The following is a 71,761-nucleotide window of genomic DNA, read 5'->3' as shown; positions in this document are numbered from 1 at the left end:
GCTGGTAGTGTTCCAACACCACATGGAGACCAGCTTGCAAGGACTTTCTGGGGTTCAGGTCTACTTAGACGACGTCATCATCGCAAAGAAACAATGACTGCACCACACTGCACGAAGTGTTGCAGCAGTTTCGGGAAAATGGCGTGCACTTGAATGCGGACAAATGCAAGTTCTGCCGAGCACAGGTGGATTTCCTGGGACATCGAATTAGTGCTCAGGGACGGCAACCAATGTCGGAAAACGTGGAGGCCATTCTTCGGATGCAGGTGCCGCGGAACCTCGCCGAATTAAGGTCGTATCTGGGCATGGTAACATTCTACCACAAGTTTCTTCTCAAAGCATCTACAGCCAAGGCCTCCCTGTATCAACTGCTCCGTGAGGAAGCTAAGTGGGAGTGGGGTCCCAGTCAACAACAGGCGTTCAGCAAGGTGAAGGACCTCCTCAAGTCCGCTGATTTCCTGGTACATTTTTACCCACTCATGCCTCTTGTCCTGGATTGCGATGCCTCCCCGGAAGGGATTGGTGCAGTGCTTTCTCACGATGTCGGGGATGGGGTGTGTCGGCCCGTAGGCTTTTGTTCTCGGGTACGGACGGAAGCCGAGCGAAATTATTCACAGCAGGAGCGCGAAGCTCTGGCTCTAGTGTTTGGGGTCTCAAAATTCCGACAGTACCTACTCGGTAACCATTCACGCTGTTGATGACTGACCATAAGCCGCTTGTGGGACTTTTTCATCCAGATCGGGCTGTACCAGTAATGGCCGCCGCCCGAATACAGCAATGGGCCCTACTGCTGAGTGCATACGACTATGTTATCAAACAGCAGCTGGGAAAGCACAATGTTCCAGCAGATGCTCTCAGCCGACTCCCGATGTCCGCAACTTCTCAGCCAGAGACCATGGAAGAAACCGGGGCGGCGAGCATGTCTTGCTCACGGAAAACCTCAAAGACGGCATTATGTCCGCGAAGCGACTGGCCGCTCTCACCTCGCACGATGATGACTTGGCAAAGGTACAAAAATTGGTGTGGGAAAGAATAGCCAAGTAACTCAGGGCCCAAAGACCTGCATTTGCGACCGTACTTCAACCGGAATGCTGAGATAACGTGGAGTCATGTCGCATGGGCTTCTATATTGGGGCCATCGCGTAATCGTGTCTAACAGCACAAGGGTGGGAATGTTGCACCTGCTGCATGATTCCCATCAAGGTATTTGCTCAATGAAGCTGCTAGGCCGCTCCCTACTCTGGTATCCCGGGATTGAAAACGAGATTGAGAAGATGGTGTGGGGTCCCAGTTGCGTACAGGCAGCGCTTGTGCCCCCAAGAAATCCCCGGTCGCATGGCCAGAAATGGGCGAGCGTTGGTCCAGGCTGCATATTGACTTTTCGGGGCCGATCGATGGACACATGCTACTGATCGTTGTTGATTCACATATTAAATGGATCGAAGCAGTACCCCTGAAAGGCACCACAACCCACGTCACTATAGAAGCTGCGCACACCTTGTTTGGCACGTTCGGATTGCCCCGGACGCCGGTTTCTTATTATGGCCCTCAATTTACAAGTGCTGAATTTCAGGAGTTTATGAAGCTGAATAAAATAACACATCTCCAAACAGCACCGTGTCATCCGCAGTCCAACGGGCTCGTGGAACGTGCCATGCAAACTTAGTTTTTGAAGAATGTCCATGGGTCTTTGAAAACACGCTTGGCAAGGATTCTGCACCGGTACCGAAGGACACCGCAGGCGGGGGGCAGTACGCCAGCGAAACTCCTGATGGGCTACGAGCTCCGTTCCAGACTGGACAATGCAGTGGCTCCACCGGGGCCTCTCGCTCAGCAGTCTCCAGTTGACCGCCCCGTTCCTGGTGAGTTGCGGCCAGGGCAACTTGTCTGGGTAAAGAACTTCAGGAGAGGCGAGCCATGGATCCCAGCCCAAATCACGTCATTGGACGGTACTCGCATGGTGAATGCCGATGGTCCAGAGGGGGAGAACATTCGTCGACACTCCGACCAGATCAAGCCACGTGTGGGGGAGCATGACCTGGACGACGGAGCCTGTCACCTTGAGCGCCAAGATGGAGCCGCCAGCCCCCAAGTAGTTGGGACACCAGGGCAGGGGCCAGGAATATGCAAGGCTGCCCCGAGCACCCCAATGCCAGCACTGTGCTGGTTGGGCCAGACACGAAAACCCTAAGACCGCTATGTACCGTAGGGTGAACGACACTACATCGGAATGACATCATGCCAGCTTACAGCAACAGTTATCGCCGCTATCCTCCTCCTCACACTTACAACAGTTACCGCCGCTGTTATCGCCTCATACTACTTCTCTAACCGTTTCGCACAACGTCTATATTAACACGCATCAAAGCAATAAACGTCTTTGCCCTGCCAGTGCTGTGCATGGTGTGGATTCTTAACTATGGTACCGCTCGACAAAGTGATGGAGTTCTTTAATAGTTTTCTTCATATCGCATCATCTAAAGGGTACCCTGTCACAGACAAGGAGGCGCCGTAGCCACGCACGGTGGGAAGCAACTCCTCGCCCTCTTGCTCTTGGCAGTGCCCTACATTCAGCCTCCATTACATTCTATTTTTACCGCCATGATTTTAACACTTTTTAAGTAATGATATTTAGATCTTGAGATTCTGTTCCAGCCATTTACACCAGATTTTTAGTCAATTTTATTTCTTTATTGCACGCAGCATTTCATAACTACATCATTTTTACTAGTAAACTAGATTTAAATAAACATTGCTTTGGCGCTCCTTGGCCTTAGTCGCCGTTGCTCCAATAAACTCTCAACTAAACACTAAGGCGTGTACTCTTGTTCAACAGATTTTTTTAGGTTCACAACCAGTTCTTTCCTCTTATTCGTTGATTAACAGGCAGAATTTCTAAACTGGAGCAAGAATGATTAAAAGTGGCTTCTGGGTAGGGAAGCAGTTTTGCTTCTGTACAAGCCGTACCAGATTCAGTGTGGCACGAATCTATATTATCCGCACTGCGCAAATCCGTCTTCCTCACACATTGGCACCAAGCAGTCTTTTTGGGATCGACGCAAGTCTATTGCATATCCTGGTCGTTGAAGACTCCTGCGGCCAAGCCCTAATTTGGAGCAGTTGGCCTCCCCCTCGCACGGGCAAATAATGCAACTCGCCCTTGGAGTTCCTTTGAAAGAGTAGACATATATATTCTCTGCTTTTAAAGACTGCAAAAAAAAATTTGACTGAGACATGTACTCTTGTTTAACTGATTTTTTAAGCTCACAAACAGTTCATTTCTCTTATTCCTCGAATAACTGCAGAGTTCACTATCAGTGGCACTTGGGTGACGACAGACTGCATGCATTGTTCACGGTGCGCACGTTTGTTTCTGTATGCTGGACTTTCCAAAAGAATATGAATTATTCTTGGTTGAGCCAGAGTTGAGCCTCAGTTGAGCCACAGATCGGGTCTAGACATTAGTATTGGTGGGCCTGACTTAGCGATGTTAAAAAGAGCCGGTGATATGACAGCGGCTTGGGGACACCGATTTGGTTACACCGCCATTCACCGTGTTTATGCCCAACATTACCCACAAGAAAGGCTTTCACAAAGGGGTAGAAGTTCCCACCTATCGCCACTTCCTGCAGCCGGTGAAGTATCGTCGAGTGTTGCAAGGAATCAGTGGTCTACCCCAACAACCACTTGGAGCTGTGTGCTGCTAGGGTAAGCAAGAATGTCGTTATGCTGCCTAGCCACACCTCTGACCGGGTTTGAGAAGCTGCCATAATCGTTAAACTTTTTACCGTCACTGTTGTTTTCAAGTTGTCTTGGAAAGCCTGTTGTGAGGGCCGTACCTTGGGTCGAACAGCGTCGAACAGCAGGGTAAGCTCCTGCAAGGTCGATTTCGCTAAAAGTGCTGCGAAGGGAGTCCTTTCGGCAGTGTGGCAGTTTATGTGACAAGCGGATGTATTCAGAGTAGTTGTGTTCGTGCGGAGAAGTCTGCTCACTGCTGTGAGTAGTTCTGCTTGGCAGGATTTATTGGAGCTGCATTTCAGATCTTCCAAATGTGTCATTGAGGGGACGGCCATTGCCTATGCTAGCGAGGTTTTTTTCTTTTGTTCTTGGTGGGGGGGTGGTAGTAGTGCCTCGCCTCATTGCACTGGGGTTCTGCAGAGAAGCTATCAAGACAGGTCACTCCCGAAAAAAACGTAGCGTGCCTCCTCGTTCGGCCCACTTGTATGTTTGCACATGTGTGGTTGACAAACAAATGTATTATACGACCACAATTTGGCACAATTTCTAACGAAGTAGCCAGGAAATCATTTTTTCCGGGAGCGTATTAACCTGGAAAAATATTGTGCAATTCTATGGGACATTTTTAATGTCTGCGATTTTGAGCATACGATACTATGCAGATCCATCTTCCTCACAAATGGCACCAAGCAGCTATTTTTGGATCGACGCAAGCCTATTGCATATCCTGGTCATTGAAGACTCCTCTCTCGAGCCCTAATTTGGGTGGCCAAAAGTATTCTGACTCACTAAGATGTGTAGTCTTGTTTGACTGATCTTTAGGCTCACAGGGCAATCCTTATTCCTCGAATAGCAGGCCAGTGTTCCAAATCGGAGGAATCATGAATAAAAGTAGGTGAACATGACGGCAACCAGCCCAGCGCCACAAAAAGCGAGGCTTAACTCGACGTCTCTCTTCATTCTTATGCTTCGACCTCCTGGTGGAGGACGATCTCTCATGCTTCGGCCTCTTAGCTTGAATTCGTTCCCACCCCAGGTCCTGCCGCCGTTGTCCATTATCTCGTCTGCAAACTGGGAAAAATTGCAGGTTGCTTAAGCTTCGCCTTTAAGAGTGGAACGCGATAGCGTGTTGCAGCACTGCCAGGGGGTCCACAGAACGCCATCAACTTTTCGGCGCGACGCCTTGCCCATTTCGCTGTACATAGCATGTCCTGGTCCTTGAAGACTCTTCCTCTTGAGCCCTAATTTGGACGGCCAAAAGTATATTGACTTGCTACAAGGTGTAGTCTTGCTCGGCTTATTTTTTAAGCTCACAAACCAATTATTATTCCTCGAATAGCAGGCAGATGTTCTAAACCGGAAGAATGAATCATGAATAAAAGTGCCTTGCAGGTAGGGAAGCGAGTTTTGTTTCCGTTCCAGCCATACCAGAGTCAGTATGGCAGAAATCTATTATCCGCACTCCACAAAACCATCTTCCTCACAAATGGCTCCAAGCAGTCATTTTGGGATCGGCACAAGTCCATCGCATATCCTGGTCATTGACTCCTCTTGCGTAGCCCCAATTTGATTCTGTCGACCTCCGTCCCGCTCACGTGCGCGAATAACACAACTCTCCTTCGGATTTCCTTTGAAAGAGTGCAGATGTAGGGGCTGTTTTGAAGACTGCCAAAAGTATTTTGACTCACGTCTTGTCCTCCTGAACTTTTTAAGCTCACAGACAATTCGGTCCTCTTGTTAGCAGGCAGATGTTGCAAACCAGAGGAAGCATGAATGAAATTGCCTCCTAGGTAGGAAATTATTTTGCTTCTGTGCGCGCGATGCCAAATTCAGTGTGGCAGAAATCTGTATTAGCTGCACTACGCAGATCCATCTTCTTCACAAATAGCACCAAGCAATTATTTTGGGATTGACGCCAGTCCGTAGCATAGCCTTGTCATTGAAGACTGCTCCTGCTGAGCCCTAATTTGGAGCTGTTGGCCTACCTCTTGTGCGGGCAAATAACTCGCCTTTGGAGTTCTTTCGAAAGAGTGGAAATATAGTGCCTGTAGTATCATGACTCACACTACATGTATACATGTCCGACTGGGTTTTTAAGCTCACAAACAGTTCGGTCCTCGTATTTCACGAATAGCAGGCATATGTTACAAACTGGAAGAATCGTGATTAAATGTGCCTTGCAGGTAGGGAAGCGAGTTTTGTTTCCGTACGAGCCATACCAGTGTCAATATGGTAGAAATTTATTACCCGCACTGTGGAAAACCATCTTCCTCACAAATGGCTCCAAGCAGTCATTTTTCGATCGATGCAAGTCCATCGCATATCCTAGCCATTGACTCCTCTTGCCGAACCCCCATTTTAGCGCTGTCGACCTCCGTCCCGCTCACGTGCGTGAATAACACAACTCTCCTTCGGATTTCCTTTGAAAGAGTGCAGATGTAGTGGCTGCTTTGAAGACTGCCAAAGGTATTTTGACTCACATCTTGTCCTACTGGGTTTTTTAAGCTCACGGACAGTTCGGTCCTCTTGTTAGCAGGCAGATGTTGCAAACCAGAGGAAGCATGAATGAAAGTGCCTTCCAGGTAGGAAATTTTCTTCTTTGCGAGCGATGCCGAATTCAGTGTGGCAGAAATCTATATTAGCCGCACTACGCAGCTCCATCTTCCTCACAAATGGCACCAAGCAGTTATTTTGGGATCGACGCAAGTCTGTTGCATATCCTGGTCATTGAAGACTCCTCCTCTCGAGCTCTAATTTGGGCTGCCAAAAGTATTCTGACTCACTAAGACGTCTAGTCTTGTTCGACTGATTTTTAAGCTGAGCAATCCTTATTCCTTGAAAACCAGGCAAGTGATCCAAACCGGAGGAACCATGAATAAATGTAGGTGAACATGACGGCAACTCGCCCGGCGCCACTTACCATGAGGCTTAGTTCGACGTCTCTATCCATTCTTAGGCTTCGACCTCCCGGTGGAGGATGATCTCTCATGCTTTGGCCTCTTAGTCGGCTTGAATTTGTCCCCACCACAGGCCCTGCCGCAGTTGCCTATTATCTCATCTGCAAACGACTGGTAAAAATTGGAGGATGCTTAAGCTTCGCTTTTAAGAGTGGAACGCGACAGCGTGTTGCAGCACTGCCAGGGAGTCCATGGAACGCCATCCCCTGTTCGGCGTGATGCCTTGCCCATTTCGCTGTACATAGCATGTCCTGGTCGTTCAAGACTCCTTCTCTCGAGCGCTAATTTGGACTGCCAAAAGTATTTTGACTTGCTACGAGGTGTAGTCTTGATCGACTGATTTTTTAAGGTCACAAACCAATCCTTATTCCTCGAATAGCAGGCGGATGTTCTAAAGCGGAGGAATCGTAAATAAAAGTGCCTTCCAGGTAGGGAAGCGAGCTTTGCTTCCGTACCAGCCATACCAGAGTCAATATGGTGGAAATATATATGACCCGCACTGCACAGAACCATCTTGATCACAAATGGCTCCAAGCAGTCATTTTGGGATCGATGCAAGTCCATCGCACATCCTGGTCATTGAGTCTCCTTGCCGAGCCGCAATTTCGTGCTGTCGACCTCCCTCCCCCTCACGTCCGCAAACAAGACAACCCGTTTTTGGATTTCCTTTGAAAGAGTGCAGATCTAGTGTCTCTTTTGAGGACTGCCAAAAGTATTTTGACTCACGTCTTCTTGTCCGACTGGGTTTTTAAGCTCAAGAACAGTTTGGTCCTCTTATTCCTGAAATAGCAGGCAGATGTTGCAAACCAGAGGAAGCATGAATGAAAGTGCTTCCTAGGTAGGGAATTACTTTTGCTTCTGTGCGAGCGATACCAGATTCAGTGTGGCAGAAATCTATATAGGGCGCACTGTGCAGATCCATCTTCCTCACAAACGGTGCCAAGCAATCATTTTGGGATTGACGCAAGTCCATAGCATATACTGGTCATTGAAGACTCCTGTTGCTGAGTCCTGATTTGAAGCTGTTGGCCTACCTCTTGTGCGGGCAAGTAACTCGCCTTTGGAGTTCTTTCGACAGAGTGCAGATATGGTGCCTGTAGTATCATAGTATACATGTCCGACTGGGTTTTTTAAGCTCACAAAGTTTGGTCCTCGTATTCCTCGAATAGCAGGCAGATGTTACAAACCGGAGGAATCGTGAATAAAAGTGCCTTCCAGGTAGGGAAGTGAGTTTTGCTTCCGTATCAGCCATACCAGAGTCAATAGGATAGAAATCTATTACACGCACAGCACAAAACCATTTTCCTCACAAATGGCTCCAAGCAGTCATTTTGGGATCGACGCAAGTCCATCGCACATCCTGGTCACAGACTCCCCTTGCCGATCCCCAGTTGCTGTCGACCTCCGTCCCGCTCACGTGCGCGAATAACACAACTCTCCTTCAGATTTTCTTTTAATGATGGCAGATGTAGTGTCTGTTTTGAGGGCTGCCAAAAGCATTTTGACTCACGTCTTCTTGTCCGACTTGGTTTTTAAGCTCAAGAACAGTTTGGTCCTCTTATTCTTCGAAGAGCAGGCAGACGTTGCAAACCAGAGAAAGCATGAATAAAGGTGCCTTCCAGGTAGGGCATTACATTTGCTTCTTTGCGAGCAATGCCAAATTCAGTGTGGCAGAAATCTATATTAGCCGCACTGCACAGATTCATCTTCCTTACAAATGGTACCAAGCAATCATTTTTGAATTGATGGAAATCTATTGCATATCCTGGTCATTGAAGACTCCTCCTCTTGAGCCCTAATTTTGGCTGCCAAAAGTATTTTGACTCGCTAAGACGTGTAATCTTGTTCGACTGATTTTCAAGCTCACAGAGCAATCCTTATTCCTCGAATAGCAGGCAAGTGTTCCAAACCGAAGGAATCATGAATAAATGTAGGTGAACATGACGGCAACCCGCCCGGCGCCACTTATCACGAGGTTTAGCTCGACGTCTCTCCATTCTTACACTTCGATCTCCTGGTGAAGGACGATCTCTCACGCTTTGGCCTCTTAGTTGGCTTGAATTCGACCCAACCCCAGGTCCTGCCGCCATTGTCCATTATCTCATCTGCAAACGTCTGGGAAAAATAGAATGCTTAAGCGTTGCCTTTAAGAGTGGAATGCGACAGCGTGTTGCAGCACTGGCAGGGAGTCCACGGAACGCCATCCCCTATAGCATGTCCTGGTGGTTCAAGACTCCTTTTCTCGAGCCCTAATTTGGACTGCCAAAAGTAATTTTACTTGTTAGGAGGTGTAGTCTTGCTCGACTGATTTTTTAAGTTCACAAACCAATCCTTGTTCCTCGAATAGCAGGTAGATGTTCTAAACCGGAGGAATCGTGAATAAGTGCCTTCCAGGTAGAGAAGCGAGTTTTGCTTCCTTACGAGCCATACCAGAGACAATATGCTAGAAATCTTTTACCCGAACTGTGCAAAACCATCTTCCTCACAAATGGCTCCAAGAAGTCATTTTGGGATCGACGCAAGTCCGTCGCATATCCTAGTCATTGACAAGTCCTCTTGCCGACCCCCAATTTGGTGCTGTTGGCCTCCTTCCCACTCACGTGTGCAATTAACACAACTCGCCTTCGGATTGCCTTTGAAAGAGTGCAGATGTAATGTCTGTTTTGGAGACTGCCAAATGTATTTTGACTTGCATCTTCTTGTACTACTGCGTTTTTTAAGCTCGCAGACAGTTCGGTCCTCTTGTTAGCACGCAGATGTTGCAAACCAGAGGAAGCATGAATGAAAGTGCTTCCTAGGTAGGGAATTACTTTTGCTTCTGTGCGAGTGATACCTTATTCAGTGTGGCAGAAATCTTAATAGTCGCACTGTGCAGATCCGTCTTCCTCACAAATGACACCAAGCAATCATTTTGGGATTGACGCAAGTCCATAGCATATACTGGTCATTGAAGACTCCTCTTGCTGAGCCCTGATTTGGAGCTGTTTGCCTCCACTTTGTGCGGTCAAATAACTCGCCTTTATCTTTCAAAAGAGTGCAGATATAGTGCCTGTATTATCATGACTCACTGGGTCCGACTGGGTATTTTAAGCTCAAAAACAGTTTGGTCTTCGTATTCCTCGAATAGCAAGCAGATGTTCCAAACAGGATGAAGCTTGAATAAATGTGCCTTGCAATTTATTTCACTTTATAAAAAAGTCGACTGACATTCCTTGGCACAAGAGCTGAACAGATCCTAATATAGTGGTTGCTGAATTCAGTCCGCGTTTGCGCTCTCTTTAGCGTGGAAGAAAATTCGACGCAGGTGACGAAAGAAAAAATGTGTTCCTTACCATTTTCGGGATCTTACCCCTTTGCACCCAAATACTGTGGGAAACCCACCGCAGCGGCTGATTGTCGCAGTGTTTCTGCTTTTTAAGCTCTGTTTCCAAGATCCGGCCCATGGGTACGTAAGCGCATTGCTGTAGTTCGTAGAAGTTTCGCCTCCTTTTCCTTTTGCACCTCGAAGAAACCTCGGAGCTTTCTCTATTCATATCGCGTCCCCGCAGGCAGAAACGGTCGTCGCGGATATGCTAGCACAGTTATCTTTTTTTGTGGTGGTGGTGGTAGTGCTTCGCCTCGTCGCACAGTGGGACTGATATGAAGCCACCACGGCGGGTTATATCCGCAAAAAACATCTCGCGTGCCCTCTCGTTCGGCCCACATGTATGTTTGCACATGTGCTGTTTTGTGAATAAACGTATTATACGATCACAATTTCTCAGAATTTTTAACGTAGTAGCCGGGAAGTTGTGTTTTCTGGGAACGTATTAACCGGGAAAAATGTTGTGTAACTCCATGGGACATTTTTGATTTCCACGATTTTGAACGTACGAGCCGGGAAACGTATCAACCGGGAACGTATCGACCAGGTTTTACTGTATTAGCCACACTGCGCTGGTCCATCTTCCTCACTAATTGGCACCAAGCAGGCATTTTGGGATCGACGCAAGTCCATCGCATATCCTGGTTGTTGAAGACTCTTGCTGCGAAGCACTGATTTGGAGCAGTTGGCCGCCCTTTGCGCAGGCAAAATGATGCAACTTGTCTTGGCAGTTCCTTTGAAAGAGTGCATATATATTGTCTGCATTTGAAGACTGCTGAAAGAATTTTGACTCAATAGCACGTGTACTGTTGTTCAACTGATTTTTTAAGCTCACAAACAGTTCGTTCCTCTTATTCCTTGATTAACAGGTAGATGTTCCTAACTGGAGGAAGCATAATTAAAAGTGGCTTCTGGGTAGGGAAGCAGCTCTGCTTCCGTACAAGCCATACCAGATTCAGTGTGGGAGGAATCTATTATCCGCACGATGCAAATCCATCTGCCTCACAAATGCCAAGAAGCTGTCATTTTAGGATCGACGTGTCTATCGCATATCCTGGTCGTTGAAGACTCCAGCTTCCAAACAAAATTTCGAACAGTTGGCCTCTCTCTGACACGGGTGAATAATACAACACGCTTTTGGAGTTGCTGTGAAATAGTGCAGATATATTGTCTGCTTTTGAAGACTGAAAAAAGTATTTTGACTAATACGTGTATATTTGTTTAACTGGTTTTTTAGTCTCACAAATAGTTCGTTCCTCTTATTCCTTGTATATCGGGCAGAGTCCACTATCAGTGGCACTTGGGTGACGGATTGCATGCATTGTTCATGGTGCACACTTTCGTTTCCATATGCTGGACATTTGAAAAGAATATGAATTAATCTTAATTGAACCACAGTTGGGCCTTAGCGGAGCCGCCACAGACCGAGTGTTGACGTTAGTATTGGTGGGACCTGAGTTAGCAATGTTAAAAAGAGCCGGCGATATGAAAGCGTCTTCGGGACACTGATTTGGTTATGCCGCCATTCACCGTTGGTATCCCCAACCATCACTGCCAAAGTTCTGCCTTCATGAAAGGTTTCTACAAAGGGGTAGAGGGCCACCTATCCCCACTTCCTGTAGCCGGTGATGTATCGTTGAGTGGGGCACGGAATCAAATGGTCTACCCCAACAACCACCTGGAGCTGTGCGCTGCTAGTGTAAGCGAGGATGTTGTTGTGCTGCCTAGCCACACCTCTGACCGGGTTTGGGAGGCTGCCATCATATTTAGACTTTTTACCGTTGGTGTCGTTTTCAAGTAGTCTTGGAAAGCCTGTTGTAGGGGCCGCACCTTGCATCGAACAGAAGCTCCTGCAAGGTTGATTCCACGTAAAGTGCTGCGAAAAGAAGTCCTTTCGGCAATGTGGCTGTCTGTGACGAGCGGATGTATTCAGAGTAGTTGGTGAAATGGTCGTGCGGAGAAGTCTGCTCACCGCTGTGAGTAGTCTTGCTGGGCAGGATTTATTGGAGCTGCGTTTCAGCTCTACCAGATGCGTCATTAAGGGGACGGCCATGCTAAATCTTTCAAGGGAACCTGGTGCGCAGTATGTGCAGCTTCTATACCTTCAGTGTTGTATTTAAGTGGACGATTTTGGAGAAGATATAGGGATACATCCGAAGGATGTCGGGATATGCGTGGAATGATACAACGCAGCGATGATTGCACACAGGCCAAAAACAGTGATGCTTTGGTGCATTTGAGTTGGGTTTAACTCTTTCAAATTGTGGCCGACGGCTTCAATGCGGAACAAACTGAGAAGCCTAGATACTCCCTGCGCAAGCTGCAATTCAAGATGCACTTATTCGAGAAATTCTTCCCAGAGAGAAAGTTATCGGGCTACATGGCACGTACGGACTTTGGAACTCGTGCAAGGGGCTAGATAGTTGATTTTCTTCCCCGAGAGGCATCCCCTTGCTCCCTCCAGGTTGGCCAATTCGATGCCAGCCGGTCGCATGAGGAATGGCTCATGATGAGGGATTCTTTTGGCATTTTGGCACAGGTCGTATGTGCACCCTGCGTTGGAGTTGGCAGACAAAAAACATACTTTAGGAAATACCCTTTCGACGAACAGCTTGCTTCAGCGCCTTTATTAGCTTTGCTGAATTCAAGCCTTCTGAGGATATCTTGCAGGCAGACAGACCCCTTGAGGAAACTTGAATATATGTTGTACACTAAGTACCATTCAAGTCTTCTGAGAGCCATTTGTTCCATGAGCTTAGCTTGGATGTTAGCGATATCAGCCTGAGGTCTTGTAATGTGTGACTTAGCTTGCCAAGTTTAGGTATTGGTATCACCACTGATTCCTTCCAGGAAGGTGGAAGATCGCCATTGGTCCAGTGTTCATTGCTCTCCTTTAACAGGGTACGAGAAAATATTCCCATCATCTATGAAGCCAATTACAATATCTTGTGACTGATCATTAGTCAGTTTTTTTTTCAAGGTATTTCATTGAATAAAAGGCAACATGCTTTGTCTTGCAGTGACCAATCTTTTGTTACGTACTCTATTGCATTCATAGTACCTGGAATGACACCAAGTGTCATTTGGATGTCTTCCAGTCAATGCCCTGAGCGTCCTCACATGCGGAAAATGAAGCATTTCTCTGAAGAAGCAATAAGATTTTGCGGCGCGAAAAAACAAATTGGGAGCAAATTTTTCGTTCGCTCACCAGTGCTTTTTGAATATTGAAAATAGCAGAGCCTTATTTGAAAAAATTCTAGTGAATAAAATTTCATGCTTGTTTAGAGCCACTGCTACTTGCCTTGTCTCATGCCTTTTTTTAAACCAATCCAGTGCTGTTTTCAATCCACTTTAGGAATTGAGGCATACGCAGATGTGCGTTTCCTCTGTCTTCTTTCTGGCATTTCTGGTGCAGGTGTCACTATTGCCTGTACAACGCTGACCTGTGTGGCACCACTGAAGCCACTGGGCCAGTTTCAGCTAAAAAAATGGAAGTACACAATTGCACTCTATTTCAAGTAGGAATGAACAAGCCGCAAAGAAAAATGAACACTTCAGCATTCTTCTTTTGTGATGTAAACCAACAAAAATGACACTGGGAGTGGTCGTGCAAAGATTTAACACTTCCACATTGTCTAAAATTAATTTATAATGATAATGCACATATCGGGACATACCTGTCTTATATACATACATATGCATACATACATACATACATACATACATACATACATACATACATACATACATACATACATACATACATACATACATACATACATACATACATACATACATACATACATACATACATACATACATACATACATACATACACACATACATACATACATACATACATACATACATACATACATACATACATACATACATACATACATACATACATACATACATACATACATACATACATACATACATACATACATACATACATACATTATACAAGTAGATGCACACGAGACAACTTAAAGCAATAAAAAGGTTTAACGAAAAAAAGGTGCAACTGGCTAACACTAGGGGAGACCCCTGCTTGGCATAGCCGAAGATGCATAACATCCGACCGAAGCCCAGCTCACGGGGCTCGGTTTTAAACCCTCAGGAGTCCCTCTCGCACTTAAGAAGCATCCAATAGAAGCAAGCATAAACACAATTGTTGGCGTGCTGCTTGCTGCCCTCTTCAACTTTGACCATATTAGTGCTCTTCCCGAAAACCCAAAGCTGAAAAAAATAATCAACTGCGCATCAATCTCTGGAAAAGCTATTATCTCTCCAAATCGCGCGTGCCGCCCTACAACCTTGAGAGTGCATGCCAAACCCTCGCTCCAAGTAAAACAAACACAAACTAATGAACCAGATGGACCACTGAGTCCCTTTCTGCAGGTGTCACTCCCGCGCCTTCGTATACCAACCAGCTGACACCGCGTGCGGTTCCCACACTTGAGGTATCCCAAAGTCTGAAAGGCACCGTCATGCAGTCTCCCCTTAGAGGGAAAAAGGGGGAGCTCTTTTCTGCGCCCCGCTGCTGTCGCCAGTTTCAATGAAATGAATGTGGCCAGTCAAGGGGGGCTGTTGGTTTACAGGCACAAAGGCAATGGCTCTGGCCTCTTGACGAACTGTTGACAACCGGCCATACGATGATGCCTGTCACCAGCCACCCTTCCTACATCGGCAAATATGTCAAAGGAATGCCGTATTTTATCTACCGTCCCACGCACCTGATGCTACTTCATTATCTGCACTTTATACAGACATTCCTTCATCATAAACTATATTTACTCCAGAAAGACATCTACCAGTATTAGTTAGCACGTACATAATTATTTTATGCCTGGTGTGGAAGATGCGGTTCAGGAAATGCGCTGTGTAAAAAGGTAAGCCGCTTATCGAACAGGCGCTATTCCTAGAAAACCTTCCCTGGAGATCGCGAAGCCATTCACTCCTGTCTTGTGGCATTAACTGAACACAGCTAAGGCAAGAGTCGCCTTTTCCGACAGCGAGGCAGACGCATGCATGGCTGCGACGTGCACATATCGCGCGGTGCCCAGAAAAAGCACAGCAGAACGTTGTGAATCCAATGGCGCCTCTTCAAGAGCAGGGCATATAAACGAAATTGGCACATTATCCTCAGGACAGATGTCCGTAACTCAATTTTCCTGTCAAGGGCTTGCGTGGATAAATGGGGCTTACATGCAGCAAACCCTACCTAGCGCGGACTGAAACGTGAAAGTAATCAAGGACCTCAAATAATAATGCGCGTTTTGCTTCCCCTGAGTAATGATTTCCTGTGATGCAGTTTATGCTTTTAACACGTGTTGCCATAATTACACAGAGGAAACTAGTAGGCATTAGTCTACGCCAGGCAGGGACTCCGGAACCGGAGGGGTGCAAGGTTGACCCCCCTCCGTTGCTTCAGAGGGAGCAGCATCAGTGCTCCCCCCATCTGTCTACAACTTTGTGAGGGGAAAAGGCCCCCAGCAGGTTCGAGCGTCCTCCGAGTGGGGCCCCGGAGGATCCAGAAAAGTCGTCCCAGACCGTGCACGTCCGTAGATGTAACAAAAATGGTTTACTTAATATAGGAGAGCAGTCACTGATGAGTATGGAGCTGTGCGGCCGAGGGTCGAGGAGTGGCTCCGGTGTGAGGTTCCGCGGCCCGTCGCAGGAAAGGCGCCGGGGCCAGGTACCTCCGCAGGGTTGTTCTTCCTGCGGCCGGAAGCCGGGCGCAGAGCACCAGCACCGGTGGCGCTGACGACGCACCAGAAAGGTGACGGCCGCCCAGGTCTGGGCACCCGGGCACAGCCAGGAAGGCACCCTTTCACGGCAGGGGGTCCCAGCCACGGGACGGCAGGCACGATCCCACAGCAAGGCCGGCAAGATCTCCGGGCAGGCAGCACCTGCCTGTTCCCGGCACGGCGCCCGCACTCCGAGGCAGCGAGCGACAGGCAGGAGACACGAGACAGCAGGCTCCTGGTTGAGCAGAACTGGGCGAGGACGGCTTCCCCAGGCCTGGTCACCCGGGTTCAGGAAGCCGTTCAGCCGTGACCTCGCCTGCTCCGTTGCTCGAGCTCGTCTCCTCGTGCCGTTCGCGCCGCGCCCCGCGTCTCACTTCCTTTTCTTCACCTTGCTTCCCCCGCCTGAGCGAGCGTCAGGCCGCCGCTAGAGCTGAGGGTGCTGGTGGCGCATCACAAATATGCCCCCCCTTTGAGAAGTTTTTTTTTCCGAAAAAAAAAACTTGCACCAAGCACTGGTCGGCGGACTGCACCACACCACACTGAACACTTTCCCACGCGCACCACCGTTCACTGGCTGTCATGTTGCACACACACAAAACACACAACAAAAATGTAACTACACAGGCACACCAAAGGAATTTCACACAAAAAGATTGGTTACCCGACCAGTCAATAGAACGTCACAGCGATAGAGTTCTCACAGGGTCATGACCGGCTTAAATAATCTGCACCAACGTTATCAGAGCCTTTAATATGTTCAACCCGGAAAGTATATTCCTGTAGCACCAGACTCCATCGTAGCACACGGCTATTTAAATGCTTCGCCTGCGTCAAGTATTGAAGGGGCTGATGGTCTGTCTGGATAGTAAAAGTGCGACCATACAAGAAAATATGAAATTTGCCGACCGCCCAGATTAGTGCTAAGCATTCTCGTTCGATGGCGGAATGGTGTGTTTCGCGCTGAAGCAGCTGCCTGCTGGCATACGCCACAGGATGAAGCGTACCGTTGTGTTCTTGCAAAAGAACTGCACCTAGACCCTTCCCAGAGGCGTCGGTACGGAGAATGAACTCCTTTGCGAGATCAGGCGCACTCGTCGTTAATTCCAAGTGGCACTCAATTAAATTAGTATGGCCCGGAACCTCTGAAAAAATATCGCGGTGAGCCTCCAGCAATCTATCTAGTGCGGCTAACTGCGTCTCATTCAAAGTTTAAGCTCGCTTGATAGCTCCAATCCCAGGACCAGGATTCGCACTGAAGGTTGGCACTGGAGTTTCTGCCTCCACTTCCTCAACGACCACGAACGATGACGCTTGGAGGGCATTCACTGGCTGGCGTTCTTCATAGCGTTTCAACATGTTTATGTGAAACAACTTTTTGCTGGGGCCCACGTCAAGCCAGTAATCGACTTCGTTCTTTTTGCCGGTGACCGCTAAAAGGCCTTTCCAATGCATGATGAGCTTGTTATGAGAAGCGGGTAGAAGGATTAGCGCTCGATCACCAACCTTCAGTTTCCTATTAGAGGCGCGCCTATCGTGGTACATCTTCTGTGACCTCTGCGCCCTCATTAAATTTTGGTGTGCGAGCTGCAGCGTGCCTTCTAGACGCTCCCTCAGATCTAGCACATAACCATACGTTGTCCTGACAGTGTCAGACAGGTTTCCGGCTGTCCAGAGCTCTTTTAGAATGGTAACTGGCCCTCGGACTTGGCGACCGTAGATGAGCTCAAATGGGGAAAACCCCAGGCTAGCTTGCGGTGCTTCTCTGTAGGCGAAGAGCAGTGGAGCAAGATAACGGTCCCATGCCTTGGGGTGTTCTTGGCACAACTTCTGTAGCATGCTCTTCAAGGTCCCATTAAACCGCTCCACAAGCCCGTTGCACATAGGATGGTATGGTGTCGAACCTAAATGTTTTATAGCTAGCAAATCGTTCACTTCTCGCATAAGTGCAGATGTGAAACACGAAGCCCGATCACAAAGGACCTCCAGTGGGAACCCAATACGGGAGAACATCTCGAGAAGGCCTTCCGCCACAGTGGCTGAATCGATGGCAGGAAGGGCTACCGCATCGGGATACCTGGTGGCAAAATCCACCAACATGAGGATGTATCGGTTCCCTCTAGATGAGGTTGGAGTCAAAGGTCCAATGATGTCCACCGCCACCCGCTCAAAAGGTGTGGAAATAATAGGCATACGTCCTAATGGAGCGTTGCCCAGCTTTCCTTTCGGCACAGTCCGCTGACAGGCGTCGCATGACTTCACAAACCTTTTGATGTCGGCTTGTACCCCTGGCCAGTAGAAGTCACCCAGTACTCTCGCCGTAGTTTTCTTTACACCCTGATGACCGGCAAGAGCACTCTCATGCGCCTGCACAAGGACCTGATGGCGCAAGCTCTTCGGAACCACCGCCTGTTCAATCGTTTTGCCAGGGCACACTTGATACGTCCGGAACAATACGCCGTCAACCAGATGGAAGGTGTGGGAGGACCCGGCTTTGCCGGGAAAGGTTGTCCCCAGTTTCTTCCGACACAGGTCTAAGCTAGTGTCCTCTTCTTGTTTCTTGCGGAACGCCAGGCGAGACACGTGGACCGCGCTCTGAGAGAGATCCAAGATAGTCTCCGAAGCTTTCGCCGCCACAGCTGTGCAAGGAGCGTTGGCCTGCGTAGCCGGTGCAGAATTGGTCCCCTGGTCCGCCGAGACTGATGAACAATTATTTGAGTTCTCCAAGAAAGGAACACGTGCACCCGGGACATTGCCAATTAACACGTCGTACAAAGGCGTCGGTAAGCACCTTGCAATAGCCTTGCCCGTAAAGTACGGTGATGTGACGATCACCTCCGCCTCAGGAGCTTCTATGGTGGAACCATCCGCCAAAAGCAAAGTCGCTCTTTTCCCAGTATAAGCTGCCTCGGGCACGAGGGCCTGGCGTACGACGATGCTGTTACTTCCAGTGTCCCGTAGCACTGACACTCTTTGTCCAAACACTTCCCCGTGCACCACCGGCATGCTGGCAATCGGTGGAGAGGGTCTGTGAACAGGATCTGCCGCTTGGACATCTAAACGCTCTCTTCCCGGCTGTGAATCAGGGCAAGAACCTTGGGGTGACATGAAACATGCGGATGTCTCCCGGTCACTTGAACTGCAGCGCCGGCATGATTGTAAGTCGTGTCCAGACTTGCGGCAGAATGTGCAATATGGGGCCTTCGGCTTCGAACGGCAATCGGAAGACCTGTGTCCGACCTTCTCGCAGATGAAACATCGAATTTGTGACTTGGGATTAGGAACCGTGATTGTAGGCCTCACTGAACTCTGCTCACTCCGGTCTTTGAAAGTTGCAAGGTTATTCTGTCTCTGAGCCTCCAGGAAATGGTCGGCGGCCTCAACAATCTTTTCAACCTTTTTACAATCCCTTTCTCGTAGAAACAATACTAAACGATTGTGGCAGTTGCTTATAAACTGCTCAGCAACAATCATATCGCGCACCACCTCAAAGGTGCGGCCTTCTCCCCGAATCTCTACCCAGCGGTCAAAGAAACTGAAAAGCCTCGTGGCGTACTGGGAGGCTGTCTCGTCATCGTGAGGCTTGCTCTGCCGAAATCTCTCCCTATAGCCTTCAGCGGTAAAACGAAATCTTCGTAGCAGGGCGAGTTTCGCTTTCTCATAATCCATGGAGTCCTCTGGAGATAGCCGACCAAAGACTCTAAGAGCTTCCCCGCCAAGACAGAGGCTCAAAGCCGTGGCCCACTTCTCCTTCGGCCACCCTTGCCCTGTGGCGACATGTTCAAAACGCTTCAAATACGCGTCCAAATCATCTCGTGCCTCATTAAACGTTGGTATCAGGCCATGTGGGCTAATGGGAAAAACGGTTGAAGCACTACGCTCCGCACTTTCAGCGTTTGGATTAGGAGGAGGATTTTCTCTTTCTGATAGTTTAACTCGAAGCTGTAAATTCTGCGCTTCTCGCTCTAAGTACTGTGCTTCGAGCTCCAAACGCCGCTTTGTGGCTTCCCGATCCGCAGCTCTCTCCTCTCGTGCCTTGCTCAATTCCTCCTCTACCCACTCGCGCAACTCGCGTCCCTGCAAACCCAGGCGCTCTCCTACCGCGAGAAAATCTGCAGCACTCATTCTGTCTTATGAACTCTCTTAACTGGTAAACGCTGCTCGGCCTGGTCCTGTCGCGGACACCAAATTTGTGAGGGGAAAAGGCCCCCAGCAGGTTCGAGCGTCCTCCGAGGTGGGGCCCCGGAGGATCCAGAAAAGTCGTCCCAGACCGTGCACGTCCGTAGATGTAACAAAAATGGTTTGCTTAATATAGGAGAGCAGTCACTGATGAGTATGGAGCTGTGCGGCCGAGGGTCGAGGAGTGGCTCCGGTGTGAGGTTCCACGGCCCGTCGCAGGAAAGGCGCCGGGGCCAGGTACCTCCGCAGGGTTGTTCTTCCTGCGGCCGGAAGCCGGGCGCAGAGCACCAGCACCGGTGGCGCTGACGACGCACCAGAAAGGTGACGGCCGCCCAGGTCTGGGCACCCGGGCACAGCCAGGAAGGCACCCTTTCACGGCAGGGGGTCCCAGCCACGGGACGGCAGGCACGATCCCACAGCAAGGCCGGCAAGATCTCCGGGCAGGCAGCACCTGCCTGTTCCCGGCACGGCGCCCGCACTCCGAGGCAGCGAGCGACAGTCAGGAGACACGAGACAGCAGGCTCCTGGTTGAGCAGAACTGGGCGAGGACGGCTTCCCCAGGCCTGGTCACCCGGGTTCAGGAAGCCGTTCAGCCGTGACCTCGCCTGCTCCGTTGCTCGAGCTCGTCTCCTCGTGCCGTTCGCGCCGCGCCCCGCGTCTCACTTCCTTTTCTTCACCTTGCTTCCCCTGCCTGAGCGAGCGTCAGGCCGCCGCTAGAGCTGAGGGCGCTGGTGGCGCATCACAAACTTCGTGCACTCACATCAGATTCCTGAGAAGTGCTTCAGTTTTAGGACGTTATAAATGTAAGCTGCGTAAAAAGGTAAGCCGCTTATCGAAAAGGCGCAATCCCTGTAAAACCTTCCCTTTCACAGTGGGGCTGCACTCGGCTTCATAGCCAGCCTTAAAAAGTTTAATTTCAGTAACCTGAAGCAATCGTATTCCAACAGAAATTGTTAAGTGACTGAGCTCTCTTCAGGAGCATGATAAATGCCATTGAAACAGTATGAACAAACTTTTTAACTGTAGTCGATCACTCATCATGTGTACATCTTTACATATAATGTTGCCCACTTCAAGTTTTTGTATTCATTAGAAGTACACTTTTGAACAGTGAACTATGAACATGAACAAAAAGTAAATGAAATTTCATAAACATTTAAATAGAACATGGAATAAATAAACGAGTTAAAATCTAAGACCTGCCCCCAACTCGAAAAAAGTTACGGAGTCCCTGACGCCAGGCCAAAACCTGTGGAGTCGCAGTAATGTAGCAGTCAGAGATCAGAAACGCACATTCTGCCTTTGCGCACGCGTGAGCGATCGCCTCGTCGCACAATGGGACTGCAATGAAGCCACCACGGCGGGTTATTGCCGCAAAAAACATCTCGCATGCCCTCTCGTTCGGCCCACGTGTATGTTTGCACATGTGCTGTTTTGTGAATAAACGTATTATACGAACACAATTTCTCAAAACTTTTACCGTAGTAGCCGGGAAGTTGTGTTTTCCGGGAACGTATTAACCGGGAAAAATGTGTAACTCCAAGGGACATTTTTGATTTCTACGATTTTGAGCGTACAAGCCGGGAAATCGTATGAACCGGAAACGTATCGACCAGGTTTTACTGTATTAGCCACACTGCGCTGGTCCATCTTCCTCACTAATTGGCACCAAGCAGGCATTTTGGGATCGACGAAAGTCCATCGCATATCCTGGTTGTTGAAGACTCCTGCTGCGAAGCCCTGATTTGGAGCAGTTGGCCGCCCTTTGCGCAGGCAAAATGATGCAACTCTTCTTGGCAGTTCCTTTGAAAGAGTGCATATATATTGTCTGCATTTGAAGACTACAGAAAGAATTTTGACTCACTAAGACGTGTACGGTTGTTCACCTGATTTTTTTAAATTCACAAACAGTTCGTTCCTCTTATTCCTTGATTAACAGGCAGATGTTCCAAATTGGAGGAAGCATAATTAAAAGTGGCTTCTGGGTAGGAAATCAGCTCTGCTTCCGTACAAGCCATACCAGGTTCATTGTGGGAGGAATCTATATTATCCGCACGATGCAAATCATCTGCCTCACAAATGGCACCAAGCTGTCATTTTAGGATCGACGCAAGTATATCGCATATCCTGGTCGTTGAAGACTCCAGCTTCCAAACAAAATTTCGAACATTTGGCCTCTCTCTGACACGGGTGAATAATACAACACGCCTTTGGAGTTGCTTTGAAATAGTGCAGATATATTCTCTGCTTTTGAAGACTGAAAAAAGTATTTTGACTAATACGTGTATTCTTGTTTAACTGGTTTTTTAGTCTCACAAATAGTTCGTTCCACTTATTCCTTGTATATCTGGCAGAGTCCACTATCAGTGGCACTTGGGTGACGGATTGCATGCATAGTTCATGGTGCACACTTTCGTTTCCATATGCTGGACATTTGAAAAGAATATAAATTAATTTTAATTGAACCACAGTTGAGCCTTAGTGGAGCCGCCACAGACCGAGTGTTGATGTTAGTATTGGTGGGACCTGTGTTACCAATGTTAAAAGGAGCCAGCGATATGAAAGCGTCTTCGGGACACTGATTTGGTTATGCCGTCATTCACTGTTGGTATCCCCAACCATCGCTGCCAAAGTTCTGCCTTAAAGAAAGGTTTCTACAAAGGGGTAGAGGACCACCTATCCCCACTTCCTGTAGCCGGTGATGTATCGTTGAGTGGGGCACGTAATCTCAAAAACCACCTGGAGCTGTGCGCTGCTAGTGTAAGCGAGAATGTCGTTGTGCTGCCTAGCCACACCTCTGACCGGGTTTGAGAAGCTGCCATCATTGTTAGACTTTTTACCGTTGGTGTCGTTTTCAAGTAGTCTTGGAAAGCCTGTTGTAGGGGCCGCACCTTGCATCGAACAGAAGCTCCTACAAGGTTGATTCCGCTGAAAATGCTGCGAAAAGAAGTCCTTTCGGCAATGTGGCTGTCTGTGACGAGCGGATGTATTCACAGTAGTTGGTGAAATGGTCGTGCGCAGAAGTCTGCTCACCGCTGTGAGTAGTCTTGCTGGGCAGGATTTATTCGAGCTGCGTTTCAGCTCTTCCAGATGCGTCATTGAGGGGACGGCCATGCTAAATCTTTCAAGGAAACCTGGTGCGCTGTATGTGCAGCTTCTATACCTTCAGTGTTGTATTTCAGTGGACGATTCTGGAGAAGATATCGGGATACATCCGAAGGATGTCGGGATATACTTGAAATGATACAACGCAGCGATGATTGCACACAGGCCAAAAACAGTGATGTTTTGGTGCATTTGAGTTGGGTTTAACTCGTTCAAATTATGGCCGACGGCTTCAATGCGGAACAAACTGAGAAGCCTAGATTCTCCCTGCACAAGCTGCAATTCAGGATGCACATATTCGAGAACTTCTTCCCAGAGAGAAAGTTATTGGGCTACATGGCACGTACGGACACTATTTCAAGGGCTTCCTTTTCAATCTGTGCCACTCGGTGATGCGGTTCCATCGAGTGGCCGCATTGGTACCAACCGTTGCCTCCACAAGCTGGTAGAACAGCGGGCTAACGGGGTCGCATTTTTCATTGCAGCACTGAGGCTTCAATTTTGGATTTCGACGTGGCCTCTTTGTATGTCTGAAATTTACTTGACCTGAAATAAAATAATCGAAAATGTTTTACGGCCGCGAGTGAGTTTCGAACCCGAGGCAACGAGAACGCATACGTTTTGCTGGTTACTGCGTTAAGCGTGGCCCGCATGGAGCGTTTTTCCGGGCGATTCGCCGGCGTCGGCGGCAGCGGAGCGCTTTTTTGCCGCCGTCGACTGCCATACCGCCGCAGCCGAACATTCTGCGTCATAAAATACCAGTCTCTTGCGCTGTATTTTGGATATCGTCGTCTTCATCAGCTGCATCTATGCGCAACGGAACCGAACACGGAAACAGCACTGAAAACCGAAGTGCTAGCACTCCTAGGTTCAACTGGCGTAACCACGCTAACTCGTCCGAAATTGATTTTGGTGGCACTGTCTACCTGTGCCATGCGCTGTGCTTTTAACAAGGCTGGTGGAATTCCTTAGTTTGGCGGAAGGCAGTAAAGAATCTTCTGCAGAAATTTTGATGTCTTTTTTGGGAGATTTTTGTCTGCGTGTGGAGAAACCCATTGCCAGGACTGACACATTAGCGGTTGTAAGTTTTTTTTTGTGACAGCCTGGAGGCAAGAGTGCGTCCATGACCTTTCCGGGCCGTTTTCGCAGAGGCGCCGACTATGTCGTGCAGCTCGTGCTTCGCACCATAGGGAACAGAAGCATAGCGCATCCAAAAAGCAACCATGGGCTGCGCTCCACGATTCGAGGGAAAGTAAAAGGAGAAAAAACAAGAAAGGCAGGCAAAGGCACAGCAGGAGACCCCTCCCCACTGTCCTTTTCTTCCTCCCTCTTACCACCCTGCTACCGGCTGACCGTGTAGCTCTTGAAAAAGAATTTCTCCGTACCTATGCACCTGCTCAAATCATCCTTGGCCATTTCCGTTACCGCCTCTCCACGTTCTTCATCCGTTTGATGCTGCGTGTTGTGCGTCTTGTTCCCGTAGCCTTTTTGGGAGGAACAGTGCTGAAAATTGTGCCCTAAGGGTAGGGTGGAATTCAAGCAAGTTTTGGTTAAGACGATTCCCAATTCTTGCATATTTGTTTTAAAATCAGCGCAACAGCAATGACACATCGCTTTGAGCATGCGGCTCGAGGACGGTGTGTGATTCGTTGCGCAGTGTCGCCGTGTACCCACTGATTTCCAATGGGTAGAAGTTTTCTCGAAGCCTGGCGCTTGGTTTCTTTGAGTTGAAGTGCTCGGAAAATGGTTTTCCATCTAACATTGTGTTGAAGAAAACACTTCAACCCATTGCGCTTGGTGCGAGGTTGCCAGTGCGCCATTAAAACTCATCATCAGCAAAAGAAAACATTTCTAGGCAATGGATACCCAAGATTCTTCACTCGATGTATCATCTAAATCTGAAAAGGATGCAACGAAAAGAACTCGATATGCTTATGCTAAGGACACGCTGGTGGCAAAAACGCGTATGCAGTTAGTACGTAAAGGGTGTCTGCGAAACCTTGGCCAGTGTTCTCAGAAAGGAAGGGATGCAAACTACACACAATCCGGACATCATTATCGGAGGCCTCCTGTGCCACTTCAAAGACAGTCATCCCACCCCAAAAAAGGCCTAGAGGCGGCAACTCGAATGGCCCTTCCTGGGCGTACGCGCTCAGTGTCCGCTCTCTTAGCGTAAGCCGAAACCGGTCTGCGCATGCGCACTGCAGGAGACGCCAGCAAGCCTAGGTGAGGCGTCCGTGCTAGATGTCGGCATCAGCGCGCGGGCGCTCGTGTGCGCGTTGGAAGGGGGGTCCGGTTTATAACAATGGAAGGATCGCCGGGCTCTCGGTGGCTCTTTTCTTCATGGCTTGAAGCTATTTCAGGTTCCCCGAACTTTTCTTCGCGGTTTAAGTTGTTCTTTCATCGCCCCCCAACCCCTTCTCTCCACGGCTTGAAATGCTCTCCGTCCGCTCGACAGAGGAAGGGAGCCAGCACCAGGAACATGGAGATGCATGGCACATTTAAAAGTCGCTGGATCGTTCCGTGGAAACGGCTCCCTCTTCTGACTCCCGCGGTTTGTGCGCTTAAAAAGCCGCGCTAACTCCCCGGGAGTCACACATCCAAGAAGTAGTAGTTTGCCAACCCCTCAAGCACTGGAACTGCAACCGGTGGAATTAAAAGCAAAGAGAGAGGATAGCGAAAAGTAGATAGGAGAGCGGCAGAAAAAAAAAAACGAGGGTAGGTTGGAACTTATGCAAAAAAAAAATATGTTCGCGCCACTCGTGCGAAAGTGCTTATAGGTATTGTTGCACATATTCGCAACACGGTAAATTCACTGCATATTCAGGGCCGCGAGCATGTAGCGTCCTGTCGCTAATGAATCGCGCTAGCGGCGCATTGCACAAACGGGTTGGGTGTAGCGCCGAGTCACCGTACTGGAGAAAACCAGTAATCTTTTAAACATCGTGTTATCCGACAATAACTTCTGTTCATTTCTTATCAGATTTAAATTATAATCAAGAACATTTAACTAGAGTTTGACACTTGGTTGCTGCTCTGGGTAACGGCGTAGTTACTGGCTTGGTAAATGGTAAACCCCTTCTCGACGGCGAACGATCGAATCGTGAGAAGCACCTTACCAACCTAGACAAAAATGTGAACTACCACACTACTAATTGCTATATTGGACAAATAACCTACTGGCATAAAACGCAGCATCAGGTTTGCCGCCTCTTATGTGCAACACATGCAACATTCACTTCAACGCATCCTTGCTGCACTTGCAACACATCGACAGAAGATTGAAAGAGCTTTCTGCTATTGAGGCTAATAACATGAGTGTTGAAATGTAGACATTAAGACACGATTTTACAATTTTGAATGCACAGTGCAAGAACCATATACAAGTATCGGTGAGTGAGCTCTAAGTATGAGCGTCCGGGAATTACAAATTTCACTGCTTGAACGAAAGTACCTAGAAGCTTCATTGCTTTGCACTGTTGTTGCGTACGCAATTCCACTATCACCTATGCCGGTGTGGTCACTGTACGCGCTTAATGAAAAATGTACCTGTCAAGCAAAAGAGTCTTCTTATAATTTCCTCTATATACCTCATAGAAGGCACACGCTTTCTTGTAGCATTTTATGTAGCAGCCCATGGCCATAGCCTCCCTCCGATGGGGGCACTTTTGATAAAACTGCGCATTCGTACGGCAGGCTCAACCTCCCAAAGCAACCTACCAAAGCAGGGACACTGTAGCAGGGCACGGCCGGAATCGAGCCGCCTCCGCTACTCGAGCCCGGCCGCGAGCAGGGACGTGTGCCTTTCCAACGCACCGAGAGAGGGCGCTACACGTTTCATGAAAAAGCTGATTATGCATGATCAGTAGTGAAATAGCGCAGGAAGACTTTTACGCCATTGAAATGTAAAATACCTTATACTTCCTTAAAGGTAGGACATTACCCTACGTGAACCTGCTAGAGCTTGTCGATATATTTTAAAATAAGGCTGTAGTGAGCGATAAATTGAAGTCAAGTGGGGTATTTTTCAGGACCTCGCCATAGGCTCCATGTTGTCATAGATCATTGCTCATGGCAAACGCAATATGGAAGCTACATCGATGAAACTCGACTAAATGAAACTTTAATATGCATTTACCATCTAGGCGAGAGAGCTAATTTCTAACTGTTATGCGCGACGAAATATCAATTTTTATTTTTCGTCGCCATTGAGTTACGCGCCGCCGCGCCGCCGGCTGTCGCGAGATGGCGCGACCGGTTTTTCGAGGCGCATGGTCCAGAATCCTGGGGATGAATGCGATGCACACCAGTACCTTGTCATGACTTCCGTGCACCTCAGCGGTCTTAAGCCACTCGTTTAAGTTGACTTTAAGCCGGTACGCGAAGTCAGTATGCGACTCTCCGCCTTTCTTTCCCTGCCTGAATCACTGCCTAAAGGCTTCAGCAGAAAGCCGGTACTTTCTAAGCAGTGCGCTCTTTACCTTGTCGTAGTCATCACACCCTTCCCGTGATAGGCGAGCCACCATTTCGGCCGCCTCGCACAGGAGAGGAAGTAACATCTCCGACTAAGCGCTCTTGTCGATGTGCACCTTCCCGCATGCACCTTTGAAATTTACCAAAAAGAGTGCAATATCGCCTCCCACGCGGTATGGTGAGACGAGATCCTGCAATCTCTGCCTCCCTTGCTCCTCTACCGAAGCTACAGGGCTAAGACGCGCCATATTCTCTCCGTTCGACGCGATTTCGAGCTCCTTCATTTTTCGAGCATGTTCACGGACCTCCCGTCTCTCTTGAGCCAACCAAACCTCTTCTTTTTCTTTCTTGCGTAAAACAATCGTTTCCAAAGCCTCGTCGACCTCCTCAGTAGCCACCTCCTCCTGCCGCATAACCTCGAGAATTTTTTTCTTTTCGCAGAACGTAGCGAAATCCCCAGCTCCTGGCAAATTTCGAGCAGCTCCTGCACTTCTAACTCCTCCATCGTCAGTTACACCATGCGTTAGCAAGCCCAATAAAGCAAAAGCCCTAGCTTGAAGTGGACAAAAGTTTCCATAAATCAATTTCCAAGACAACAGGAATCCGCACCTAGCATCTGCCTGTGCTAGTACGGTCTGGCGAAATGAACGGAAAACACTGGGCACTCACCATGTCAAGGTATAGCTGACGCCCGCCAGTCCAGTAGCTGCCGAGGTCCGTTGGAGCCGGTAACTTCACGTGGACGTCCCACAGCTGTCATCCATTTGTTGGAATTCAGGTAGCAGCATCCCACCGCTGCCACCAGTTGTTGGTATTCAGGTAGCGTGACTGGGCCGGAGAAGAGATGAGGTCGATCGGAGGAAGAAAACTTGGAAAACTTTGTACAAGGACTATTTACATAATGTACAAGTACAGGCAACTGAGAGTGCTTCACAGTAAAGAGACCTTCTTAGCAGTCGTGAGTCCCTGGTATCTCTCATGAAGGGGGCTCTCTTCTGGTACCAAAATAGCAGCTCCTTAAATACTCTACGTATTCCCCAGATCCCTAGCTGGGGAATACAGTTCGAAGAATGATGTTCAATCACACGACGGCACTGATGGTACCACCCACGGCAGGGCGGTCCTGATGTTTCCTCGCAGCTCGGTCGAGGGAAAAAAACAGGACCCGGTCACGTTGTCGTCCACGCGGCCTCCAGGTGGGCGCGCACTTGTGTCCGAACCGCGCCCATGTTGACCCGGAAGGCGCCTGCATGACACAGGAATGCAGGCTGTCTCCCAGCAGGGGTTGAAAGATCTTGTACTGATGACCGGAACGCGGAACCTCTTCCGGCATTCCTGAACGAATACGTGGGGACGCTATTGTTGTCGCTGCTTCCGGCATTCCTGCAGCCACGTCTCCCCCAAAGGGCTCACCCACCCTCGCGGTGGTCCTCAGGGAATTCTCCCCATGCCCAACTTCGCCGAACTCCACAGCAGGAAGGAAGCGCGAGCACAATAGTTGGCTTGTCTAGGGTATTATGCACAACCGTCGCGGTGGCTCAATGGTTAGAGCGCTCGGCTACTGATCCAGAGTACACGAGTTCCAACCCGACAACGGCGGGCGCATTTCGATGGAGGCGAAACGTAAAGGCGCCCGTGTGCAGTGCGATGTCAGTGCACTTCAAAGATCCCCAGGTGGTCAAAATTGTTCCGGAGCCCTCCACTACGGCACCAGCACCACTTTCTTCCCTCAGTCCCCCTTTATCCCTTCCATTACGACGCGGTTGAGGTGTCCGCCGAGATGCGAGACAGACACTGCGCCATTTCCTTCCCCCAACAACCAATCAAAATTTATATATTATGCACCCCAAGTTCTAGTAGCTTGTTGCTTGAAAAACTGGGCATACCCAGTGCCACCCTGTAAGCCCCACGAATGACGCTATCAATTACCTCCCTACACTTTTGCCGAACAAGATAATACGGAAGTGAGTATGTGGTTTTGCTTAACAGAAATGCTTGTGTGAGCCTGCAGAGGTCAATCTCTTTATGCCCCAGTGTCTCATAGTGATTCTCCATCAGCCCCCAATCTATGTAGATGTTATTTTCAGCTGCTGAACAGCCTCTGTATTCTGCGTATTGTTTTGAACGAGCATGCCAAGTACCGATAGTACTGACCATCGGTATGCTGTTTGCCATTGAGAGTGAGCTTCCCGGTCTCAGTCGCGTCGTTTGCCCAATGTGATCGAAGCACACCGAGGCGAAATACTGGAGTACAAATGGACTGTATTTTGGTTCCCAGTGTTCTCTTCGAAAAGCTTGCTTCCACAGGCTTCGCAACTCATTTTTGGTAACCTGTCAACGGGAACGTGTATCTCAATCCTTGGGCACAGACAGGTTATAAGATGAGGCACAGCAACAGCAGCACGCGTTGTTTGAATTTGAATATTTACAAGTGGAATGTAATCCCTGAACCCTTCTTTGCTCTGCGTGCGCATCCATAGGCAACGCGCGACGCCGCCATTCTCATTGCTGAAGCTTCGATGTCAAATGAAGCGAACAAGCGGCCACACCGACCGTGCCATGCGAACCCGACAAACTTTCTGCCTGTGGCAAGATGGCGGTGTGCGGCTTCACCGAGCGGACGACCCCTCCACTCCGGCAATTCTCATTTACAACCTACTTCATTGAACAGCTGCTCTGCAGGGCAGAAACAAAAAAGGAAGCCAGGACCTCCAGAACTACGTGCTTATATTTTGCCCCAACTCTTCCATTTCCCAGCTGCCTACGAATATGTCCGGTCGAAATTCAACAACGCGACCAGGACATTGAGAGAGCACAAATCCGTTGATGGAAGCCCAAGATTCACGGCTGAGGCGTTCTCCTTTCTAGAAAAACTTGCCGAAAGTCGGAGTGAAAATCTCTACTGTTTTATGATGGTGGACAACATGCAATCACGAAACACGTTGAACTTCTCGGCTGCGACTTCAGGACAGGCGTACAAGACGACAGCCTGCCTGAGGCTAACAACGCATGTGTATATATGCTAGTTGGATTGAACATGCGGCTGGAGTGTCTTGCTGGCTACTTTTTAATTCACTCACTCACGGGAGCAGAGAGGGCTGGGCTTACTGGGCAATGCATTGATAGGTCGGCATCCATTAAAACTGAAGTAGTCTCTTTGACGTTCGATGTTGCTGCATCCTATTTTAGCATGGCATAATGTCTAGGTGCAGAGCTGCAGCATAGCTCTGGGACCTTTTCACCAAGTTCAAGAGCCCAAGTGACTTCCTGAAAGTCTCTCAATTTTCACGAATTGAGCAGTGCCATATATTGCTGGCTTTGTTTCCAGAAAGTTTGCGGCAGGGTCTTCTTGCGAAGAGTGTGTGATGGCCCTCCAATCAGAAAAAACAACCACCTCTTGTGAGACAAAAAACTGCACTGGGCGCTAGATGATCACATGCTTGACTGCGATGCCCTGAACAACCACATCTACAACCTGTGCAAGAAGGTAGTGGAATTATACATTAATATTAGGCTGCATACCATGATAAATGAATAAGAAAATCGAGCAATGAGTGCAGAAAAAGTCATAACCGTTCTTTCAAAGCTAATAATATTCAAGAACCAGTGAGAACAAATGGCCTATTCGGTAGTGCTGCACATGCGGGAGAGAGCTGAATTAAACCACATTTTCTCAAGTGTACAAAACTGGGCCTGCAAGTTAAATCATGGCGCAAAACAGACTTGAGTGAGACAAGCACGTTGCTGCATGTGCGTTTCTCTTTTTCGTCCTTGCCTGCTTTGCGCTACGATTCTGTGTTTTCTCATGCCTTTTCTGGTGAAGCTTTAAACTCTGCACATCTTGTTTAGTGTCTCCATTGGCAGTGTAAATCCATGAGGGTTGAGAACATAGCGAGGGAGCGGCCGCTCCCTCTCAGCAAGGAATTTTGTCGAAAAGCTACAGAAAAGCGCACATACTCTATTACAGAAAGTAATAAATGCATCGCGCAAATAAGATAGTCGACAGCCCTCTAAAAAATTCGCTCATACATCCACTCCAGATATGCAAATGCAATGGCTGAAAGAAGCTACCAGTACATTGGACAGTCTTTTTTGCCCATGGCAAGATGGACGCCGCAGGCTTCACCTCCGCGCGTACGCTCAGCACTCTGTGGTGAAGCTGCCTGAATGAACCGAACGGGATTTGGAACATTCATGGCGCATACGGCCCTTTCACGCTCCTTGAAGGCACAGGGAGCCCAAAATGTGCCACGGATGTTTGTTAGGAGTTTAATTTTTAATTTTGTGGCCTTTCTTGGTTTGATCGTGTTTTTCGAGCCATTGATCTCTCGATGCAAAGGGATAGCCAGCAGAACCATCATATCAGTCGGGAACAAGTCATTCCGACTGGAGTTATGCACATTCCATTGCGCGCACATCAGAAGTGCACATGCAACATCTAAACATCCAAATCAAGACTCAGGAAGCCTGTTTTGAGGGTATCTGGCTGTCAGATCATACACCGACGAGACGTTTCCGCTGGAAGCCAGCGCGGTGGCTCAGTGGTTATGGCGCTCTGCAGCTGACCCTAAAGACGCGGGTTCCTTCCCGGCCGCAGCAGTCGAACTTCAATGGGGGCGAAATTCCAGAGGCCTATGTACTGCGCGATGTAAGTGCACATAAAGAATCCCAGGTGGTCGAAATTTCCGGAACCCTCCACTACAGCGTTCCTCATAGCCAGAGTTCCTTTCGGACATTAAGCCCCCATTAACATCCCTGCAGGGAGCCCAGCCAAATTAACCAGTGCTACCTCACCGCTGCCCCCAATTAATGAGCATCAGCTAAAAGCCATATACTTGCATGGGCGCTGGCCGCACCAAAACGTACTCAACCCGCACGACCTAACCAATGTCCCTAATTAAGGAGCGTCAGAAGCCATATACTATTTACACGGGTGTTGACCGCGACAACCCCGGTAGTCAGAATTATAAGGACTTCCGAATTAATGAAGTTGTCCTACTACATTTGATTCTTTCATCCAAATCAGTAACAGTACTGGAAATGACAGGAGGCAATTAGAGTGAGAGTTTTTATTCCCGAACTACAAGGGTATGCTAAATCATAATGAAATGGCCTTCACATTTTTTTTGCAGCACGCTTCCTGTTGGGTACTAGTTAACATGTGGCTATACCCAATAGCACTGTTTTTGGACAGCCATTCCTGACACATTTCCAATAAAAAAAATAAGAAGCAAGCACTGCACTGTCAAGACATTGAAATATAGGCTGCCTTGCAATCACAACTTGAGCAGTGCACCAAGTCCTGTAGAAATACTTCTGCGTTGCACTGCTCCGAAACATGAAACCATTATGTGCAAGAATGACACTGATGTGTATAGCACATTTTGTTCAGTGTGCAGGACATTTTTAGCACCCATTTCTCCACAATATGTGCAACAGATAACATACATAACACAATATCACAGATCATTATAATTTAGAAGAAGCTGCTATCTGGTGACCAGAGCTCGTGAGGGACACACGTTTGATCACTTGATGAGGTCCTTCGGCTGATGACTGCGACGGTAGTATTGCTAGACACAACACAGCACGATCAATATACAGCTGAAGTCAGTTATGAAATTCTTAGAGTTCATAAAGATGTCAAACTAATTTATCCCTAGTGGTCTATGCGTGATTTCAAGTTCAAACAACAAAACCGAACATGCACAATAAGACAATGGTGTGCTAGAAGTACAGATTACATGAAGCAGGTTCAGACATTCATCACATGATTTGCAGTGCAACCCATGGAAACAGTAGATGACTAGACTATGCCAGATGCATGTTGTATGATAACGAACCCTAATGACCTGGGGCACAGCTGAGACACCAGCTGTTCAAAAGCAATCAAATTTTCACAAAATAGCTCATCTCCGAGTTTATTACACCAAACAAATATTCCTTCAAAATGCCCTCAGCTTAGGGCTCAGTGCTTCCATGCATTGAATGTTTCCAGTGGCTGGGGCTCCCGGCGAGATCCGCCCGCCCGTGCAGGGGACAGTGGTGCCGACTCTCCCTGGCCTGTGGCGCGCTCAGATCTGAACACGTTCCTCGACATAAGTTCATTGATGATGGGCCACGGCTCTTGAATAATTTCAGCTGGCAGCCGCAGCGGGTTCCACGAGTTTTTCAGGTTTTCCTTACGCACGCTCATGGAGGGAAAATTCATCGTAGTCTTTTCGCCGGTCTCTGATGTGGGTGTCTCCGTATCCTTTGCTGTGGTCATCAGAGGCTGCGCCTGAATCACCAAGAGAGAAAGGAAAATGGGGGAGGGTATATTTGTCAAGTTTGTTCCTTTTCAACACACTGTTCCATGTGGCTTCTTCCTGTTCTTCAAAAGCTTAATATCACATGTCAGCAAAGTACAGCCCCACTGGAGAGCTGAGCTTCTCCACTGAGGATGAGTACAGTGCCCATAATTAATGCAATAGCATTTCGGTTGTCTTCTTACAAGAAACGCCTGGTTCCTCCCTAACAAAATTGTCCGTTTGGTCGAAAGGGTCTCTACATCATCAACACTGCCAATTTTGAAAATCTGAGGACCAGAATGCAGTGAAAGCACGTTGTTTCGAACCTCAATAATTCGAACTTTCGGATAATTCGAAGTAATCTACTAGGTCCGCCCAAGCTCCGTACAGATCTGTGTATAAAAAAAAGCCCGTTAATTCGAAAGCGAGTCGGTTCCGCTACGGATAATTCGGATAGTTCGAACTACGCGCCGCCCCGTCTCGGCGGCTTGGCACACAGCACGTGGCCAAAAAAAATCGCCTGCGCGTACTTAGAGGCTGCGCACGTGCTAAACGGGGACAGAAGATGGAGCCAGGTAAAACGGTGGAAGAGTGGGTTAAGCCTAAATGGCGTCGTCACCTGCGCGGCGGGCGGCGGTGTAGGAGGGGGCACGGGTTGGCGACCGCGGTGGCGGCTGCCTACCCTCTTTCCGTGCAGCCTCCAAAACTCGAAACTATCGTATTTACTAGCTTAATGAACCGAGCGCGGATCTTGCCAGCGCGCAAAGCTGTGCCGCCGCCGATAACATCATTTGTTTTTTTATATAATTTGAGGAGAGCTCCTGCAGAGGGGTGGGGGGGAGATGGGGGAAGGGTAGCGCGACGCGGTCGGTGGACTTGGCAGAGCGCCAAGACGTTGTGCACTCTAAGATAAAGCTTAAATATTCGCATTACACACTCGTCACTGTCCTGTTTTTAACCTCGCAGTAAGAAACGCGCGCCTCACCTTCAGGGCCGGTGTTCAGCACGTTAGCGTTATCTCGCCGCCGGCTAGCACAAAATTGCCGGATCTCGTCAAACTGAACGATGCTAAACACTAGCGGCACGAACACGTCTGACCGCGTGCGTTTGTTGATGACGGAAGGACGGACGGAGATATATGAAATCTCGACCCTTCCAAAAAAATCTGTTGGAAACTTTTTTTCCCGTGTAATGAACCCACCCCCCAAACTGATGTCAACTTTTCTGGGAAAAAAGTGGGTCCATTACGCGAGTAAATACGGTAAATACTTGTTAATTCGAGCCCTGTTAATTCGGAAATACGGATAAGTACTGTCGGCGCGGCGCTAGCCAATGCCCATGAAAGGCTATGACTTCAGACGGGCGCTACAAATTACATGCGAAAAACTCTTTTTTTCCTTTGCGAGTGTCGTCCATCCTTCCACCCATCAGTCGCCAGCGGAACCACGCGGTCAGCCGCGATCACGACGCCGGCTTTTGGCATCGTTCGCTGCTTAAGGCGCTTGCTGCTATCGCGCGTTCCAATGATTGAGTGGCAGCAGACGGCGTCCGCCCCAATCACCCATGGCACGATAAGGCGAACATAGCGAAAACGAGGCTTGCGCAACCGGACAAGCGCTGGCACTCTGCCAAGTTCGCTCCCCCCCCCCCCCTATGATAGAGCTAACGTCAAAAGGTCGCTGCGCAGTTTTTTGGCGCACTGCCAAGAAATGCGTTGTGGACCGTGAGGGTGCGAAACGGAGAGAAGCATTAACGACTGACGCTTTTTGTTCGTTCACATTTTTAGGCAAAAATCGGGTGCGGGTGGGTTCCTTATGCGACTGGGTTGACTGGGTTCGTTACCGAGTAAATACGGTACATATGCCGTAATGCAAACGGTTCTTGTCAGTTTTTTCGAGGCCATTCGATAATTCGAACATCGGATAATTCGAACTTTTTTCCCGGTCCCGTGAAGTTTCGAATTAACGAGCTTTTACTAGTACCTTCCATTGGATTTATCATATAAGATTTTACTAATCTAACCCAATGTTAACCTTAATCCATCCACTAACCTACTTTAACGCACCCACTAATCCACCTTAATCCGTTCTCTGGGGTGGGCCTACTTCCAAAATTTGCTGGGCCATATGGCATTTTCTTCACAAATGTGCGTAAGAAGAACACAATTTTTTTTCTGAAGAGCGTTACCTCTTGCTACTTACGTTTGTCAACAACACATCTGTCTGCAATGAAGGTCCAGTTAACAGTCTCCACATGACCACACTACATCACATAACAACACTGGGCACATAGCGCCTCAACTCATACCTATACTTTCGATCAGTCATATACGTGTCAGTATAGCGGCCTTTGAATTGGGAACAACCCCTCCCCCAACGGGAACGCCATTTGCATAAAACTTGGGGGACACCTGTTTGAAGTGGTGTCAAATGGCTTGGCATGTTCCCGAGGATAAAATTACTAGTTGAGATGAAACCCATAATAGGTGCGAGATTCACAACTGCAACCTTTCCGCCCCCAAACGTGCATTCCGAGGACCTTCAGACGGCCATTACGACCGAACCATTTGTCGCAGGGTGTTCCGGATGGTGTCAAACGATTTGTGTCGTGATGCACACGTATGTAAAATTAACCAATACAACGAGGAAATATACCGGCAATGGCGAAGATTGCTGTCAATCGCAATAGTAGTGCAAAATCCAAGAGGTAAGTGGCGCTGCTTGCGTCTTAGAAGAGATGTTTCCGGAAAAGAAACATCCACGGATGTTTGGATTTGGTCTTTTCCACATTTGCTGAGCACACCGATGCAAACACTTGAAGCTCCCGTAGCTACCGATCTTATATCGAATACTGAGGCAGTGTTGGTGGAGTAACTTTTTTTTATATCTATAACTGTACATGGGACACTCTACAGCTAACTAACTACACCAGCATCGTTGAATGTTTGACAGCCACTTAAAAATACAGTCTGTGCCAATTGGTTAGGGACCGAAATGCAGAGGCACTGGCTGCATGACAGCAGCTAACCTGCCCTTATTGTTTCATTACCTCTAATGAAACTGCATACTAACCATTGCAAATGTAACTCCAGCGGAAAAAGAAATATTCGAAAACTTGACTTTAAATGCCGATTCGTAACTGTTCCAAAGCAGAAACAAGTGTTTGGGCTTGATTTAACTGCGGTGGGAACTTTGTTGCAACAAGCGCAGTCCGCGGCAACGGCAGCAGTGTTTGCCGTTTTAGAACGCTAGCACTCAGTGCACAGGTTCTCTAGAAAGGCGTCACAGTTTTCGTGGTCAGAAATTGTCCACAGTGAAACCTGAAAGACTGAGGCTCCAAAGGCTTGGAAGGTATGTGAATGCCATAGCTAGGCTTCAAAGGGAAAGGAATAACGCAAGAAGAAATGGAAAAGTGGAAATCAGTCTTAAAACAGCCCTAGCACTTTCGGTGAAGAAACACCAGCAAAAGCCTCGACCCTCTTATATAATCAGCAACAACTTGGCAGGGAACCTCTGGGTCAACACGCACCCCGCACTCAGAAATGGCCGCCACCACCATGTGAAACAGTGCACACCCTCTAACACTTATAAACACCCAAACAGATCCTGGACAATGGTGGTGAGACAACAACAACACGGTAGCACAACAGGAGTGTTGCCACACGAAGAGGCGCCGAGAAGAGAAGACTCTTAATCCCTCTTTACCACTTCCTTATCACTGAACTGCTTTTGAAGCAATTTTGGAATGTTGGTTGGTTCGGTTGATAGGGGTTTAACGTCCCAAAGCAACTCAGGCAATGAGAGATGCCGTAGTGGTCTCCGAAAATTTCGACCACCTGGGGTTCTTTTACGCACACTGAAGTCGCACAGTACACGGGCCTCCAGAATTTCGCCTCCATCGAAATTCGACCGCCACGGCCGGGATCAAATCCGCGTCTTTCGGGCCGGTGGCCGAGCGCCATAACCACTCAGCCACCACGTCGGCTCACTTTTGGAATGTATAGATGTATGTATATACACAAAATTGAAGCGTCCATAAACATTCGGTTTTCACATTTTGCATTTTAGCATTAAACCACCCATTTGGGGAAACTAGTACCGTTCTGATAGTGGATAACAAACACATTATTTTTGTGCATGTTCTGCGCCAAACTGAGTAATTCAACTATTGGTTCTTTTTTTATGCCACTTCGGGCTACTTTCTTTTGAAAAATGTCATCCGTCACACAAGACCAAAGTACGCCCTTCATGAGGATAAATTTTGTATTTACGTGCCGCAAAGTGGTTTATTTCGCAGTATAATACTAAGAGAATGTTTTCTAGGCATGTATTAGAAAATAATAAGAAAAATCTGGTATTTTATGCTTTTCTTCGTTAGGAGAGATCACTTCCGAAACTTATAACTCCTTTTCTAACTGTATGAAAATTACAAAAGTTTGCGCAAGTGCATTCTATAGTATTATAATATATTAATAAATCAATATTGAAAATGTCATTCAAATCAGACAAGTGCTCCAAATTGTAACTTTTTAGACTCTCAATGACGTAAAAATACTCCCAGACTTTAATGTTCCTTCTCGGAAAAACGAGAGATCAAAAACTTGGTGCCTTTAGCCTCTCTTAAAGAAGAGAATGCGATAGCTTTTGGAAGTTTGTCCACTGCCAAATGTTCCAAACATCCTCCTAAATCTTCGAAGTAGGCCCACCCCAGAAAATGGATTGGCATGGATTAGTGGGTGGATTGATGTGCATTAGTAGGAATTAGTGGTGGAATAATTAATGCATGTTTGTGGGGGTTATTGAAATGAATTCATGTGGATTGTTAGGGATTAATGCGTGGATTAAAGTGGATTAGTTGGGGATTACTGGATGGACCAAGGTGGAAGAGTTGGTCAGATCAGTATAACCACACATGATACCGTATTTACGAGCATAATTTGCACCATCGCATAATTTGCGCACCCTTAACTTATCACCCGGGTTTACGAAAAACATTTTTCACTCGCATATTTTATGCACCGCGCTGCGCTAGGCCACAATCATGCATGCGGGCTCAACCCTATGGCTCTACCCAGTAGCATTCGGCTATTCCGCGTGTGTTGTTCGGAAGGCTTTTTTAATCTTTTGTGTACTGGGCGTTCATGGTGGTGTCAGAGGCCGCTGTTACAATCGCGGCGGCACCAGCGGCATCGCCACTCGGAACGGCCAGCAGCGTTTCCGGGGAGGATAAGCAGCTGGTAGAAGAGCCAACACCGCTGTTTGGCTGATGCATGTGACTCGACTGCCGGCTACGCTTTTCTTGGTGGCTCTGACGGCTTGTGTTTGGTTGTTCGGTCGTGTCTTGCGATGGGATATCACAACTATACGGCAAGTTTCAAACTGCTTGTCAGCGCCTTATCACGGCGCGGAGCGGCGAAGCCAGCGAGAATAACCGCGTGCGCACAAGTTTGCCCATAGACGACAGTCATTGTGTCGGCAAAGTTGTGCGCATGTGGCTATTCTCGCTGGCTTTGCAGCTCCGTGCCGTGATAAGGCGCCGACAAGCAGTTTGGTCGACGCTCACGCGGTACAGTTAAAGAATTGTGTGGTGTGATAATTGATTAATTGATTCGCGCTTGCTATCCAGGACGAAGTTGCGTAAGCAAGCTTACGGAATCTGGAACTACCGAACAATTAGCTGGGCCTCAAGCGATGACGCTGTTTTAGCGTTTTATTCAGCTTCATGCATGCACTTTCATGCCATCCCGCAAAAGGGAGGGGGATGGGGGGGGGGGGGGGGTGCGCGGCTTTTCATTTAGAGTGAACTTTTTTTCGGGGGGCGGCCAGCGTGGGGATCAGGCACTGGTGCTGACGTATACGCAGCAACATACACTATATATTGCCGCGAAGCTTGCTTTTTTTGTCTGATCTTCTTATCGCGGCAGGCACGCCGCATTATCATTTTCTGGGACGCGAGACGCGACCAGAGTTATCTCGATTTTTCCTAGCCTCGCGCAAGTGTGCCTACTATGTTCTGGAACTTTCCTTGCCGCCTTTAAAATTGAGCACGGCTAAGAGCGGCGGGCATTCTGTTAGTCGACGACCGCCGAGCACGTTCGCTGCTATCGCCGCCGCTGAGTTTTCAGAGCTGTTCTTAGTGGGCGTAAGCCAGCCTATTAAAGTATTCTCTTACGAGCTGCTCTGTGCCTTCCTCAAGACCGGATCCCAGTCGGTGCTACGTGACCCCGGCGGAGTTCCCGTCACCACCTCGTGACATCTGGTGGAGGTGCGGGGTACATGCACCCAACCCAACCTGGAAGATCCACCGTAGAGAACGAGAGGCAAGAAGATCCCGAGGTACGACACAGCCGCCGTCTTCAAGGCCTGCAAGCTCAGCACGGATTACTACCGGATCCTACTCGACAACGACAACAAGCTCCAGCGCCCACCATGACCGAGCCAGCGACGTCCACCCCTGTCATGCTCCACCAGCCACGGGTGCGTCCAACCTTCCACGGCTACCCTGGCGACGACCCGGAAGATTGGATAGACAACTTTGAGCGCGTGGCTACATTTAACAGGTGGGAAGAAGACATGACGCTCCGCTATGTTTTCTTTTCCCTTGACGGTCCTGCAAGAACGTGGTACGAAAACCACGAGACTACCTTGAAGACCTGGAAATTATTCAAGTCTGAAGTCGTGAAGGCGTTTACCAACATTCTCCGGAAGGAAAAGGCGCAGATGCTGCTGGACTCACGGATGCAGCACCCAAACGAAACTGTCAGCATGTACGTCGAAGAAATGCAGCGTCTTTTCCGCCGAGCTGACCCGAATATGACGGAGGAGAAGAAAACCGGATATCTAATGCGGGGCGTAAAGGAGTCTCTTTTCGCTGGCCTCGTACGAAATCCGCCCAACACGGTCGCCGAATTCGCCGAAGAAGCGTCAGTGATTGAGAAGACCCTGGACGCCCGCACAAGGCAGTACAACCGACCACCGCAGGTCTGCTCCAGCTTTCCGGACACGACGACTACAACCAGCGACTTGCGGGAGATCATCCGTGAAATCGCCCGCGAAGAACTACGCCGGCTGCTGCCATCGTCTTCACAACCTCAAGTAGCGAGCCTGACGGAAGTCGTCCGTGAAGAAGTGCGGCATGCGCTTGGCTCCCCTTCTGCGACGACTGAACCTCAAGCTCCAGCCATGAGTTACGTCGCTGCAGTACGCAAGCCCGCGCCTCGACGTGCCACCCCAAGCCCTATTCGACGTGAGCCAGCAGTGCTGGACCGCCGCCCTCCGGGCCCCGCCCACCCGACCTACGAACAACGTTCGGGCCCAAGGAAATGCGACACCTGGAGAACCCGTGACAACCGTCCGCTGTGCTTCCACTGCGGTGAAGCCGGTCACGTCCTGCGTCACTGCCCGTTCCGACGCATCGGTCTTCGCGAATTCGCCGTTGACGCACCACCACCATGCTTCGGCCAACATCCACAAGAAATCGAGGACTACCTGCGCCGCGACGAATACGTGTCGAGCCGATTTTCCCGCTCACCCTCGCCGCGAGCCTCGCGCTTCATGTCGCCCTGCCACAGCTACGCAGCGGCTGTGCGAGGAAGGTCCCCCAGCCCCCGTAGGGGAAACTGAAAACAGCAACCTTAGGAGGTCAGGTTGCTTCCCGGCAAAAAAACGAAGACCCTCCAACGACGAGAACTCACGGCGACGCCGCACCGGCGACGACACGACGCAGCTTAGAGACCCCCAGGCCACCGACATCGACAAGCCCCTGCAGCCGCAGTCGCAATCATCGACCAAGCCGTGACCCGACGCCGAAAGTTACGTGCAACGCAAGAGCAAGGACTTCCGATCTAGAGGTGACTGTCGACGGCCGAAACGTTACTGCTCTAATCGACACGGGAGCTGACTATTCCGTGCTGAGTGGTTCCTTCGCCGACCGGATCAAGAAAGTGACGACGACTTGGGATGGCCCGCAGATACGCACAGCAGGCGGACACCTCATCACGCCATCAGGAAGGTGCACTGCGAGACTGACTGTCAACGGACACACATATCCGACAGTATTCGTCGTACTTCAGAAATGTTCCCGTGACGTCATTCTGGGGATGGACTTCTTGACACAGCACCGCGCAGTCATCGACCTCAAGTCCAAGTCCATCACGCTTTCGACGGACGAAGCTTTACCTCCGAAAACGACCCCAGAGCAGTCAAAGGCCCTCAGTGTTCTCGATGAAGAACTAACCATACCACCCCGGTCCAGCGTCATCGTCCCCGTCTGTGCAAGAAATTTCGAAGACGCAGAAGGCATCATCGAGGGAAACACGCAGTTGCTCTTAGACAGACGACTTGGCGTCGCAAGAGGCATCGCTCATTTGCGGCATGGAAAAGCCGAAGTACTGGTCACGAACTTCAGGAAGAATACCGACACCTCAACAGAGGCACTACAGTTGCGTTCTTGGACGAAGCAACTGATTTACTGGACGCCTTCATCATCTCCGACGAACCTGCAAATGACAGCCTAAAGCAAGACCATGCTCCCACGTTCGCCATCAACCCAGCATTACCCCGGGACCGACAAGAGAAAATCACCCTTCTTCTTCAAAGTTACAGCGAATGTTTCGCCTCGTCATCAAAGGTGCGACAAACGACGATAGGCAAACATCGAATTATAACCGACGAACACACCAGACCTCTCCGCCAAAGCCCTTACCGTGTGTCGCCGCGAGAACGACAGGCCATCCGGGACCAAGTAGAGGAAATGCTTCGCGACGACGTCATCCAACCTTCGAAGAGCCCATGGGCGGCACCGGTCGTTCTAGTGAGAAAGAAAGACGGTGCTCTTCGATTCTGCGTCGATTATCGGCGACTGAACAAGATTACGAAAAAAGACGTCTACCCCCTCCCGAGGATCGACGACACTCTGGACAGGCTCTGCCACGCCAAGTATTTCTCGTCGATGGATCTCAAGAGTGGATATTGGCAGATTGAAGTCGACGAAAGAGACCGGGAAAAGACTGCCTTCATCACACCGGACGGACTGTACGAGTTCAAAGTCATGCCATTTGGGCTTTGCACCGCACCCGCAACTTTCCAAAGGGTAATGGACACAGTGTTGGCAGGCCTCAAGTGGCAAACCTGTCTCGTCTATCTAGACGACGTTGTAGTCTTCGCAGCGAGCTTCGAGGAACACCTCCGGAGGCTGACGGCAGTACTCGACGCAATCAAGTTATCCGGACTTACCCTGAAGCCTGAAAAGTGCCGGTTTGCCTACCATGAACTATTGTTTCTCGGCCACATCATCAGCAAGGACGGCGTGCGCCCCGACCCGCAGAAGACAGCCGCCATTGCCAATTTCCCGCAGCCTCATGACAAGAAGGCGGTCCGCAGATTTCTGGGATTGTGTGCTTATTACAGACGCTTTGTGAGGAATTTTTCGCGCGTCGCGGAACCTCTGACCAAGCTCTCCAAGGCAGACGTACCATTCACATGGAATTCGGCACAAGCGGAAGCCTTCAACGAACTTCAGCGTCTCCTGCAGTCTCCACCGGTGCTAGGCCACTTTGACGAAAACGCCGAGACAGAAATCCATACCGACGCAAGCAGCTTTGGTCTAGGCGCCGTGCTCGTCCAGAAAAACGCAGGAGTCGAAAAAGTAATAGCATATGCAAGTCGTTCATTGTCGAAAGCAGAAGCGAACTATTCGACCACTGAAAAGGAGTGCCTTGCGATCGTCTGGGTTACATCGAAGTTCCGTCCCTACTTGTATGGACGCCCGTTCAAGGTTGTGAGCGACCACCATGCATTGTGCTGGCTGGCTAACTTGAAGGACCCCTCTGGCCGTCTCGCTCGATGGAGCTTGCGCCTCCAAGAATTCGACGTCACGGTGGTCTACAAGTCTGGGCGAAAGCACTCCAACGCTGACTGCCTGTCACGAGCCCCTGTCGACACGCCGCCAAAAGACGATGACGACGACGCTTTCCTTGGACTGCTAAGTTTCAGCGACTTCGCACGACCGCAGCAATCTGATCCTGACCTACAGCGCCTGCACGAGTATCTTGAGGGGAAGTCTCCTTCACCTCCTGCCCTCTTCAGGCGTGGACTATCGTCCTACTGTCTGCAACAGGGAATCGTCGTGAAGAAGAATTTCTCACCGAACAAGGCCGCCTACCTTCTCGTCGTCCCGAAGAGCCTTCGGGAGGAAATTCTGCAGGCTTCGCATGACGAACCAATGGCTGGCCACCTCGGGTTTACTCGCACCCTCCGCCGAATCCAAGAGAGATATTACTGGCCTCGCCTATCCTCCCATGTCGCGCACTACGTTAAGAGTTGTCGTGAATGCCAACGCCGGAAAACGCCACCGAAAAGACCAGCAGGGTTCCTGCAGCCGATTCGACCGCCATCAAGACCTTTCCAGGAGGTCGGTATGGACCTACTTGGCCCCTTCCCAACATCAACGACGGGCAACAAGTGGATTATTGTGGCGACCGATTATCTCACCAGGTACGCCGAAGCAAAGGCCCTCCCGAACGGCACAGCAGCAGAAGTCGCCAAATTCTTCGTCGAATCCATTCTTTTACGACACGGTGCCCCCAAAATACTGATAACAGAGAAAAAGTATGTTGGGGCAGCCAGAAAAAGAATGTAAACCAATATGCCCCTACCTGTGCCACTGAGTATAACAGGCTTACTGATAACAGACAGGGGGACAGCGATCACGGCGGAGCTAACCCAGGCCATTCTGCAGCACAGCCATACAAGTCACCGGAGAACAACTGCGTACCATCCGCAGACAAACGGGCTTACAGAACGCCTCAACAAGACCATCGCCGATATGCTTTCTATGTACATAGACGCAGAACACAAGGCATGGGACGTCATTCTTCCCTATGTGGTGTTCGCCTACAACACCGCTGTGCAAGAGACCACCCAAATGACACCATTTAGTCTCGTCCACGGGAGGGAGGCCACGACCACACTCGACGCCATGCTGCCCGACGTTACCGACGAAAGTAACCTCGACGTCGCCGCCTACCTGCAGCGCGCAGAACAAGCTCGACGACTTGCCCGTGAGAGAATACAAGACCAGCAGCGCACCGACGCCCGACGCTACAATCTTCGAAGACGCGCAGTGCAATACAAGCCAGGCGATAGAGTTTGGGTTTGGACGCCGATTCGCCGCCGCGGACTGAGTGAAAAACTTCTGCGCCGCTATTTCGGCCCGTACAGGATTCTTCGCAGACTGGGTAATCTGGACTATGAAGTCGTCCCTGACGGAGTTACAGCATCCCAGAGACGCCGCACACGCTCAGTTGTCCACGTCGCCCGTCAAAAGCCTTACTATTCGCGCTAATGACTCTTTGTGTTTACATTATGAGTATTTATTTTGTATGCTCTGCATCTTTATGTCCGTTATCCCTGTTTTTAAGCATCGGGTCGATGCTTCTTTAAGGGGGGAGTAATGCCGCGAAGCTTGCTTTTTGTCTGATCTTCTTATCGCAGCAGGCACACCGCATTATCACTGTTTTGGGACGCGAGACGCGACCAGAGTTATCTCGATTTTTCCTAGCCTCGCGCAAGTGTGCCTACTATGTTCTGGAACTTTCCTTGCCGCCTTTAAAATCGAGCGCGGCTAAGAGCGGCGGGCATTCTGTTAGTCGACGACCGCTGAGCACGTTCGCTGCTATCGCCGCCGCTGAGTTTTCAGAGCTGTTCTTAGTGGGCGTAAGCCAGCATATTAAAGTATTCTCTTACGAGCTGCTCTGTGCCTTCTTCAAGACCGGACCCCAGTCGGTGCTACGTGACCCCGGCGGAGTTCCCGTCACCACCTCGTGACAATATTGCACGTTATTGCACGTTATGACCTTTGTGGAGTTTTTTAAGTCGCGCTCGCAAAATTCCCGCGTAATTTGCACACCCCCTTTATCGAGCCCTAATTTCTGAATAAAGAGTGCACAAATTATGCGCGTAAATACGGTAATCCAATGGAAGGTACTTGAACCTTCTAGTCCTCGGATTTTCAAATTTGGCAGTGCTAAAGACACCATGACCTTCTCGACCATCAATTCGTTAGAAACCGGATGGCGTTTGCACCTCCAGCTGCCGAACTGTGTTGTGTACGCCACACGAACGCGGCTCAGCGACCGCAGCACAAAGCAAACCTGAACGGCTAGCGCCAAAGCATCAGCAGTGCCGTGGACTGCACGGGCGAGTGTTCAGGCAACAAAAACCTGCTACGGCATGCACCAGAGCACGGGTTCCACCAGTCTCGTGCACTTGCCTTTTCTCTTTTCCATTGTTTCACAGCTCTAGTAAATTTGCAGTGTGTTGTACTCACTATGGGCAGACTTTTACCAACGAGGAGCAATGTCAGCCAAGGACTCTTAGCTCAAATTACTGTATTTATACGATTGTAAGTCGACTCGTATGTAAGTCGATCCCCCCAAATCGCATGTCGGAAAAAAAAATGTTGACGCGAATGTAATCGACCCATTGCATGTCCGAAGACAAAAACTCCGGTGGAAGTACTCAAACAAGAAAATCTATTGCATGGATAGGCTATTCATCCTCACTTAAGTCATCTTCAGTAGTACTGCTGTCTTCGTCGCCGCTGCGGTCCCCCAGCACATCGTTCTCCATGGAAAGCCCGCACTTCCTAAATGACTGCATCACGACATTGCGTGGTACGGCCGCACAAGTGGAAATCACCCGCCCGCACACAGCCACCAGGGAGGCTCTCTTCACGCGCGCCGTTGGCGTAAATCCCCACCCTTCCGCCACCAGCCACTCGTTATACTCACGCCGGAGCAAGCCCTTGAATCGCTTGTTAATGCCAACGTCTAGCGGCTGCAGCTGCCCAGTCAGACCGCCGGGAATCACCAGCATATCTGTATGTTCTTTTCGGAGCTCTGCCTTCACTTTCGCGGTGAGGTGGCCGCGAAATGAGTCCAGCACAAAGGTTCGGATTGCAATCTATGAGGGATGCCTCTGGCCTCAAAAGCCACACCTGACGGTACCAATCAATAACTAATACCCCTGCCACACGGCAAATTTAATGTCATTTCCATCGAATGACATTCGTTCAAAACGACATTAGTTTGCTGCCACACGAGAAAATATAATGACATTCGATGAAAACGACATTAGGAATCGAATGAGTTTGGGGAACTCATTCGCCAGCAAACTCCGAGCTAATGTGTTCCCTCGACACCAGAGACTTGGTGAGAATATGCACCGAACATAAATTTCAAACGTGACACAAGCATTATAATATTTCAACACCCGTATAATTCTGTGGTCGTTCATTTATTTATATAATAATACCGAATAGCACCAGAAAAAATAAAACTCACTCTAGCTACCAGCCAACCGGAATGGACGAGCAGGCATGTTTTTTGGCTTTTTTGTGTAGCGTGGCCCAAAGCCAACCGTAGCCAGCCCATGAGCCAGCGGCAGTCGCGTGCGTTGTGTTGCCAGAGTCCGGAGTGCTGGCTGTGTCAATTGCTGCGGTAGTTGTGCGCTCGGAGTTGTTTGTTATTTATTCTTGCTGGATCCGCTAATCTGCCTTTGTACAGGGCCAGCCTGCTGCGTCTTTGTGCTCGCAAGCATAGACTCGCAGCGATCGCATTCCGCTGCCGCGAATCCATTGCACAAAGCGACGTAGTGACGTCCGCCATTTGTCTGTCGCCGCTGGCTGAACTTTGGCTTGGCTTGGACTCCTGGTGGATAGCAGTGATCAACGCGTTATTGAAACGAGGATTAAAATTTTGAAATCGGTTTCCATTCGCAAAACAATACTTTTCGAAACATATTGAAGCATAGATCGAAATGTTTTTATGCTGCACTTTTTCTCCATCGCAATCGCCATCGTTTGCAAATGGCATTACTTTTTGCCGTGTAGCAGCACGCAGAATAAATGACATTAAGTCGAACAAATATCATTCGATGGGAATGACATTAGATTTGCCGTGTGGCAGGGGTATAAGTCGTCCGTCATAAAGCCTTTTTCATTCATTCGCACAATCACACCTATCGGGAACATTTCCTTTCGCATAGCTTTTCTTTTGAAGACTATGTACGGTCGGAGCTTTGTGCCATCTGCCTAGCATGATAGCATAACAGTGAACCGAAGTTTCTCATTTCGTCTCGAGAAAAGCTTAACTTCGTGAGCTCTTCTCACGCTCACTGTTGTCTTGCTCGTCATGTCGAAGTAAACGGGAGACCGGTCCGCATTGCCGATTTGGCCGAGCAGGTATCGCCGCGAGTCGCGTAGCTTGAGGTAGTGCCTATGGAAGGCGAGAACTTTCTCCTCGTAAGCAGCAAGCAGCTTCTGGCATACACTAGTACGCCGAGGAAGAGGGAAGCCAGCCCTCTTCATAAATTTCGAAGCCCAAACCCTGCTACATTTGAAGTCTTTTCGGGATATCCCAGCTTCAGCAGCGAAGAACCGGGCTTGTTGCATGATTATTTCGAATCTCACTAGAAGCTGCCGATCACTTATTTAGGTAACACACGCTGCAAGCTTGACCTCCAGCTCCAGAAAGCGTCCGGACTTCGGCCCGCGGAAACCTCTTCGCTTGGAGTCACAGTCCAAAATTCTGTCTCCCTGCTTCCGCCACTCCCACACCAACCGTTCAGAAAAGTCGAACTTCCGGCCCGGCACGCAGTTGTTGGTTTCTTCGGAGCAAATGATGGCCTCCCTGTTGAACCTTGCACTGACTGAGCGCTGAATGCTTTTCGAACAGGTCGAGTTCATGGCAAAGCACATGGCCGGCAGTCGAGTCAAATGCACAAACTCCAAGCACCACCAAACAAAAAGTGATCAGTGTCGGGGCGTTAGCTCTTCCAGCAAACATTGGCATTCCCCAGAACCGCCGCCGTTATGCCGCCATATTACACAACCAACTGAAATAGCAGCTCTTCCATCAGCTAGCGACACTCCCGGGTGCTGGCGCAGACTCCGCGATTCGAACAGCGACCCTTGCTTAACTATCCTTACTCCTGCGAATGAGATGACATGAAATTGGTTTTTGGGCCGCGGCGGCTGCGTTTTTATGGAGGAAAAACGCTAAGGCGCTCGTGTGCTGTGCGATGTCAGTGCACGTTAAAGATCCCCAGGTGGTCGAAATTATTCCGGAGCCCTCCACTACGGCACCTCTTCTTCCTTTCTTCTTTCACTCCCTCCTTTATCCCTTCCCTTACGGCGTGGTTCAGGTGTCCAACAATATATGAAACAGATACTGCGCCATTTCCTTTCCCCCCAAAACCAATTATTATTATTAAAGGAAATGGCGCAGTATCTGTCTCAAATCTCCGCGGAAACCCACCCAGCCATAAGGGAAGGAATAAAGGAGAGACTGAAAGAAGAAAGGAATCAAGAGGTACCGTAGTGGAGGGCTCCGGAATTATTCTGACCACCTGGGGACCCGCCTTCGCGTTTCGCCTCCATCAAAACGCTGCCGCCGCGGCCAGGTTCTAAACAGGGTACCCTGATCAGTAGCCGAGCGCCCTAACCCCTGAACAACTGCGGTGGGTAATGGTGTGCGTAGTAAAAGTAAAAAATGAAAAATCCTTGCCGAAAAGCCCGCGGAATACCTGAATGCTACGCTTGGAGCCGTAGAGCAAACAAAAACTTGTAACCTCGCAGTAGCATCCATGATAACCGTTTTTCTTGCTTTTATTAGCATTTGCAGGTTTCGTTTAGATTGTAAGTCGCCCCCCCCCCCACACACACACTTCGGAATCTCAAATTTCAAAAAAAAAGGTCGACTTACAGTTGTGTAAATACGGTAACCGCTGCGGATGCAGACTCGTTAGAATTATCGGAAGTTCTCCCCCACTGAAATACACAGGACTATGCCAAGACCTGGGCATCAGTTCGAATAAAAATAGTGCATTAACGATCTTTTACTGCTTTTACACAATTTTAAGTCGAATCAAACGTAAGTCCACAACCCATATCTCATATCAGAAAAATGACTTGGTGGTCACTTAAGCTCCGTCCTTAACAGTAGAACGCAATAGCATTATGCGGCTGCCACCGCTTATCGTTAACCGCTATCAGCTGCCCTATCCAGGCGTGCCCATGGACACATTCCAAACCGAAAATGTCACTGGACTACTCGTCCACATATCGTGATTGCTGCTGCGGTCCCACAGCAGATCGTTCTAATGTCATGCTCCAGCGAAATCCTGCACTTCGCAAACATCTGCACCATGAAAGCACGTGGAACAGCTGAAAATTTCGCCTCCCTGTAGACGCCACACCTCTATCATCCGTTCAGAGACGTCGAACTTGCGGCCTGGCGTGGAGTTGTTCATTTCTTACGCGCAAAGAATAACATCCATATTGAATGCAGCCATGAACGAGAGGCGGACGCTTATCTGACCCGGAAAACAAATGTAAGTCGAACGATGGCACGGTGGCGAGAAGCCAAAACAAGAGGGACGATGCACCTAGGGGGATGCCAACTTGCCACATATCAACAGCAAAAAAATCGGCCACCATACGCGGGGAGAGGGAGAGAGAGGCCCGCAGCAAAAGTGCAGCCCTGCTGAAGCATCCCTGATACCTCGTTTGTCTCGCCTTTATTTATGGTGGCATGCTTTTGCTTCTAAAGTAAATCAACCACCCCCACCCCCCACCCACCCCACTTAGGATTTTCATAATTTTAAATATAGGTCTACCTACAATCGTGTAAAAACGGTAGCTGCATCCAAGAAACGCAAGACACCGAGGCTTACAAATTTTGCATGACAATGAGGTCACATTAAAGGGGCACTAAAAGGAAACAATAAGTCAAACTAGACTGAAGGATTACCCTTTGGTAACTCTATTGACAATTCTGCACAACCAGATTATTTTGTAGGGAAAAAAATATCTTAAAGACCTCAATTTCACCTTTGCTGTCTCGTCCATGAAAACTGGGGCTTCCTACGTTCTGTGGATTAAATAAAAAAAGCACCTCTTGGTGAATCAGGGGGGCCACCAATGGAGAGCACCACCGCTAGAGCGAGCAGAAACGCGGCTGGAAGCGATGGCATGGTGGCGAGAAGCCAAAACAAGAGGGACCATGCTCATACTCGCTCATGCTCATAATGGCTTATACTCGCGGCCATCAGCCTGTCAGTCTGATGTCACGCTCTTGCACCATTGGTAGTTCACTGCGCATGCGCAAGGTGGCGCCACCTGCGCACACGGTGCGCCCACGCCAGACGCCTTGCAGCTGTCGACCGGGGTGCCGCGCAACATCCCTCCTAGACGCTCGCGTCAATGGAGTCCCAGAATGCGGGCAAACGCAAGCACACTACTCCCCCAGCTACACAGCGACAGAAGACCAATGAGCGAATGCGTTGGCATCGGCTTAATGCTTCGTTCCGTCCATCTGTCCCTTTGCGAAATCTATCACACTATAGCCATCAATCAAATGACATCAACTCCATAAGAAAAAGATCCTTGCACACGACGGGATTTGACCCACCATCCTTCTGTTCCGCAGCCGAGCGTGCTATCGATTACGCTACTTCCTGCAATCGCATATGTAGTAAAAACTGTGTACTTAACACCTTAACTACACATCAGTGACACAAGCAGCAACACCGCGATAAAGGCTTTTGCCGCACCGCACTTTAGGTCAACAAAGGGCCCTGAAGGGAATGAATTTTTTTTCACAAAAAAAAACAATTTTTTTTATTTTCACAAAAAAAAAGAAAAATCTAGCCAGAACTAACTGCAACTCGACCACTCCTATAGAAATGTGCAGAGACTCACGGCTGCCAAGGCTAGTTGCTGCTTCAGAACCTCACTTTCCTCCTTTAAATTGAGCGAGGCCACAACGGTGGTGAGGGTGCCGAGCAGGCGGCGCACCACAAACTGCTCGCAGGGACCCAAGGCAGCTGGCATCTTGTTCTCCATGACATCCTGTAGCATCTGGTAGATATCCTCGAAGTGGGGGAGCTCCGGACCATAATCCTCCATGGGATCGGCGAAGGGCTGCCGCTGGCACGATTCCACCACCTGCACAAAGACAGCATGCAAAGAAGGGACCAATGCAGGCAAGCCGACAGAGGGTGAATGCAGGCCTTCCAATGCTGACACATTACTGCCACCTCTCTGGAATGACGATTTGATTCTAATGGCACAATGGCAGCTTGGTCATAGAGCACTACCTTGGGAGTGCACAAAACGGGCGTCAATAGAGAGTAAGACACACCCACAAAGAAAATGACAGCTCATTAAGCCTGTGTCACACTGCGGAAACACAAAAGTGACATCGGCAAAACACTTTCGCCAGCGAGCCATTAGCAAGTTTCTGAACCAACTCATTCCCTAACATGTCACACTACACAAGCAGCAGAGAAACAAGACAGGCTGCTGTAGTATTGCCTCAGTATGACAGCTTTCGGGAACCAGCACTAGGAACAAACAACGTTCGTAGACACTGTTTGGCCTGCTCTCCGGCTGGGCAAATTTTCTGGCACCAACGCACCAGCCAAAGCACGCACTTTGTGGTGACTGACCACTTTCGTGCCTTTCCCGATTGCAAGCATTGTTTGCAAAGCATTTCCTTTCGCCGCGTTGTTGTCTGCCGCGGTGCAGCATCTTGCAGGTATGCAAATTTCCGTGGTGCAGCATCTAGCAGGCATGCAAATTGCCGCGGTACAGCATCTTGCAGGCATGCAAATGCCGGCAGGCAGACTACTGTCAGCGACACCGCCAGATGGCTGGCTGCCATGCCTCGATACTGCCCACGCCTCCGCAGGAGCCACTGTCGAGAAGCGCCACCCTGTCCCCATCCCATTCTTGTGTGCAAATTACCATACGCTCCTGACGAGCGTGGCTTTCCACAAAGCCGCTTTCTCTCTGGCGCGGCCCCTCTCTGCCTGTAGCGACGGTTCCGTCTTCTGTGGTTTTAACGGCGCCAGCCAGCAACAAATCGGCATGGATGTCGGCAGATAAGTCTGCAAAGTGCTCGTGAAAATATGCTGCTGTCATTTTCACCCCAGAGAGCTAACGCAATGGTCGACACTGTATACAAGAGACCGACACGTGCGGTTGCCATGAAACAACTGCCGTTAATTGCCCGCTCACCGGAAGTGCCCGAGCACGTTGCCAGACTGGCTGGCGTGCACCGTACAGTTTTAGCGGTCACCGATACATCCTCTTTTCTTTAAACATTGAGAAGGTGACTACAGAGTAAGTCCTTCACAATAGGGAGCGGGTGATATGCAGGACGGGCCGCCTTAATCCTGGCGGGCCAACCGGCGGGGAGGCCTTCTGAGTCTTGAGGACCGTCTTAGTTCTGCACCAACCACTCTAGTCGGTCCAGAGGATGTAGTGTGTTCTGTAGCAGTCTCTGCTGCTCCCCCTTGAGGTTGCACCGCTGGCCGCTCTCCTGTTTGTTGCTTGGGCGACACGCTTGGTTCGGTTGCCCCCAACGCTCCAGCTGGTCTAGGGGGTGTGAGAGGAACGAACTCCGCGGAACCCCTTTCTTCTGCTGCTGGCGAGGATGCTGTAGGCGGTCTTAGTAGTCTAGGTGGTGTACACAGCTCCCTTGCTGGGGCTGTTGATCTTGCACTGGATAACGGAGTGTCAACACACATGAGGGCCTGTTGGGGTCTTGTCGCTCTCTGCAACACTGGGTGACTTTCCACGTCTCCAGCGCTGCGTCCTGTAGGATGAAGCTGTTGTGATGTTGGTTTGCAAATCTCTCTCGTTTTTCGCAAGTCTTGACGGTTCCTTCTAAATTCGCTTCCATCCTCTGTTATTACTCTTTATGATCGGGGGGCCACAAGATCTAAAACTATAGCTTTTGTGCCCCACTTGCTTCCAGACCTAATCCGAACGCTGTCTCCAGGCTGTAATGGCGGGAGCTGCTGTCCTTTGTTCGTATCCTGCTTATGTTTTCGAGGTTTTGAGAGCTGCTGAGTTGAATCCGAGCAGGGGTCCGGGAGCGGCGTTCTGCTGTCGCGCCCCATGAGATACTTGGATGGTGAGACACCGTCTTCCAGCGGAGACGCACGATAGTTGAGGAGGCCAAGCCAAAACTCCTCCTTTGATGATCCTGCCTTCTTGAGTAGCCTCTTGATTATTTGTACGCCTTTCTCCGCGAGTCCATTCGATTTCGGATAATAAGGGCTGGAAATGATGTGTTCAAAGTCAAACATCACTGCAAAGTCCTTAAATTCCTTGGCTGTGAATTGGGGACCTCCATCAGTGCAGACCTCGTGGGGGATGCCATAACGTGCAAATATCCGAGATAGTTTGTTTATGACCTCAGTAGTGGTGCCGTTCAACTCCTCCACCTCCGGATAGTTAGAGTAGGCATCGTACACAACAAGGTAATGCTTCCCAGCATGCTCGCATAAGTCGGCTCCCACCCTGTACCATGGGCAACTGGGCGTATCCCGTAACAGCAGAGGTTCAGCAGGCTGTTTGTAAGCATGTATCTGACAGGTCGGACACCGCTCAGCCATTTCTCTTATTTCAGCTGCCATCCTGGGCCAGTACATGAGGCTGCGTGCTCGTGATGTGCATTTCGCTATGCCCAGATGCCCTCGATGCAACCGACAAAGCATTTCTTTCGAAGCTCGGAAGGAATGACAACTTTGGTACCTTTCAACAACACACCTTCAACCACTGACAGTTCACTGGTGTGCGTTTTCCACTCCCCGTTCAAAGACTGTGACGCCTGCAGTTTTGCCATGATTTGCTGCAGCTCCGGGTCCCTAGCCGTGGCATCTTTCAATTTGTCCATTGTTCTCTTGCTCACCCGGTCCTCCAAGACACTTATGGCGTGTATTTCCAAGTCATCTGATAAGTTATCTGACAAGCGTTTCCCTTGCATCCTGGAAAGAGTGTCAGCAATAACCAGTTTCTTCCCAGGGACAAATTGCAACAGGTAGTCGTATTTCAGCAGTCGCAGGAAGAGCCTTTGAAGTCGAGGCGGGATGTCTCCGAGTCCTTTCTTCGAGATAGATATCAATGGACTGTGATCGGTCTCTATAGTGATTCTTCGGCCCAAGACAAACTCATTAAACTTCTCACAGCCAAACACTATTCCAAGGGCTTCCTTTTCAATCTGTGCGTATCTGCGCTCGGTCTCTGTCAGGAACCTTGACGCATAGCCTACAGGCCGCCAGTCGCTACCATGCTGCTGGGAAAGGGCTGCACCCAATGCAAAGGCGGATGCGTCAGTAGACAGCTTTGTAGGTAAAGATGGATCAAATATAGCAAGTACAGGAGCTTGCGTGAGAATTTCGTTTAGACGGGCCCACTCGATGTCGTGCGCTCTAGTCCATTCAAAGACAGAGTCCTCCCGCAACAGACCACGAAGTGATTCTGTCTGACTTGCTAAGTTCGGCAAGTACTTGCTGAAATAGTTGACTGCTCCAAGTAGCCTCTGGACTTCCTTTTTCGTAGCTGGCTTCTGGCAATGGGCTAGGCACTCTACCAGTTCTGGGTTTGGTTTGATGCCTTGTTCACTTATTCTGTCTCCAAGGAAGTCGATCTGTTTCAATCCGAACCTACATTTGTCCCAATTAAGAGTTAGGCCAGCAGCACTGGCCGTTTCCAAGGCTCTGTACAGTCTCTCCTGGTGCTCTTCCCATGAGGCACCCCAAACCAAAATGTCATCGATGTAGATGCGTACCCCTGGTAGACCGTCGAAAATCTCTGTCATTGTCCTTTGAAATATCTCTGGAGCCGATGAAATACCAAAGGGCAGCCTTAGGAACCGGTAACGACCAAATGGACTGCTAAATGTGCAAATTCTCGAGGACATGTCATCAAGCGGGATTTGGTGGAATCCACTATTGGCGTCAAGCGTGCTGAAATATTTCGCTCCTGCCAGTTCACTTTCGATCTCTTCCCTGCGCGGAAGCTGAAAGTGTTCCCTCTTCAAAGCCTCGTTCACTTTTTGGGGTCCATGCAGACGCGAAGTTGGCCGTTCTTCTTTCGAGCAATAACAAGTGGGCTTACCCAGTCAGATGGCTCTCGCACCTTGGCAATGATTCCTGCAGCCTCCAGGCGATCAAGCTCCTCTTTCAGCCGCGATCGAATTGCGTGAGGTACCCGCCGGGCTGGCTCGGCGACTGGACGGGCGCCATCTTGAAGAGTCATGCTGTATTCCCGCTTCAGTTTTCCGATGCCCGTGAACAACTTGGGATACTGCCGGCGAACGCACTCGGACAAAGCCTCATCTTTTTTTACTGCTCTGATTCTGTTGACAAGACCAAACTGCTCACAAGCCTGCAGTCCCAAGATCGCTTGACGGCCCTTCTTCACAACAAAGAATTCCACTAGTCGAGTGTCGGCGCCAATCCGAACCGGGAGGCATACCTTTCCCATGTGCACGATTTCATTCCCGCCGTAGCTGCGTAGTACAGCCCTGGCTGGCTCTGGCTGCTGCTTGGTTCCCAGGGCTTCAAACAGACCGCGCGGCAGCAGGTTGGCCTGCGCGCCGGTGTCGACTTTCAGCCGCACTTCCCGTCCCGAAATACGAGTCGCTACCTCCCAGTAGCGCATCAGCAGCGCTCGCTTTCTTGCATGCTGTAGATACGTGCAGCACGGTAAAGTCGTCGTCGTCGTCCGGCCGCTCGGCAACCTCGTTAACATCCGCTGCTCTTGCTTTGCAGCAAACTGCGAAATGATTCTGCCTTCCGCACCTAGCACATTTTTTCCCATATGCTGGACACTCGCGAGGCCTATGCGAGCGGTTGCAGTAGCCGCATTTCTTTTCTTGGTGTCTCCCTTTGCCGTAACCCAGCGCGTCGTTCCTGTGCTGCTGATGCTTGTTTTTCTCTTCACCCACTGCGTCGACGCTTTTGTCTTCACTCCACACTTTGCTTTGTGCGGCAGTGATTTCCTCAGCCTTTGCCCACTCGACGGCTGTGGTGAGTGTCAAGTCCTTTTTGGCTAGAAGCTTTTCCCTCAACGTCTTACTAGATGTGCCGTACACTATTTGGTCTCGCAGCATCGATTCCCGAAGGTTGTCAAAATTGCAGGTCTTGGATTTCAGTTGCAGGTCTCGATATAATTGCTCGAACGGCTCACCTTCGGCTTGCGTGCGGTTCCGGAACACGTAGCGCTCGAACGTCTCATTGCTCTGAGGTAGGCAGTAGGCTTCAAAAGCTTGCACTAGCTTGTCGTAGTCCTTGTCTTCAGCGGTAAGATCGAAGGTGTTGTAAACATCTATTGCCTCTTGACCGGCGAGGTGAAGCAAAATGGCGGCTTTCTGGGCGTTGCTGCGTTGTCGTCCTGGCTCTGTTGACTCAGTGGCGATGAAGTAGAGCTCTACCCGTTGCTTGAATCGAGTCCAGTTGTCCGCCACATTAGCCCCGACACGTAACGGCTCTGGGGGCGGAAGCTCCGTCATTTTTTTTTTGGCGCGGGAACTGGTCACTTCTGACACCATGTATACAAGAGACCGACACGTGCGGTAGCCATGAAACAACTGCCGTTTATTGCCCGCTCACCGGAAGTGCCCGAGCACGTTGCCAGACTGGCTGGCGTGCACCGTACAGTTTTAGCGGTCACCGATAGTGATGATGCATTTTTCTGGCACAAGGGCATCTGTGGCCAAAGAGCGCCATTGCACAAGGTTGTTTTTTCTACTCAAGGTGGTGTCAAACACCCACTTCCCAAGCATTTCACCCTAAATAAGCCGAGTACCAGGCAGGGGATAGCTCGTACATATTTTTTCACTGGTGGGTACCTGGCAGCACTTGGAATCCAACCTCGCAACTACCGCATGCCAGGCGGATGCTCGAACGACTAGGCCACCACTGCGATGCTTATCTAGATTCCACGAGGTCTGTGCATATTTAGTTTTTTTTAGTTCCTTGCGGTTTCTGGAAATATGTTTTTGTTGCAGTTCTTTCCTCTTATAGGATTATATGCTTTTCAATATAAAATTTATTTGCAGTAAGCACTTGTACCAATGTCATCTTTCTCTAACCATGCATGTTGCATTTCAAAATTCTGCTATGAATATCCACTAACTTGCACAGTTATCTTTCCTTCTATATTTTAACACAGCCATAAGTGTGTATACTGCGAACTGAATGTTGAAAAATGGTGAACTTCAGTCAGCTGAACAGAAACTTAACGGTTCCATGGAACAGTTTTGTTTCCTTTGTCATAATTTACAGCTTAACACAACTGATTAGTAACAGCTAAAATTATTTAAGCTAGAATAATTCAGTAAACATGAGCAATTGCACTTATGGCCAGCCTTCTACTGTCAAAGAGGATATCGTAAAAAAAGTTGTATCTGTTCTGATTCAACTGATGAAGTGAAAATGAAACAACCATTCCTTGCTGTCATGTAGTAAATCGAACCTGACTTTTAACTGGAGCTGCACTTTCCAACTGCTCTTGTTTTTAATTCTGCACACTTGTCGCTTTAGTCAATGCACTGGACATAGCTACAAGGATATCACGAAGCAACAACTGTACGATTGTATACTGTATGACACACAAAATAGTTGTCTCTTGTCATTTTTTAACGATGCGCTTAGCACATTCAAGTTACATATAGCAATGCAATACCAACTATAGGCTCCTTAATTGTTCCTTCACAACAGCAACTTAGTCGATGGTTAATTTGGTGTAAAGGGCCAATATGTCCAATTAACATTATTTGATTTTTCTTAGCCATAACTACCAATGCAAGCTAGATGCATGGACTTAAAGAATTAAATGAAATTGCTGTAACGAACTACCTTGCGTTCTGGTAATAGAATGTCCCTGCTAAACTTTGTTTTTCAAGCAGGGCTGCTTTGTTTCAAAATTGAAACTAATAATCTGAGCAATTTAATGTCTCTTTGCTCTGCATTCAATACTCTGCATTGATATGCTTTGCCTCTTTCTAGTAACTTTCTGTTAACAAAAGTAAATACCAGGAAGTAAGAAAGCTTACCAACTTTCTATCAACAAGTGTTGATTAAAAAATCTGCTGTTATTTCGTGGTCATCATTTGTATGCCTTAATTAGATGAATGCCCATGATATCAATAAAGTTAAAGGTTTTTGAACTTTCGGTACACTCAGGCAATATTGTCACTGCCCTACAAGTAAATTGTGGTCTGATGATATTAAAGGCTGCCACTGTATTCATTATGCGCTAGCTTAATCAATGATTTAGTGTAACAGTACAATGCTGTTTTTTATATACTTGCCAGTGAATATAGGATAGGCTTGGCATCACTGAAATCAAATAGTATAAAAAATTTGATTCCACTGTGGTAACAGATTGTTGTCACTGAAATTTGTTCTACACAGTGCTGCTTGAATTGTTTTGAGATGCATATTAACATTGTTTACCATTCTGGCCCCTCTTTTTTCTGTGTCGAGATACTTCATTGCTTTGAAATAACTGTCTATTAACAAAAGTAGATGCCAGGAAGTAAGGAAAGATTTGCCAACTTTGTATAGACAGATGTCGATAAAAAATTGCGCTGCTATACCCTAATTTGGTTATTTTTTCTATTCCTTAATTAGATGAATGCCTGCCATATGATTAGAGTTGGAGGTTTTTTAACTTCACTATATGCACTCATGTAATAGGTTATCACTGTTATGCTAATGAGTGGTCTGGTTTTGGTCATACTAAAATAGGCTACCACTGGGGATTCAATCTTTATGCAGCTTAATCAATGGTTAATTAGCTGCAACAGGCAAAGTACATGATTGTTAATGCTGTTTGGTTTTATACCCACCAATGCATATAGGAATGCTTTGAGTAATTAATATCAAATGGTATAACAAATGATTCCACTGCTGTAATATATATATACAGCGTCATAGTTTTGAGGTACAAGCTTATAATTTTTTAGCATTTTGGCACCTCTTTGTGTTGCGTTGAAATGCTTAATTGCTTTCTAGTAACTTTTAATTCTGGAAGTAAATACCAAGAAGAAAAGAAATATTTACCAACTTTGTATCAACAAATGAAAATAAAAAAAAACTTCTGCTCTTATAATTTGGTTAATTCGTTTATATGCCAATTTGTTCAATGCCTGCTCTATGACTGAAGTTGGAGGTTTTTTAAATTGTTCTTGCGCTTGGGTAATATGTTTACAGCTAGCTGCAACGAATTTCACCGTGCACTCGGGTAAGTTACATGAACAAGGCAGTTTTAATCATATTCAACAGCATGCACTTTTGGTCATTCATTTCTCTTGATATGACAAAATGCTTCAATACTTTCTAATAACTTTTTATTAACAGAAGTATATACAAGGAAGTAACTTCTAGCAACCTTGTATTAACAAGTGTGCATAGAATGTAAGGGTTCGATTCTAGTAACCTTCTATCAACAAAAGTATATACAAGGAAGTAACTTCTATGAACCATGTATTAACAAGTGTGCATAGAATGTAAAAGTTCGTTTCCAGTAATTTTCTATTAACAAAAGTATATACAAGGAAGTAAATTCTACCAACATTGTATTAGCAAGTGTGCATAGAATGTAAAAGTTTGTTTCTAGTAACATTCTATCAACAAAAGTACATACCATGAAGTGAATTTCTACCAACTTTGTATTAATAATGGTTCATAGATTGTAAAAGTTGGTACAGTGTTGATAAAGTCAATAGAATGTTGATACAAATTCTAAAGAATGTTGATAGCCATTTTTGTAAGGGAGGAGATACTTAGCGAAAACGCGGAGACTTCTACATCGCAAGAGTGCATTCACTAGATGCACCTTTATTCATGGTTAAACCTTGAACCGTTGTGGTGGAACTTCTTTTAGAAACAAAGAACGTGGTACAAAAAGTTTCGCCACGACGGCTCAAGCTTTAACCATGAATAAAGGCGCATCTAGTGAATGCACTCTTCGGATGCAGAAGTCTCCGCGCTTTCGCTACGTGTATCCTCACCTAACATAGCTAGGCCATCAGAAAATTTTCTGTAGTAATGTTGATTATAAAATTTTTATGAAATTATCAGTCAAACGTTTATAGTCAGTTATGGACATTTTGGTAGGCCCCCACCAGATGTGTGGAATTCAAGGGCGGACTATCTTCACAAATGTTTTTCACTCCAAGTATACTGGAATGCTGTGACGCTGACTTTAGGCGAGTCGCAATGTTGCAGATTGATTTAGAGAATGCCTTTGACCGCGTATGTCATTACATTCTTTTTAAAATCCTCGAACGTGTCTGTGTTGGGGAATCAATTTTAAAAAAGGGTTAAGATGGCTTATAGTAACTGTACCACGAATCTGGTTGATAACAGAGAGCTCACAGACAGCATTGATGTGAGAGCATCCGTGCGGCAAGGCTGCCTATTGTCACCGCTACTTTTAGCTCTGCACCTAGAGCCACTTTTCCGGAATGTAATAATCAGCTCCAATCGTGGTTTTGAACTAGAAGCATGTGAAATTAAATTCTTGGCTTATGGCGATGATGTAGCAAATTTTTGTAGCGATCACAGCGGCATAGAACTTTCAATGTCGGTTGTTCGCAGGTTTTGTGATGTAACCAATAGCGTTGTTAATCTGTACAAATGTGCGGGCCTTTGGCATGAGAACTGGACATCAGCGCCTTTGTTTCATGCAAGTGTAAAATGATCACGTCCCTTCTAAATACCTAGGTGTTCCTCTTGACAAGTATCGAGATAACGATGACTTTTGGAACGAGAAAATGCATGAACTGTCCACGCGTACACAGAAATGGTAGGTAAAGGAGCTGTCTATATTCGCGCGAGCAAACATATGTAGTGTATACCTGGTTTCAAAACTGTGCTATATGTTGCAGGTCCTTTCGTGCTCTCGACTTAACATTCAAAAGTTTCATCACTTCTTCGCCGTTTTTGTTTGGCAGTCCTCATAGCAGAGGACAAAACATGATAATTTATTTCTGCGTTTGAGAAGAGGGGGTCTTTCTTTGCCACACTTGTACCTGAGGCAGGTGGTGTCAAGATTTATATTTCTTCGGGATCAACGGAACCCTTTCCTGCAGACTTTTATTCAAGTGAGGCTTTCTTCTGCTTTGCAAAACTATGTTATTTCCACTTTAGACGGGATGCAATACAGTGCAAGTAGATTTCTGAAAGAAGTGGTATTTGCTTTCCAATTTCTAAATGCTGGGTTTAGTTTGGAATACCTTTGAAATGTCACGCGTAAGAAATTGCTAAAAGATTTGCTTGACTGTGTCTTCCCTGAGCCAATATATCGATCTCTGTATAGTGGAGGCCAAGGAGGAAATGTTTTAAGAGGAAGGAAAATGGTAGTGCCAGCCAGTGTGAAGACGTTTTTCTTCATGTTGCACACCGGTACGTTGCCGGTTAAAACATGGATGGAGAAGAGATTGTTATTACCATTTGGTGCTGACTGCTTGTTATGTTACAAACCAGAGTCAATAGAACACATCTTTATTGATTGCTGGGATGCGCTGCTCTTTTGGGACGTGCTCCAGCATATAATAAAGACACCCTCGACGCCATATGGGATACGATTCCTGGATTCCTGGAGCCGGATCTTTATAAATAATATGTAATTTTCCTTCTTGGCCTGCACAGCATTTGGCGAAGCAGGTTTGTTGTACGACACTGCGATGCAGGTGCGTAGTCTGTCCGAGATTACTTCAGAGAAACATATTTAAGCTGCGTGAAGTGTACAAGGAGCTATATGTTTTGGAGATGAATTTATCGAATTGATGGGACAGTTGTATTCTTTGAAACAGTTTTGATTTTCACACGTGAGTGAAACGCATGTCCGCTCTTGTAGTTTGAGAATGTAGCGCAGAACATGTTTGTGATCTGTTGCTAACTGTCGAAACAGGCAATAAAGACAAAAAAAATTCCGTCGTGGCGGGTTGGTAGCGTCTCCGCCTCAATTGCAAAAGGCCCTGGTTTGATTCAGAGCCTCGGCACTGTTTGTTTATTCAGTGAGTGTGCGGGGGGTTTCAGTGGCTCCCATAGATGCCGCCACCGAATACGTTGGTTAGCGGTTAAGCGCAGGCTTTGTGAAGGCGCATTTCTACCCCGGCGTAATGCGCGCGGGCGCGCTGCACGGCGACGTCACGTCGGCCAAAGCGAGACCCTCTTGGCCACCGACGCGTTCGGCGGCTTCGGCGCACTCTGACCGCACTGGCGAAGACTTGGAGCACGTCTCTATTGCGCGCCGAGTGCGCCAGCCGCCGCCGGCTCGGCCAGACCGGTTTGGCTCCGCGGAGAGGCGCGTTGTGAAGTCATGTGCCTCCTCGGAACACCGCCATGGCGAAATCGCAAGTTCGCGGCCAGTAAAGCATTGGCTTTAATACACCTGTTTTTGTGCCAGCTATGCAGCAACACGCGTGCAGCGGGTTAGTTCGGCAGACAATGCGCGAAAGAGTAGCGGTTGCCTTTTGCTTAAGCCAGTCAGTGTTTGCATTTTAATTTGATTCTTAACGTCCCTAAGCAACTCAGGCTATGATCGACGCCGCAGTGGAGGTCTACAGATAATTTTGACCACCTGGGGTTCTTAGACGTGCACTGACATTGTACCTGACGTCGGCCTCTAGCATTTCGTCTCCACCAAAATGCAACCGACGCGGCAGGGATCGAACCCGCGTCTTTCGGGTCAGCAGCCGAGCACCATAACCAATGAGCCACCGCGGTGGCAAGCGCGCTGGTGAGGAGCACACATTACATTAACTGATTGCTGCAGTGAAATTACAGCAGTTAGACTTGAAATTACAGTAATTAGTTTGAATTTTATTGCATCACTTTTATGGAGAACCAATTTAGCAATGTAATTATTAGAGGAGGAATTTTGCGGCAAAATTAATTACTTCAGAAAAAAAATTTCTTAAAATGAATAGCTCCCCTTTGTGTCGGAAAACCTTTGCTCTCTGCAATGCCGAATAGGGCGCTTCTAATGCAGGAACGATGCGCAGTTAGCCTAGCCCTGTGTAACGGCAGGAGTGCACGTGTTGCGAGCCTCTCCCAAGCAGAAAGCGCGTTTAGTGGGCTTAAGACGAGCTACGTGAGCGCGCGCAGAGTAGCTTCCATTGCTACACCGGCCAATGGCAATGCGTTGTCCCGTTACGCTCGTACGAGATGAGGAGGGAGAGGTGGAAACACGGACGGCGTGAATGCCCCCCCCCCCCCCCAATGGTAGCGGCGATGATGTGGATAGTATTGCCGAATCAAATTGGAGGAGTCACTAAAGCTCCGTAATTAAGGTTGTGACAGGATAGCGCAATGGGTTAATTCACATGTATGCAAAAGGTCATTCTTTAATTTACATTCGTGGATCCCTGGAAGTGCTCATATCCCTGATGCGGCAATAAATCAGGCTTCGCAGGCTTCCCGTATGCCTGTATTCTCCGCTACAGCGGTCGCTTTCATCGGCCCGCCCATCGCGTGAGCCGTGAGTTAGACGTTGAAGCAAACCGAGTTGTGGAGTTCATGCATGAGTGCGTTGCTTCTACCTCTAGAGCGCAGACTGCGGGCGGCGTCCGCTTCGTGGTTATCGATAACAGCGGCCTTCCTTTCGGGTCATTTGCGTGATTTCATGTGGTGCCTGGATGATGCCTCTCGCTCTTAATACTCAACCTATCCCTAATCACGCTACCACGGAAACTGGCCGCAATCAAGAGTCTACAACACAACACTAACCGAAGAAGCCCGGGTTCGAGTGAACCCCTGCGCCACGACAAGTGGTGGCAGCGGTGGGGTCCGAAGCCTGGATGCCCCAACAACTGTGGGTTAGCGATGGGGATCTTAATCTACAAGCGACATCTGGATGGAAGCTACGGGACTGACGGCGTCAGCCATACTCAACGGGGTGAGTGCCCGATGTTTGCCTCTCATTTCTCCAGACCGCACTAGCACAGGCCGATAGATGTTAGGTGTTGGATTTTGGTTTTCTGGGCAATGAAAATTTGGCATTTGTGTTTTGATCGCTTCCAGCTGGAGCTTGTAATTTAGTGGGGATTAGCGGCACAACGTGTGATCCGCGATGGACAAGTTCAAAGTAGAGGAGCTCCTTGAAATTCTGGAACGTCTGGACATTCCAGAAGGCCCCACTAAATCAAGAGAAGCGATTTGGGACATTATGCGGGCAAAGGTGGTAACGGTCGAGGAGGGAGGCGAGACATGGGAATTGATTCTAGAGCGAAGGCTTCGCGAGGAGAAAGAATACGAAAAAAGAAAACTTCGCGAGGCACGAGAATTGCACGAGAGAGAATTGGAGGCGAAGTATAGCGAGATACGGGCTGAGCTATAAAAAGTACGCGAGCAACAGCAGCAGGAGCTCACGCGTAAATTTCAGTTGCAGAGATGAAAAAGTGCGAGAGCCTGTTTAAAAATTTTCAAACAATAGAAAATTTCGTAACTTTCCTCGAAAAATCTTAGTTGATTTGCGTCATGGAAGAGCTAGACCAGTACTACTGGTCAACAGTGTTGGTGACCATCCTCCCATTTGATGTCGGCGGCGTACTTGCGCGCCTATCCGACGAGGAGGTCGACAATTATGAGACCGCGAAAAGAGCACTTTAGAGGTACTTTGGCATTCGTGGGGAATCGGACTTCAAAGTACGAAGAGACGGAAGCAAACACCGCTCCCATCAGTGTGTCAGCGACTAGCCTAGGATCCCCGCTTCGTCAGCTAGGCAGACAGTCGTTGCTCAGGGGAGTAACGAGAGGGCAGGATTACGCCTAGAAAATAACTCTTGTTCGGCTGCTGCCGGGGCAGCATTTGTCTATTTAGAGGCGGACTGTAAAGTCCGAAGTGATGAAAGCGCGCAACGCTCCCATCTGTGTGCCAGCGACCAGCCTAGCAACCCCGCTTGTTCAGCTGGGGACAGAGCCGTTGCTCAGGGGAGTAACGGCAGGGAAGGTTTACGCCCAGAAAGGAACTTCTGTTCGGCAGCTGCAGGGGCAGCGTTTGTCTATTTAGAGCCGGAGAAATAGAGTTGAAGCTAACCCGTCGAAAACAAAGCCAAGCGACCGGCTTCGGTAGCGAGTACTGACAACGAGAGGAAAAGCAAAGCGGCCGTCTCTAGCCCAGCAGCAGAGGCTGCTTTGATTAGTGAGGCACATGTTTTCTCTCGAGAGGGGAGTAGGGAGCTAGCAGGCAAGCGCTGTGAGGGAGTCAAGGGAGACACTCCTTCGATGCGGCTGGCTAGCAATAGTAGCCAAGTGTTCGAGACGCTTTACTGTAATGAGAGTGACCGCGAGTCACCTGAGTTCGCCGCTGAAACCCCAGGCCAGAACGCAATGTTAACCAAAGAGTGTGGTTCAGGTAGAATTGCGGGCCGGTGAGTTAGGACTGTATTGCCGGATAGCGGGCCTCAAGAGAGCAAGCTGCTAGGCTCAGCGGAAAGTAAAGTGCAGTAGGAAGAATTTTTGGATATGACGTGCAATGACTCACCGAAAGCGCGAGTCTATAGTTCCAGTTCAAGTGGGCAAAGCGGCTCGGTGCCGAGTCAAAGAGCAGATTTGCAGGGTGAGAGCACCGCGAGATAGGGAGGTGCGCAAGAGAGAACAGCTAGGGCAGTTTCTGGAAAGCGGCCGCACGCAAGGAGAGCCAAGCCAAGGGGCAGTCCGCACAGAAAGGATAAAGGACGGGCCCCAAAAAATGTATGGGTGAAGGCCGGTCAACAATGTAAACGTCCGAGACTGCTACCCCGGCACTCCACATGCGATAGGCCCCACAGGAAGGCCAGACTGACTAGAACGGTTCAAACAAAGCGGAAGCCACCTGCCCCATTGTGGAGACACTGCGGAAGTTCTTGCACGTCGATCGAAACTCGCAGCGGGCCACAAAGAAGCACGCACTGATACCACAGGAAAGACTACAGCAGAACGCGCGCCTGTCAAAAAAAGGAAACGAAGGGTATTCACGAACCGAGAGATGAAGGCACAGCTTTCATACTCGTTCGTCCCCCTCCTCGCATTCTACTTTTCAAGTGCTGTTCAGGTACTGCAGACGCGCGCCCAGGGTGCGGAACGAATCATTTTCGCGTGGCGTCTGGAGGTCGCAGGTGTCAACGCGCACTTAACACCTTCAGTATTTGTCATGTCGTGGCTGCTAAAGCCACTGCCGGTCTGAGGCCACGCAGGGCGCGGCTGAAGTATAAAAAGAAGTACATTCCTTGAGTCACAACATGGTTTCAAAGGGATTGCATCTTGTATCTATACTCCTGTAGAATTTTTTTTGCGGAGGGGGGGGGGTTATACCTGAGTGGATTTTGTAAGCTTCTTGATTTTCACGCAGTGATGTTTTTGAATACTTTTTGTTTTGCAGAGTATAGCTAAGTGTTGCGTGTAAACGGAACGAGCTCTTAAAGAACAGTGTTTTTTGAGCGGTAATTATGTCAGCTTAAGTGGCTGTGCAAGTAATGTTGCCTGCAGTATTTGGATTTTGCAGTAAGTTTTAAGTTGTGTTAAGTAAGCAAATTTTTGCAGTGCAAGTTTTGCACATATACGGCAGGTGTCATAGTAATTTTTGAGCATTTACGGCAGGTGTAGTGTTTACTGTCCTCAAGGACGGAAAGGAACACCGCATTGTGGTGGTTACAAATTGAGAATAGGTTGAGGCGAAATTGGTCTCTGTCTGACCTCTCTGTTGATTCCACCCTGCCCGGGTGACGTCCGAGATTGTTCCGACCTTACCGACCAACTCCAAACCAATTATAAATTTCCCGTTTGTCTTGAAGTGTCACGCATGATGACACTCATTTTGAGAGGTCCGAGCACCTGAAGCTAGCATCCGGTTCACGCTTCGTGTTCGTTCGGGAAAATTTTAATTTCAGAGGGTTTTTAGAGGATTTCTGCAGTGTAATCAGTCTTGATTTGGTGATGGTCTGGCGGGGCGAGTGGGCTACAGACGGCACTTGCTTTTATTGTGTATGGCTTGGCGTTTGTGGCTTCGTTTGCCTCGCCTCGCAGAGAAATTTCCGGAGCTGGACTTCAGACACCAGGAGAGGAGAGGCCTGGAAGACTGCGGAACGAGAGCCCATTCTCGCACGTCCAGTCATCCGAGCTGCTTAGGAGCAGCTAATCTTTCGGACGTATTAGAAACTTTTAGTTGCTGCCAACGTAGCGACATTGCGGTCGCAACGCTCACTACGTTCCGTACGCTGTAAAGGACACCCTCGTCACACTTATAGTTGGCCGTACCGCCGCAGAGCAGCCGTGTAGTATTTGTTGATGATGATGTTGGTCTGGTAGCTGCTATCGAATGCTTTTAGCGCCATCTATTACCACAAGCAAGAATTGCAATGCGGATTCAATCCAAAGAAATCTCGAGGCCAAGCCTCAGCCTTTCCATACTCGCATTCTCTGTTAGCAGGCAAGAGCCGGAGCGAGTTGTTTCCTTCCTCCAAGCCTGAGCCCTTTATACTTTAACATGGCTCGAAAAAATGTTCTTTCGAATGCTCATGTGATCTCTATGTTGTCATGGCAAGATATCGACGACATCGTCACCTGGCGAGCGGAGCGACGGATATTTGGAGCTGCTACGCAACTGCACAACGGCGATGACGACTACGAGATGAGCAGCAACTGGGATGAGTTTTCAAACTTCAAACTACCGCTCACGATACGGGCTGCTAGATATGGACCACTTCGAGCCTACACTTTTCAGGCAGCAATTCACGTTTGCTAAAGAGGATTTTGGTGAACTGTGCAGCGCCCTTCGTATTCCCGACGCAATCACGACTGCACAAGACGACAACGTTCCCGGCCGAGAACCCTTGAGCATTACATTGCGAAGGCTCGCTTATCCAAACAGATGGTGTGACTTGGAAACGATGTTTGGAAGGCATTCGTCTGTAATGTCGAGCACTGCAACAATGGGGATAGACCACGTCGTCGCCGCTTTTGGACATCTTATCGCTGACTGCCACAACCATGACTGGTTATCGACTGCTGTGCTCCAAAAGTTTGCAAATGTAAGTCACAATTGAAAGCTGCGCGTCTGACGCTGTCATTACACAGCAGTACCTCAATGCTTGTCTTCTAATTTTTCGTTATAGGCTGTTAAAGCTAGAGGCGCACCATTGCAGAACTGTTGGGCTTTTATTGATGGGACTGCCCGCCCTATACGTCATCCCAAAAGGAATGAGAGGCTGTTTTACTCAGGACACAAAAGAGTGCATTGCACAAAATACCGATCATTGATGCGCCGAAAAGGAATTATATGTCATCTGGATGGGCACTAGCCAGGGAGCTATCACCGTTCACATGAGCCCCTTATATCATTCTCTCTGATCGTTTGGTGTCTTGATTGTCTTCACTGAGTGCAACCAAAAATTCGCACCGAAATGTCAGAAACATACTATAGTGTGATTTACCTCCCGTAAATGGGCTTTTTTCCAGGAATACTTTGAGAGAGTGGACTGTACGCCAAGTTGGAGAAGATAGTGAACGGTGAATACTTGGTTATTTATGGGGACCCTGCATACCCGCTTCGGCCACTTCTGATGAAGCCGTATGGTGGTTGCCATTTGGCACGTGGCCAGGAGGCTTTCAAATATGCAATGAGCGGAGTCCACCAGGTGGTAGAATGGGGATTCGGCAAGGTTATTGCTCAATTTGCCTTTCTCGACTATAGGAAGAACCAAAAACTTCTTTGGCAACAAGTGGAAAAAATGTATAAGTTGGCCAAAATCTTAACGAACTGTCACACAACTATTTATGGCAGCCAGGTGTCCACGTATTTTAACTTAGACCCGCCTATCTTGCGTAAGTACCTGCACCCACTCCCTGTGTATTTATCTACTAATGAATCTTGGCCGCCTAGGAGAGACGGTAGCTGGGCGATCCCTTCTCCAGCGGCTCTGCAAGAGATATGAGTCGAAGGCTTACTTGGCACTCAATACCCTTAGTTCTTTAGGCTTTAATGTCCGAAGGAAAAGGAAACGGTTGAAACCCCCTGATCTAATCCGACCCTCGACTGTAAGGTCACAATTCCCAATGTGAACGCAAAGCGCAGCTCTCCTTTGGCAGCAACTCGTTCGCTCGTACTTGAACATTTGGAAACAGAGTATGCGCGCCATCCTTAAATTTTCACTGATGGTTCCATGGACAAGGTCAGACAAGCTAGTGCAGTGGCTTTTTATATTCTTTCTTTGGACTGTAAGTGGTCCGTACGATTTACTGCTGTCGTATCCTCCACAACAGCTGAAAGTGTTGGTATTGAGGCGGCTTTACGGAAGTTAGGGTCTTGTACGGCTCAACCTGTTGTCATCCGAACTGATTCAAAATTTGCGCTTCAGAGGTTAGAGCGCGGATTCCCTACTGATGCCTTGTCTATAAGCTCTCTGCGCTTGGTGCAGAATCTGCACAGCAGAGGCTTTACTCTATATTTCCAATGGGTTCCCTCTCACATAGGAGTCAAAGGTAATGAGGTGGCAGACAATCTCGCCCATAAAGCTCTGTCAAGGAATCCATCAAAAAAGTACCTCAAGATGGAAAACGTCTCTACAGGAAAACGGTGCTCGATCATTTCAGTACCCTGTGGAGTGCACCCCACAAGCCATGTGTGACCAACGGACTGAGAAGATCCCAGGCGACTCTACTGCATCGAATTCGCACGGCCTTTGCTCGCACTCCTGCCTGGATGATAAGACGGGGATGGCATCGTCTTCGCTCTGTTCTTTATGTGGTGTGTGCGGAGATATTGAACATTATATTATGTAGTGCCCTGAGTACAACGCGGTAAGGTATGTGATGTTCGCTTCCTTCAAGAAGACAGGACCCCGTCACAGTACAGTTCAGGACATTGTCTACCCGAGTGGAAACCAGACACGCAGAAGGGAGGCTGCACGCTTTCTTTTAACATTTCTGCAGGACACGGATCTTGTTTCTAAATGGTGACAGCACGAACGGACTATGCCCTATTGTGATTGAATGTGTGCTTAGATGGAGTCTTCTGGAGTGGACTACGTTATACTGTGAGTTAATGTGTGTATGGATTGTGGCACTACAATGGTCTATGTTCTACTGTGACTAAATATGTGCATAGATGACGACCTCTGGAGTGGCCTGTGATGTGGACTGTGTGGAGTGATTGTGTGCATAGATGGTGACTGTGGGGAAGGAATGTGTGCTATTATAAGAGACTGTGCACATAGCGGGGTAGATGCGACAGTCTTTAGGACATTATTGACATAAAAGGGACGCTATGGTGGAGCAAATTCCGGCAGAATAAGCAAGGCTAACCGCACCTGTAGCATTCAAAACCTCAAATAAACTCAACTGTAATTATCTCAGCTGAGATAAAGCGTATTTCAATAAAATGAAACAAGCTTGTGCTTGGGCACCTCCTAATTTATTTTTGCCGTGAGGCTTTGAATCAACTGTATGAGAGCATTGTCCCTTGCATCAGCACGTCTCCGCTCCTCAGCTCGATGTCGTCTCTCCTCTTCTTTTTCTTGGGCGCGTTCTCGGCGTTGCAAAATTCTTTCTTCGCGCTCCATGATTTTCAACTCTTTCTCGCATTGGAGCTTGCTTTCTTCTAACGCCAATCGGCGCATTTCGACTTCGCTTTCTTTTTCTTTCATGATCATATCATGTCTCATACTTTTAAGCATGAAATCGTAGTCAGTGTTCTGATCTGGTTTTCTTTTCCTGGAGAAGACACAATTTTCAAAAGAATAAGCAGGGAACATGTATGGCATTTCATGCCTCAGGCACAATGTCTAGAATACGAACATTTGCAAATAACCTGCCTCGTCCTGGGTAACTCGAGGGCGTTTGCTGTTGCACTCGCTCAGATGGCTGAGTGTTGGGAAGGCTCGATCCTGGCATCAGGCACTGCAGGAGTTGAGTCCATAGGAGGCCTGACATCAGGCACTGCAGGAGTTGGGTCCATAGGAGGCGTGCTTGGGGCGCGCTCCTCGTCGTCTGCGTCGTTGCCAGCATGCCGTGCAATAACTCTGCCGGCGTGGCCCCGCTGCTGCCTGTAAACGCAAGTTAT

At 48.6% G+C, this 71,761-nt stretch overlaps 2 protein-coding genes and 1 pseudogene across 2 annotated transcripts; 1 reads left to right on the top strand and 2 right to left on the bottom strand.

The window, feature by feature from the left end:
* LOC144127792 (uncharacterized) overlaps positions 1 to 2,191 on the top strand; it is a 3,881-nt pseudogene extending 1,690 nt beyond the window's left edge.
* Positions 2,192 to 32,720: 30,529 nt separating this feature from the next.
* On the bottom strand, positions 32,721 to 56,198 carry LOC144105444 (uncharacterized). Its single transcript, XM_077638567.1, has 2 exons — positions 51,617 to 56,198; positions 32,721 to 33,846 (listed from the first exon to the last, which is right to left on the bottom strand). The coding sequence occupies exons 1-2, from the start codon at positions 51,821 to 51,823 to the stop codon at positions 33,535 to 33,537; spliced, it is 519 nt and encodes a 172-aa protein (XP_077494693.1). The 5' UTR covers positions 51,824 to 56,198; the 3' UTR covers positions 32,721 to 33,534.
* LOC144127784 (uncharacterized) lies at positions 55,757 to 57,260 on the bottom strand. Its single transcript, XM_077660692.1, has 2 exons — positions 56,658 to 57,260; positions 55,757 to 56,299 (listed from the first exon to the last, which is right to left on the bottom strand). The coding sequence occupies exons 1-2, from the start codon at positions 57,258 to 57,260 to the stop codon at positions 55,757 to 55,759; spliced, it is 1,146 nt and encodes a 381-aa protein (XP_077516818.1).
* Between the last annotated feature and the right edge of the window lie 14,501 nt (positions 57,261 to 71,761).

Source organism: Amblyomma americanum, chromosome 1, assembly GCF_052857255.1.
Source record: "Amblyomma americanum isolate KBUSLIRL-KWMA chromosome 1, ASM5285725v1, whole genome shotgun sequence".
In the NCBI taxonomy this organism is placed as follows: domain Eukaryota; kingdom Metazoa; phylum Arthropoda; class Arachnida; order Ixodida; family Ixodidae; genus Amblyomma; species Amblyomma americanum.
The sequence above is the reverse complement of the archived record's forward strand: the minus strand, read 5'-3'. Positions and strand labels throughout refer to the sequence as shown.

What these genes read in the sequence shown, in the direction of transcription:
- LOC144127784 (XM_077660692.1), bottom strand. Translation starts at nt 57,260, where the DNA reads ATGGTGTCAGAAGTGACCAGTTCCCGCGCCAAAAAAAAAATGACGGAG. An exon ending in AAGACAAAAGCGTCGACGCA is followed by an intron (nt 56,300 to 56,657) that starts GTGGGTGAAGAG and finishes ACCGGCGCGCAG; the next exon opens with GCCAACCTGCTGCCGCGCGG.
- LOC144105444 (XM_077638567.1), bottom strand. Translation starts at nt 51,823, where the DNA reads ATGGAGGATTATGGTCCGGAGCTCCCCCACTTCGAGGATATCTACCAG. An exon ending in AGCAACTAGCCTTGGCAGCC is followed by an intron (nt 33,847 to 51,616) that starts GTGAGTCTCTGC and finishes TTGGTGATTCAG; the next exon opens with GCGCAGCCTCTGATGACCAC.